General features: G+C 38.7%; 3 protein-coding genes across 8 annotated transcripts; 1 reads left to right on the top strand and 2 right to left on the bottom strand.

The window, feature by feature from the left end:
* Positions 1–11,470: 11,470 nt before the first annotated feature.
* On the bottom strand, positions 11,471–25,156 carry TNFSF13B (TNF superfamily member 13b). Its single transcript, XM_052664463.1, has 6 exons — positions 24,437–25,156; positions 24,252–24,357; positions 16,588–16,644; positions 16,161–16,273; positions 15,915–16,065; positions 11,471–14,239 (listed from the first exon to the last, which is right to left on the bottom strand). The coding sequence occupies exons 1-6, from the start codon at positions 24,761–24,763 to the stop codon at positions 14,127–14,129; spliced, it is 867 nt and encodes a 288-aa protein (XP_052520423.1). The 5' UTR covers positions 24,764–25,156; the 3' UTR covers positions 11,471–14,126.
* Positions 25,157–32,151: 6,995 nt separating this feature from the next.
* Positions 32,152–41,729, bottom strand: ABHD13 (abhydrolase domain containing 13). 3 transcript variants are annotated; one of them, XM_052664448.1, is made up of 3 exons: positions 41,582–41,729; positions 40,079–40,114; positions 32,152–36,356 (listed from the first exon to the last, which is right to left on the bottom strand). In XM_052664448.1, exon 3 carries the CDS (start codon positions 36,319–36,321, stop codon positions 35,308–35,310), a length of 1,014 nt encoding a protein of 337 aa, XP_052520408.1. In that variant the 5' UTR covers positions 36,322–36,356; positions 40,079–40,114; positions 41,582–41,729; the 3' UTR covers positions 32,152–35,307. The 3 variants fall into 3 exon arrangements, with proteins under 3 accessions (XP_052520408.1, XP_052520409.1, XP_052520410.1); XM_052664449.1 differs by lacking the exon at positions 41,582–41,729 and adding an exon at positions 40,691–41,316; XM_052664450.1 differs by lacking the exon at positions 40,079–40,114.
* An 86-nt stretch (positions 41,730–41,815) lies between these two features.
* LIG4 (DNA ligase 4) lies at positions 41,816–45,730 on the top strand. Of its 4 annotated transcripts, none has more exons than XM_052705876.1 (2): positions 41,816–42,086; positions 42,193–45,730. In XM_052705876.1, exon 2 carries the CDS (start codon positions 42,210–42,212, stop codon positions 44,946–44,948), a length of 2,739 nt encoding a protein of 912 aa, XP_052561836.1. In that variant the 5' UTR covers positions 41,816–42,086; positions 42,193–42,209; the 3' UTR covers positions 44,949–45,730. The 4 variants fall into 4 exon arrangements, with proteins under 4 accessions (XP_052561836.1, XP_052561837.1, XP_052561838.1 ...); XM_052705877.1 differs by having other exon boundaries at positions 41,816–42,051; positions 42,135–45,730; XM_052705878.1 differs by having other exon boundaries at positions 41,816–41,934; positions 42,135–45,730.
* The last annotated feature ends 26,359 nt before the right edge of the window (positions 45,731–72,089 follow it).

The following is a 72,089-nucleotide window of genomic DNA, read 5'->3' on the forward strand; positions in this document are numbered from 1 at the left end:
GAGACTTTCACAGGACCTACGCTCTGTCAATGAAATAATTGAGCCATGGGGGTGTTGCAGCCTGGTCTTCCTTCACCTTCAGTGTTACCTCAAATTGGCCTATAGCAGTTATTGATTTAAAAGACTGTTTGATTTAAAAGACTGCCATTTGATTACATTCAAAAGACGCACCACAATTTGCTTTCTCAGTGCCTTCTATCAACCAACAAAGCCCTGCTCAGCGGTATCATTGGACTGTGTTACCACAAGGAATGTTTAATAGTCAACAATATGTCAATTGGCTGTAGTAAATGCTACAGTACGAAAAGCTAGACTTCACGTCTTCATGTATCATTACATGGATGATATATTAATAGCAGCAGAACAAGAAGATGATCTAAAGGATGCTTTACTGCTCATCCGGCAGGCAGTCCAATCTGTCGGTTTACAAATAGCAGAAGAAAAGGTACAGCTTAGTTCTCCATGGAAATATTTAGGATGGAAAATCACATCTCACACCATTCAGCTGCAAATCCTCAAAATAGTACCTCACATACAGACATCAAATGATCTGCAAAATTATTAGGGACCATCAATCGGCTGCAACCGCTTTTGGGTATTACTACTCAAGAGCTGCACTATTCCAGCTACTCAAAGGAGACCCAGCTACTCAAAGGAGATCCAGATCTAACCTCTAAAAGACAATTAGCATCAGAAGCACTACAATGCTTGGACTCTGTAATAACATCACTGCAACGCTGATATAGCCATCACATTTTTTTATCACTTCCAGTATCTCTTATAATGATATCAAATTCATATCAGCCATATAGTTTGTTATATCAATGGAATACCTCAAGAAAAGATCCTCTTTTTGTCCTCAAATGGATATTCTTACCACATGCATTTTCAAAAACAATTACATCATGAGTGGAAATGTTTGCAATGCTAACACAACGAAGTCAACATCGTCTACAAATTTTATGAGCTCTTGACCCTGATTGTATCTACATACCTGCTACTAAAAAAGATGTAGATTGGATGCTTGTGCAGTTGCTCGCTTTACAAACTGCTATGGCAGATTATACTGGACAAATCTCTACCCATCCCCCCAAACATCAGTTACTGCATAATTTGAGTGATCTGTCTCTTACTACTAATATTTTACTTTCACATGTTTCAATTTCTAATGCTGTTACTGTATTTACAGATGGCTCCAGCAAGACACACTGAGCAGTGGTTCTGTTGTGTGCCACTGCTACATGACGCAGTCAGTCATACACGTTGTTGATGGATCACCTCAAATTGTAGAACTCACTGCAGTAGCTCTAGCTTTTCAAATTTTTTCAGAACAAAATCTTAATATAATAACTGACTCTTTGTATGCTACAGATATCATTCAGTGGATTGAAGGATCTTTTCTCAAGGAAGTTAACAACCCTGCTTTGTTTGCACAGCTCAAGCGAGTTTTACATTATGTCTCTCACCATACTCTTCCTTATTTCATTATGCATATTCAATCACACACTACACTGCCTGGTCCTTTAACTAAGGGCAGCCGTAAGGCTGATCAAGCCAGTCGCCTTTGCTACCCTTCAATTTTTTCATCAGAATAGGAGAGCCTTACAAAAGCAATTCCAGCTGACAGTGGATCAAGCCCGCAACATTATTCTAACGTGCCCAGACTGCCAGGCAATTGCCCCTTTGCCTCAGATTGGAACAAATCCCTGGTGGTGTGTGGTACAGCACCTCTTCAACTGTGGCAGACAGACAGACAGATGTTACTCACGTTCCTGAATTTAGATGTTTAAGATTTGTACATGTAACAATAGATACTCATTCTTCCTACATACTTGCCACTGCACATACAGGTGAACGCAGTCGTGATGCCTCTAAACACTGGTAATCTGCTTATGCTGCTATGGGGATTCCACATACTATAAAAATAGATAATGGACCTGCTTATACTTCTCAAGCCACTAGAACTTTCCTCCAAGAATGGGGGGGTTAGGCATATTGCAGGCATTCCTCATTCTCTCACTGGACAAGCTATCATTGAGCGTACTCATCTAACATTGAAATATATTCTGAATAAACAAAAAAGGGGGAATACAAGAGACACACCACAAGAAAGATTATATAAGGCTTTGTTTGTGCTGAGTTTTTTGAATCGTGATCACACAAATGCAGCTCATGTGGATTGTCATTTTGGGGCCTCCCCAATGCTCAAGGAATTGGCAATGGTCAATGTTTGGAATATGGCCACAGGGCATTGGGAAGATAACTTGGGGTTGTGGATATGCTTCTGTTTCCACAGGAACTGGTCCTGTGTGGGTTCCAGTCCAATACGTTCGGCCTCATCTCAAGGCAGAAAATAGCATCCAACCCTTATAATGACTGGATTGTGTGCTTCTTATTTATTGGTATTGCTTTGTAACTTGTTATATTGCAAATAGCAGCAGTAGTAGTGGTATGATACAGTAGGTGATTTTCCTGTGTTATCAATGCAGTCTCAAGAATTAGAGTTATTAGGCATTATCTAGGTTGTTGTGTGCTTCTTTTATTTTAGTAGTAGATTGAATGTGAATTAAACAGGATTTAATGTTACCAATGCTGGAATCCACGGGAGTAGCTCTCTTAATGTATTAGTAATGCTCTGTTATGATGCTATCAGCCTCTCAATTAGCCTTTTCTTGATTTGCAAAGACAAAACCTGGAAAGGAATCCCAGGCAAAGGGATAACCCTGTATTATAGGATGATTGACTCTCTTTTATCCCACTAATCAGGATTTTTAAAATATGACCATGCAGCACCTGAGACAAATGCTAACAGAGCTAACCTTGATAGTTGATTATGTTTTGCAAGCAGGTGATCCACTTGGGCTCTGTATCACACACTGGCCATGCGGATGCAGTGTACAAATGGAAAATACCCTTCAGACACTGGGAAGAAAAAAAGCAAGAGTGAATCTGTGATGGGTGAGAGAGGAAAAGTGCACCTTGAAGCAGGGGACGCCCTGCCGGTACTGCCTATCACATTCACCACCATCATGTTCCTTCTTTTTCTGCAGGTTGTTGTTTCTCAAGGGTCAGTAAGTAATAATGCCCCTAGTGATACTCCAGCACCTCTGCCCACTAATATTGATTCTACCTGACATGCAAAAAGTTGTACGACCATTAATTTTCTGTTAGCCCAAAGGCACAATCATGAAGCACTCTAAAAGCATCTTGTACAAGTTGTACAAATTTTAGTGATCGTTCAAAATCAAGATCAGAATATACAAAAGTTGAAGATCTTTCCTAACTGGTTAAGATTAACTCAGAACGGGACCTTCGGGGATTTATTTCCAGGTTGCAGAAGCTTGAGTTGCAGGCCAAACACGTTTGTTCTTTTTAGTAGGTTAACAGTATTTCTTGTCATTATGCTATGTTTGCCTTGTCTTCTTTCTCACATTTAGAGTATTGTCAATTGAGGCCTTGACTGAGTTGTAATGATTATGTTATTAATATAATTAGTGTTATTATTTTATAGTATGGTAGTAGTTTGTGAATAAACAAAAAAGAGGGAATTGTAGGAATACAAGAAAAACTGTTCAGAGCAGAAGCTGTGGAGCAAGATTCACAGCACGAGAACCAAGGACACCTCTAGAAGAAGAAAGAACGTCTCATGGCTCTGATTAATAATAACCTCTGTGAACGGTTGAAGAGTGTTTTGTAGAATGCTCTGCTGACGTGTGAAGGTGGATGGGAAAGCTAGAAAAAGAAAACTTGTGAAGGTACAGAAGTGATGTGGGAGCTTGTAACAAACGATTTGGATCGTTCACATCTGAGTCCGTGCATCAGACGCTGCAGCACTTCTTTTTTGATTTTGGTATGCAGGTAAGACTGAATTTCACCATCACAGTCTCTGTCCTCACATCCTGCCTTCAGCTGTGAGATTTGGCCTTGCTCCTTCCCGTCGATGCAGTCAGTGTTAGAGAGGAGACCTTAGGGGTGTTTGCTTCCCCTCCCAGGCTGATGTGAACGCTGAAGTTTCTGTGCCTTATTTCTTCAGCAAGTGCAGAAACCACTAAGCTATTGTGTATAATAAGGTCAGGCCACCACTTCCTACTCTTGTGACCATGTTTCGGAATAAAAATGTGTCATGCTCAGAGCTGTCATAAGTAGGGGTGATTAGTTTATGAGTGTCAAACAGATTTACACTTGAGATAAGTACTGAGACAGTCATTTAGCTGTGTTGAGGTATGTACACTGGCAGAACATTAGACATGAGGGAGCTTTAGCCAAGAAGAGCTGAAAGCATACAGACTCTGCTATTACTTGGCTGCCTGAATAGTTACATGGAACTAAGGCGAATCATGCACTTGCACTGAAATTATTTGTATTTCATCTGAATCATGCTTTTGGTGATTTTCTATAACTTGTCCTGATGTTCAGTTTTCATGATGCTCTGTAGACCTCTATCCAGGAGTTCTGAAAACAAGTTGTGGACTTTTTTTGTTTGTTTGTTTGTTTGTTTGTGTGGAGGGAAGGGGGGATGCTATCACAGAAAGTTTAGATAGTATTCAGGAATTTCCTAACTGTCTGTTCAGAGGTCTTGATCTGAGCTTGCCCCTAGGGAAGTGTTTTGCAAATGAGTGGGTGAGCAGTTGAATTGAGATTTTTGTGGGTTTGTACAGAGTTGGAGCTTTAATTTGCCAGGTGAGGGAGACAGTGCTAACTCCAATGGCAGGTGCAAGTAGATGAGAACTCACTGCTGAACTCACTGCTGCTTCTGCTGGGGATGCTCACAACAAGCTATACAGGGCACCTACACCTTTTTTGCTAAGCAGAGGCTCTGTCTGCAAAGTCGAGGTAAAGCAATACCATATGTATTTGTGCAGGTCTGACATGATTGGGATTTGTGACAGTGTCCTGAAATAGAGAAAAGAAAAGCAACCAAATAGAAAGAAGAGTGAACATGCCTAATCCAATTTAAAAGGAATTGAGAGACTCCAATAAACTAATTTTCATATGTAAATTATGAGTAGTGGACATTGCTTGCATGGTACCCCTTTACAAAACAGCCTGGATTACAACAGCTTGTACAATACAGGGAGCTCAAGGCAGGGAATGGAAAGCGACAAAAGCAAATCCATCCAATTGTGCTGAAAGGAATCATCAGTAAAATTAAAAAGCAACAAGCAAATCACAAAGAGATTTTTGACACAGGAGCAGTCAGCCTGCAAAGAAGAATAGAACAGAGATGAAAATTTGTACTGGGAGTGAGAAATGGGGAGAAGATACAGAGGTAAATGGGGCTGACAGATCAGCCATCTCACCAGGGCACGGGGACCTCATGGTGCCTTTGTCACCAGTGCATGGGCCCATGGGTGGAGGAAGAGGCATGGGGACAGACACAAGGCAGGGGCACTCACCTGCTCCGCAGGAGGGGTGTGCACAAGGGGGATGTCAGTGGAAGTGGGGGTGGGGGGGCTGAGTTCTGCTCAGCGTGTTATAAATGGCACTTAAGGATCTGAAAGCATTAGGTACATTTTTCAAGTGTTGGATACTGTGGTTTGTCTGTTGAAATTGATCCTGAAAACATTGTTAATTGATGGCTAGTTAACTATATGGCTTTAACAAATCGATACGTTGCTTTGTTTCTGACTTCTGTAAAAGAATATGAATTGAACAGTTTTACCTCCAAACATTTTTTATTGTTGTTATTTTGGGGAAAACAAGAGGAGGGCAATTGCAGTCATGAGGAAGAGTGCTTACTTCATCCTTGAGAGCCTTGAGATCCCCACCCAAAATCACTGATCATGTGCAAGGAGGAAGGATTCTGTGTTACTAATTTTGGGGAGAAGTATTGTGTATGTATGTACTGCCTGGGGAAAACTTTTGCATATGGAACAAAGGTAATATATATAAATATATATATATCATGTGGCTAGCAGAAGACTGCCTCAACTGGATAAAATAAAAAATGCAATACATAGCAGACAGCTTATGCTGATTTCACAGGATTAAAAGACTGCTTCATTGGTGTTGGTGCTCCAGAAATATTCTTTGTCATTCGCAGAATCTGAAATAATGTGCTGAGATTAGAATAGATAGAAACTTGCCTCAAAAACTATCCGGACATGGTCCTGGGCAGCATGCCCTATATGTCCTTCCCTTCTTGGGAGGGGGTTGGACACAGGTGACCTGCGTGATACTGCGATTCTGCCAAACGAGAAGGGAAGCCTCATACTGCGGGCACCGCTGCCCTCTGGTGGGCGAGCGACTGTCTGCATCCGAGTGAGGGACTTCATCTCCCTAAGTGTGGCATTGCTAAAAGGATACAACAGGTGAAAAGAGGAAATAAGTGACGGAAAAAAAAAAAAATAATGGTAGACCACATGCTTCTCTTGCTTTCACTGTTGGCAAAGCACCTATAATCTTTCAGTTGCCTTGCCTTTCTCCTCCCTTCCCACCCACTACAGCGGTAGGCATACCTCTCCTCTCCTATCTACTCACTTCCCTCTTACCATCTCTTTCTTGCTTGTGGCCTGGGGAGGCTGCAAATCTCCTGGTAGTGGAAAATTCAGTTGGGTGATTATTGTAAATCAGACTTTCAAACCTCTCATTCTTATGCCTTTTTCATACAGAGTACAAAGTTAAGAAAACTTGCGCCAGCAGTCTGCCACTAGACAGTGAGTATCTTCTGTTCTCCAGTTCTTCCCCTTTACTCTTCCTGCTTTAAAAGTGCTAGGGTTGTTCGCCAGTGGTGTCAGTAACTATGAAGTGGTTGTCTTCTAATTCCTTAGTGGGGATACGAACACTGACTGAGCACAAGTGGAATCACTCCTTCTTCCTTATCTACATATAGTAGTTCCTGCAAAGGCTGGGTGACTGCAAAAGTGCAGTTTACCTTTTACTGTATGAAATTGGAGCAGGACCCTGAAGATTTTCTGTGTTCAGCGCCATCAAATATTCTGATGCGAATTTTAAATGCTTACAGTTAGGATGAGCCAAAACTGACTTCATAACCTCAGTCCTACTTCCTTGCATGTATAACAGAAGCTACTTTACATAGCTTCACGTTGGCTTTCCCATAAAGATCCCTATCACACTAAGTGAACCCAATGGGGTTCAGCGCCCAACTGATGATTTAAGAATTTTTCCTCCTACTCTTTCAAAGGATACTTTTTTGTCTGACTGCATATTCTTAACTAATTCTTCCTCTAGATCAGAGTTTCTTTCCCCCATGGCTTTTTCAGAATATTTGTTGCTGTAGTATTCATAAACAGAATCATACAGCTCTTCATATACTCAGAGCACAGCTAATTTTAGTTGCAGCTGTGAATTTCAACACTTCTGCAAACCAGATCACAAGGACACCACTCAGTCAACCAGAAAATGAGGAACATTCAATGAGTGACCACCTGTGAAAAATCTGGTTTAAGGAACATTGTGGTGAAGACAAGGGCAGCTTGGAAAGTTTTAGACCAAGAAGAGAGTCATCAAAAACACCAGTTTGGGGAGCCCAGTAGGTTGAAAGTATTTCAGACCAAAGGAATTTTTACCAAATTGGAAATGAGGTCTAAAGGAACACAGCTTAGAATTCTGAAAGGGTTGTTGAGTATTGCCACTGGATGTGGCAGTCACTTGTTTGGAGGAAGTTCATCATGACTCTGCCCCAGGACACAAAGATCTAAGAGGATCCCCTTCCTGAACTCAGTCCAGAAGGGGAACTCACCTATACATGGAGAGATCCTGCAGCTATCAGAGTGATTAATGCCCATCAGGATCAGAGACAGGATCTGTAGAACAGAAGCTTATGAAAATAGATTTGGGGATAAATAGTTTTAATTCAGATTTGAATTAACTCCAGAATTAAAATAATAATTATAACAACAGCAACAACAATAATCTGTGGAAAGTAAATATGGCTTTTCAGCTCTCACAGACAGAAAGGGAATGCGGTTCGTATTTAAATAGGCCATCATAATTTCTGTACCGACATGTTCTGCCTCATTTACCACTTCCTTCCAATATTTCTGAGAATTAGGCTGAGGCCCATCTTAAAACAGTTTCCATCAATATCCTGTTTCCCATGGGATGAAGTAAATATCTCCTATCTACTGAATGAAATAGGGTGGGGAGGACCAGGAATAAAAGCCAAATAAACCTGTCGAGTGAGTGAATGAAGGTTATTAGTTGGCCAATACACATTTTGATTCAATTTACACACTTGAATTTCAGGTCATGTATTACCTGATGACTGCTAGCAGCTTGCTGTGCTTAATTGGAACCTGTGCTATGCATTACAGAGATACTTGCTGACACTACTAAAGCACATACTGAGGAATCCAAGTTTCATTTGTACTCAGGAAAAGAAGGAAAAGAACATTTCTTACACCAGCAGAACCCTCTCTGATCTGTTCCCTCAAGTCTCAGTCCTTTCTCTCCCTTCACATCTTCTGATCTCTTACCACAGAATCACTCAGGGCAAATGGATCATTTGCAACATCAGTTCAAAGTACATTAACACTGAATTTAGAAATTGCTCCAAGTTTTACCCATTAAGGCTTTGGAAATCTTTGGGAACAGAGATTCCATAGCTTTTCAGGGCAACCTGCTCCAATGCCTGACTGTCCCTAAGATAATGATTTTTTCCTTATGTCAAGTTTGAACTTCCCAGTTTGATTTGAGCTCGTTGTCTCTTCTGAAACAGCTGTAGACCTCTGAAAGGGTATGTCTCTGTTTTCTTGACAACCTCTTTGTGTTGTAAGGCTGCTATTAGGACCCCCTTGCCTCTTCTATGGGCTGGGCAGACCCACTTCCCCCAGTTCCAAATTGTAGGGCAGATGTGTGCTCCGCTCCAATTATCCCCTTGCCTTTCAAAGGACTTCCTTCAAGTTTCTCACTATCTTTCTTGTATTTGGGGTATAGTGTGCCAAAACTGGATGCAGTGTCCCTCATATACTCTGAAATGTGCCAAAGAAAAAGAACAAACCCTTCCTGTAATCTACTGGATAATAATTAGGTATGCTGCTAACTTTCATCTCTGACACGACTCATCATGGAGTCAACATGACTTATTTCTAGCTTGCTTTACTGCAAGAACTATTGGCTCTTTTCCACAAAGCTGCAATCTTTGCCTAACTTCATTTAGTTACCAGACTTTTCAGATACAGATCCTTTCATGCACTTGTATTTCTCTTCCATCACAAATCCTAATTATCTTCCCTCCAGTCTCTTTACTCCAAATCCAAATCTAGTTTGTTTCTCCCCATCACCTCTAAGATCTATGCAATCTGCAATTCCATGAAATACTTTCTACATCAGATATTTAACTTCTCTCTTCCCTGTGTTTGCATCTTCTGTCTGCTGCCCAGACTGAGCTTCAAAGACAACCTCAGATCTTACTAATGGTTCTAACCCAAAGACTCAGCCAAGAGATGAAATTACTGCAAGTATTCCTCCCTTCATTGATGAAAATTCCATGGAGACAATATAGTCTTTAAATGAACAAGCATAAAACATCCTTCAGAAGCACACACCTTGGTCAAGTATGAGTACACAAAAAAAGACAAGAAGAAAGGATGAAAAAACAGCAATCCTGCTTAAAACAAAGAGAAACCCACATTACACACATTTCTTCTACTTTCTTCTACTATTGCATATGCTGAGCAATTTGAGAAATACTCAAAAACAGAAGACCCTTATGTGTGACTGCACATTACATAACATGTTTTCATTTTAAATTTCATGTTTCAAAGCAGTGATATATCTGTCAACTGTCCATCATTAACGAGGAAATTGTAGAATATCCCAAGTTGGAAGAGATGCAAAAAAAATCTTTGAGTCCAACTCCTGGCATACAGCACCACTCAGTGTTCAAACCCTGTGTCTGAGAGTGCTATCCAAATGCTCCTTGAACTGCAGCAGCCTAGGGTAATGCCCACCACCCTCTGATGAAGGACCTTTTCCTAACCCACAACCTGATCCTCCCCTGACACAGCTCCATGCCATTCCCTCATGTCACTGTCACCACAGAGCACAGAGTTGCTGTGGAGCTGCTACGAGGCCTCCCCTCAGCTTCCTCTGCTCCGGGCTGAACACAGTAAGGGACTTCAGCTGTTCCTTGTACATCTTGCCCTCTAGACCCTTTACCTTCTTCACAGCCCTCTTTTGGACACCTCTAATAATTTTATCTCCTTCCTATACTGTGCCACCCAAGCCTTCACCCAGTGCTGGAGGTGAAGCTGTACAGTGCAGAGCACAGCGGGACCAGCCCTTCCCTCATCCGGTGGCAGTGCTCTATCCGATGCAACCCAGTGTATGGTTGGCCTTTTTGGCTGCCTTGGCACGCTGCTGCCTCATGCACAGCTTGTCATCAGTCAGAACACCCAGATCCCTTTCTCTGGGACTCTCATCCCCCAGTTTATACATAGATCCAAGGTTGCCTCATGCCAGGCGCAGAACTAAGCACTTGCTCCTGTTGAACTTCGTGCAGTTGATGATTCCCCAGCTCTCTCGTCTGTCAAGATCTCTGCAGAGACTCTCTGCCCTTCAGAGAGTCAGCAGTTTGTTTCAATTTGGTGTCATCCACAGACTTACTTCATGTACCATCATGTCCTGCATCCAAACCACTGACAAAAACATTAAAAAGTACTGGCTCTGAAATAGAGCCCTGTGGAACACCACTAGTAACAGGCTGCCAGCCTGACATAACCCCAGGTTCTATAACACAGTGAGCCTAAAAGAATGATACGATTGCACATGTCCATGAAAATGTACTGGAAACAAAATATTCAAATCCCTTATGTTTGCAATGATGCTGCTTATCACATGAATAACACAAACATATTACTTGCAGTTTGTTGCATTTGCAGGAACAAATGTTAAATGTCCTTAACGAGGGTGTACTGTATGAATCAACTCGATACTTCTTATTACCTACCATATATTTAAATACCATTTATCAAATGCAGGAAGTTCCAGCAACTCCCACAAACTGAAACATAAATACAGTTGTGGTTTGAATGTATTTTGCTGTCTCATCTATCATCAGCTTGTTAGCAGAACCATCAGGAATTAGTTATTCGCCTTTTCTTCCTGCCTTAGTCTGAAAATGCTGGCCTTTTAAATTTCAACCTTGCAGAAGCAGGTCAATTTTAAGAAGACAAGTTTTCTCAGGAAGCCCTACAACAAAATCAGTAGAGATATCTGACCAATCTGTTGACTAGCACTGTCTGTACACATGGGAGTTTTCATAGTTCAATTTTTTTGGCGTAGAAAATTAAAGATCACTCCCATTCCACTGTAGGAAGGGAGCAGTTTTTGAAATCTTTCCTCTCAGAGTCATGCCCCAAGCCCTTTTCAAAGTTCTGCACTGACCATGTTTGCTAGCATCAGAAGGAAGAAGTACAGTTAGGAAAAGCAGCAGTGACAACAGCAGATTTTGCCTCACAGACATTATGCCAGATGCTTAAAATACATATATAACACATAACAAATGTAAAATATTTAAAATATTACTTTATTAAAATAAAGTATCAAAGCTACATCTTATATGATGCCAGTCCACTGTGTTTCAGAATTGACTTACATGAAGGATATACGAGCCTACTAAAATCCTAGGGAAAACTTACATACCAAAAGGTAATTTTGCACATTTAAACATCGAGTCTAAGGGAAAACAATAAATTTTTTATAACTTTTTTTTTTTTTTTTTCTCATATAAACATTCAACACTAAAACCAAAATAACTGATTCAGGATTCTGTGCACCTCTTTAATGTACTTCAGTAATAAGAGCCAGCTTGGTGCATGCTTTATTTACATGCAGCATCACACAAACTTCAGCTGAACTGAGGACGCCAGTAGAGGATTTCAGACCTCTTGCTTGAAAACTTAGTATTGCAGTTGCAAAATAATAATAAAATTCAGTTTTACCTCCAGGATACATAAATAAAGAACAGATATTTTTATATATTTGTATACAGAGGTCTTTCATACATTTTGAAAACTTAGGCCTCACAAAAATCTTGGTACAGTAACCCAATGCACATACCCTTGTTGCTGAAATGTCTTTTGGATGCACAGAGGAGTTGAATTAATTCTTTCATTAGTTCACCACAGTCCATAACCCCTAGCTTCAAATCTGTTTTATTTATTTTCTATCACCTTAAGAACTCAATCAAATCAGTCAGCACTATTTATAAAAACAGGCAAGGATACTGCAATATACAAAGCAACTTTACTAAATGAGATTTTATGACAAAATTCTCAATATCTAAAAATACATTTTCAAGTGAAGCACAATTCAATACCGTGGCTCTTATTGTTTTACCCATTTCAGTATCACGTTCATATTTCTTTGCAGACCACTGGTATAAGTATTCAATGTTTTAATTACAGTAGCTCCTAGAAGCCCTGAACCACACTGTTAGATGCAGTACATGGGGATTTTTGGGTGGAGAAAGAAAAAAATCTCATCATCTGAACAATGTGAACAGATAAGAGGGAACAAAGAAAAATCTGTCCTTCTACAGATCTGCTTTTGTGTTGGTTGCCTGTTTTTTCTTTTCTTTCTTTCTTTTCTTTTTTTTTCCCATAGAATCATAGAAGTGTTGAGCTGGAATGGACCTCTAAAGGTCATGTAGTCCAGCTACCCCGCAATGAACAGAGACACCTACAGCTGAATAAAATTGCCCAGAGCTCTGTGCAGTTTGATCTTGAATGTCTCCAAGGATGGGGCATCCATGTCATCTCTGGGCAACCTGTGCCAGTGCTTCACCACCCTAATTGTAAAAAAAATTTCTTCTTTATATCCAGTCTAAATCTCCCCTTGTTTTGTTTGAAACCATTTTCTCTTCTCCTGTCACCACAGACTCTGCTAGAGAATCTGTCCCCTTCTTCCTTATAGCCTCCTCTAAGAGACTGAAAAGCTACTATCAGGTGTCCCTGGAGCCTCTTCTTCAAAACTGCACAGAAGTAGCTATATCTATCCTAGTGATTGAGGCCAGATCTATGGGCAATAAATGTGTTTTATTAGTTGTATGGCTGGTTCCATGTTTGTTGGATTTTTCTTTTTACAGTATCCATTTGTATGGATAATAGCAAAAGCAAGACAAATACAACAAATATGTATCCAGCAATATTTCCATTGGATAAGCTATCCAAAAGAAGATATTATACCTAAGTGCCAAAGGTTCATATATGGTGTATATACTTTCATATTTATATATATATACTGCATATATATATATTTATACACACAGAATACACATATATATATGAATGCAGAAATTATGAAGTCAGAAATCCAATTTGTCCTACTGTACTGAGCCTAATTTCATCATGTTTCTTTCTATGCTCAACTTGTTTACATGTATGCATGCACATATTCCCTGAGATTGAGGTGTCAAAACATCTTATGTATCTTATTTCCGGTAAAACTCATCTTAATTAGTAAATACTAATAGATTTTAGTAATGTCCTTTTGTCCTCAGGGAAGAAGCAAGGCAGTGGCAACCATTCTACATACTTAGGAGCTTTTGCTTCGTTATCCTGTGCTTTTAGATTTTTTTCCTTCCCAAAACAAATTTCTATGTCAAACTAAAAAACAAACAACAAAAATAAACAGAAACTAGCTGACACCACTCTATTGTGATGAATAATATAGTTTCATTATCCTTCCTTGTACTCTATGCTTCAGGGTAGAAGCTTTTTTTTTTTAGGTTTTTTGTTTGTTTGTTTGTGAAACAAAGCAAAGTAAGATGCAATTGTGTTTTAGGTTTCCATTTCTGTGTAAAAACAGAATGGTCCTGTGTTCACGCTATACTTTATGTTCAACTGTTTCTTTGATTTGCTTCACTGAAATTACTTCAAAGCCAAAAAACCACGTCCTTACAGCTGTTTTTTAGAGACTCCCATTGTGTAAAATAAATTGTCTTTCTGGTAATCACGTGACGTTTTTATCTTACAAGTACGTCTGGTCTACTTCCTGTTTTGGGTTTGCTTATTAGACCAAAGAATAGATTTCAGAAGCTGATGGAGGAAGGAAAGAGACTGAATTGGCAGTTATAGGAGAATTCAATTTCTTTTTTCTTTGACAAATGCATTGGAAGAAGAAGAAAATTGCACTAAGCATAGTTACAAAAATAAAGGGCTTCAGAGGAGTCTAACTGCACCAAAAAAAGTACCATCTCCATCCAAGGATATTTTAGCTCTTCTTCGTGGTATTGTAAGTTGAAGCTCATCTCCTTCTTCTAATTTTGCAATGCCTGACAAAAGATTTGGAATATTTTTAGTTAATGTTTCACAGACATTATTGTCATAAAAGTTCTTGAAAACGTCATTGCGTATCGTCAAAGAAATCTAAGCATGGCTTGTTGCTTGTAACAAGTGCTCATTTTATCTTTAGGCACAACCTTTTGTACTTCAGACCACCCAAATCTTACACTTGACAGCCTCTGTGGAGCTGGACCCACCTTCCTTTCCTTAGCAATTCCATTCTGTACTCAGTGCGTCAGTTCACTTAAGCAAACGCTGCCAAAAAAACCCCAAATCACATAACTGCAGTGCGCCCAGATTGCACATCTTATGGTGATGTGGCAGCCAGGTCAGCACTGGGCACTGCTGGTCCTAGATGGCTCTGTTCCCACGCTTATGGGGGAGATTTCATCAGCTTTACCAACCCAAGTGAAGTTAGCAGACCCAATGCAACTGCAGAACTCAGAAGTCTATTTCCTTCAAGCCACACATCAGCTGATGTGATAACTGAAAGCACATAGCTTTCATGCTGCAGTCACTGAACTGGGAGCAAAGGTGACTTCTGCAGCAATACATGCTCAACAGCACGAGACGCTGCAACAAGATTTGGTTTTCCAGGTGAAAGCAAGTGGTGGGAAAGCAAGAATCATGAAGTGGCAGGATGGAGTAGAGATCTTAGTTAAGAAAGAAATGGTGCAGGTAGGGAGCATAATACGAGGGTAGGACAAAAAAATACATGAAATTGAAAGTAATTGTGGTGTCCAAATATGTGGATGGTGGGCCAGGAAGTCTGGACAGCCCCAATTTCTGTGAGGGAAAAAAAAATTCCTTCCCTGTCCCATTTGTTTAGTGCCATCCAGCCACCAACAGTCAGCTCCTGTTACTGAATGTTACTCACATTTTACACAAGATATTGAAAAAAAAGATGGCTTTTATTCACAGAGATCTTGCTAGAAAATAACAAAGCTGAAAATCCCCAAATCCCTGAGCAAAGAAGAAAGGCAGACAGATAAGAGCTACTGAACGTGGTTTGATAGACCTAGACAATAATTCCTGAAATGCTATAGCAGGAAAATACATACATATTATGCACTGAGCTTACTGGACTTGCATTAAATATTTTGATGGGTCGTCTTTTATGGTGTTTCTCATTAGTGCAGTCAAAAATCTCTTCACAGAAATTAACTCTTTTTCATCTAACCAAATAATAAAACTGCAGTAGTAATTGTTAGGAGTCGAGATTTAAGCTGATAATGAACATTCTTGAAAAGCGAGGTGTGTAAAAATTGGGTGGCTAAAATTCAAGTGTGCTCCTAAATATTTTACTGGCATACTCAAATGAAGAATTCAATACCTAAGCTCAGTTTTCTTCTAGGACAGCATGTAGTCCTTTTGTCTGCTTCAGGCATTTAGCTGTGAAAGCACCAAAGTGTCCAAGCATTTTATAAGGTTAACGGAGACAGGGGAATTGCTGAGGTCATGTAATTACATGGATCAAGTCCAACTGTTGAGGCTTTATATAAAGCCATACTTTTCAAAAGTATTCTGCAGTTTTGCAATTGACTGGCTCCGTGAATGCAGTTCATTTTCTTTATAACTCCCACAATCTTTAATCACCCACCACTGCAGATTCCATTTAATACAGTTTATTTGCCAACGACAGAAAGAAAAAAATTAGATGTTTACCAGCAGTATAGCAAGAATTATTCGGATAAGACTGTGGCATATTTTGGATGCAACGAAATAACGTGACCAAGCTGAGATCATCACCAAACACGTGAGCTTTCTTCCTCTGTATTAGATGTCCCATTGCAAATGTTGTATCAGTATATAAAACCTGCAGGATGAAGAGGTACAGACCTCAAACATTTTGTATGGAGACATTAGAAATCCTTTAAAAGCCAGATGCTGAAGTGAATTGAGCTTTCTTACCTGGCCATATATGAAAAAATATCCTGTTTCTTTGATCACTATTTTATTTCCCTGTTCTTCCAGAGCTGTTCCGCGCTTAAAGCTCAGAAGCCAAGGGACAATGCTTGAATCATCTAAAAGAAATAAGGATTTTGAAGTAATCAAAAAACAAAATAGAACACCAACCCACAAATTCACTTCCCTAGTTTTCATCTGCCAAAAGTTAAGAAAGCTGACTTTCAGTTAAGACTTCCAGTCTCACTGGATTTCCCCCTTAAAAGAGGATATTTACAAGAACTGTCCAGATGCAGAGACTGCATTATTTTATTTTATTAATTTATTTTTAAATCAGGGCAGATAACTCATTTATTGCTTTGAAGCTAGCTAAAATAGGGAACAGAGCTAAGGCATGGAAAAGTTAGCTATCAACCATGGAAAATATTCCTACCTTTCTGTTGGATATCACTTTTGCTGTCTGCAATCAGTTGCAAGCAGGCCTGCAGCACTGCAAAGTGAAAGCATACAAAACATTTGTAGAACACAATAAACTTTTGAATTGCATATTAAAAAAAAAAAAAAAAAAGGATGAACACACAAAAAAATTCTTAGTCTCAACAATTTGAAAACAGAATCTTTCTACTAATTTCAAGGTAGGTCTTACTTAAACATGCCAGGACAAAATTCATACTGCAGTGCGTACTTCTCTCAGAGAACATGCAGATAAGTGTGAGCCTCAGACATTGGCATAAATTATAATTGCTTGTTTTAATCTTTGGTCCTAATATAGTTTAGAAATGCAGCAGTAAGTCAGATGAGGTAAGAAACATAGATCAATTAGCTCTGTTAATTTTCAGTGCAAAAGCTCAAAAGACTCCAACCCTGTCAGCTATGAGAGATACCAGATTTTCTAATGATACTTACTATATTACTTAAATTAGTGTCCAGTTATGGATTCTGTAAAATGTTAATGATATGTATTGGCTACGGAGTAATTTCAAAAATTGCAAGCGTAAACTCTCAAAATCCATCCAGATTTTCAGTACATCCAGATGTACTTTCAGTGTATTTTTCAGTCCTTCATCCTGTACACTAAGAGGGAAAGTACAGAAATGACTGGTAGTAAATAAGTGCACAGACAACAAATACCTTAGTATGTGACAAAAAAAATAATGAAGTATTACTCAAAATTGTAGAGGCTGAAGATGCTAAAGAGTAAATAGGATGTTGAGCTGTGAAAAAATTACTGTGCTATTTTGAAATAAAAGCTCCAGAGTGATTTGAAGATACTTAAAAACTAAAAGTAAAAATCTGCTAACCTCTTCTGTCAGCATACAGAATAAAAGACAAAGGGATAGAGTAGATTTTCATGAGAACATCTGCTTGTAGGGGTATTCTGAAGGCCAGAAAGCAAAGTTGTCACATTTACTACACTCTTCAGAAACAAATGCTAAGTTAAAAGAAGAAAATTCTGCCTTAGATTGCTGGAACTCCATTTTTGCTTGCCTTTTTTTTTTTTTTCCCTCTCTCCAATAAAAATGCTATGGGCCAGATTCAAATACTCTTACTATAAAGGGCAGTGCCCTATTCCATGAGATCACATTTCTACACCTGTCAGTGGCAGCCCTGTGCCAAACCATGTGCTCATCGGCACCCACCTCTCACTGCACTGTATGGAATGACAGGATTGGAGAAGAAAGCAGCCTCCTGCACATACCTAAGTCTCCTCTCAAGGAGGATGTCAGCAAACACCAGAGGAGGGCTAGGTGCTGAACAGCATGCCATTGGCACTGACAGACAGTGGGAAAAGATTCAAGTGTGGGAATGCTTCAGAGTTTCAAGAACCAAAGAACCCTAAGTGAGCCCTACTGTCATTAACAGGAGCACTATCTCGCAAACTCCCATTCTGGCAATCAGTCAGTACTTCCTATAGGATGCCAAGAAATCTGTGGATTTTTAAAACAATAATTTAAAGGTATCTAGATTTATAGAATCATAGAATGGCCTGGGTTGAAAAGGACCATAATGATCAACTAGTTTCAACCCCCCTGCTGTGGGCAGGATTGCCAACCAGGCTGCCCAGAGCCACATCCAGCCTGGCCTTGAATGCCTCCAGGGATTCCCTGCCTTTTGACAAGAAAAGAAAGCTAAGTCAACAACAACAAAAAGTCCTATACTTCATTATTTTTTTTAAATCTCAGTTGTGACAAAATGTTCTGGAAGAGAAGCTTCCAAACAAAAACAAAATACGATTTCCTGGAATTGGACAACAAAGCACATCAAGCAGTTTACTTCACAAGGTATTCATTTACTCCCCCTTGGAACAAAGTGCCTTCCTGGTGAAGGTAATATGCAGGTTCCTTACTATTTCAGCAACCCAAATCAAAATTTTCATTCCTGTTTTCAAGAGAACTCATCAGTGTTGTCACTGGAATTTCCACTAATCAAACCAGAGTAAACAAGATTTGTAATCCTGATTTGTGTTTGTTTCATTGCAGAACTGAGATACTAGTCATCTTTCCTGAAAACTGCCATGCAGTAATTGAAATCAGCAAGTTTGGTACAGTGTGAGAACTTTTTTATATATTTTAAAACACTTGAAAGTTCTGCGTTCTGCACAGATCTGACGTCTGCTCTGTGTGACAGCGACAGGGCTGAGGGAATGGCATGGAGCTGTCAGGGGAGGGCAGCTGGGGGTCAGGGAAAGGGGCTGCAGCACAGCGTGGTGGGCATGGAGCGGGATGCACAGGGCTGTGGGCACGGAGCCCAGTGCCAGAGTTCAGGGGGCATTTGGACAGAGCTTTCAAACATTGGGTTTGAACGTTAGGTGGTCCTGTGTGGAGTTGGGAGTTGGTCTCTATGATCTTTGTGGCTCTCCTTCTGCTCAGGATATTCTACGATATCAAATCTACATATAATTTCCCCAGAAACATCTTTTTGGTTAGTACAGAACCCTTACTCTTCAAGGCTGAACTGAATAAAGTGAATTTAGTTGTCAGGAAGAAATATGGATATAGAAATGTCATTCATGACAATAAAGAAAACAGAAACCAGCACAGTGACCATTTTATCTAAAGCCACAAAAAGTAATTTCCTAGAAACTATTTGGGGATTGAACAGCAACATGCTTTAAAAACAACTGCTCAGAAGCCATTTCTAACCCATAACTATTTCCAATCACAGATACAAGTACTTCACTTTGACCTTGGTGGAACTATATATGTGCTTAAAGTTAAATAATTCATTGAAACAAATTCAAAGCAAACAAGTTTACCACTTATTAAACATAAGACATAAAAAAACATAAAACATAAAAAATGGGCATACAAAGTTTATTTTCTGGGGAGAGTAATAGGAATTTTCAGTAAAAATACTGATGTTATTAAGAAATGTTAAAAATTCCTAGAAAGACCCAGGTCTTACCTGAAGTACAATATAAAAAATAAATATATGAGCAAATATGACTTGAATATTTACTATCTCTATAGAGCTGAGTAAATAAAATGCTCAACCTGAACATCCTTCAGTTCAGTGTAGATCAAACCTGAATGCCAGTTTTGTAGTCTGAAGTATTTGGGGACACTTAATAATGTAAGCAGAAAACATAACTAGTAAAATACTTCTTAAAAATATATAAAAAGTACCTAAAGTGAGCATCACTTGGAGGATTCACCATACAAAACAACGTGTACCTAGAATAGCAGGAGGTCGGTGTGCCCTGACCTCTTGATTTCAGACAGAAGTTTTGCTTTGATGGGAATTCTTTTCTTGTGATATAAACTGTGCTGCAGTGTGTGGGTGGGAGAAAAACATTTCAGAATCTTCTTCCATGAACAAAACGACCAATTCTGAAGAAGTTAATGCCTCCAGATGCCCTTATAAACCACAACTAGCATATGAAGGGATGTGTTCTCCACCATCTGAGCAATGTAACCACAGCTCTGAAAAAAAAAAAGAGCTATCTTTTGTAGAAGGATAAGAACTGAGCTTTCTGCATATCTGCATAATTTAAGACACGATATCCGTGAGGACAAATCCCCCCTCCCAGGCAGGTTTTTGAATCATTTAACTTCCATAGCCTTTTTAATACCTTGCAATCTAACTCCATAATCCATTCAAAGAAAACAGCAAGTTTGTTATATGCAAATATGTATGCAAATGTATGCAAATAAGTATGTTATATTGCACATAAATTTTTAAGCTTCAGTATCCGCGGCCTGAGAAACTCACCTCAAGTTTTGCTGAAGCAAAATATAATTTAAAAAAATCTGAACTTTAAAAAATAGACCTGCTTGCTTAGGTTCCTTCTTTGGTCATGGTCTGTTCTTTGTTGACTTCCTGAAACATGCTTAAATACTAGGTAATTTAATTTATAAATGACATGCATGTTCTTGGATGATGTGCAGCTTTTCTTCCCTTAGGTTATTCATTTCTTATCATTAGATATCTTCCCTTTCTTTCTGCTTGTGCAGGTTTATAGACTAGTTTATTTATTACTTTTTTATTAACAAGTCTTTTTGTGTCATTAATCACGGATTAAATCAATCTCAGCATGAAAATTGCATTAACAAATGTGACCCAGATCTTTAGTGTGTGTAGTTACTGGTGACTGGAGTCACCAGTAACATGTTAGAATCAGTGTAGTAAGGAATAACTTACTAACATTTAAGAATAGTTTATATAGATTTCTATCATGCAGTATAAAATATCCTGTGTGTTTTAGATTGCACAGCAGTCTGCATAATACACAACACTGATTCATTCATTCAGTTGATGGAACCCTTCAAGTAAAATTGCAAGCAGCGAGTAAAGCCATTTTCTACCCTTTCTCACTGAAGGGCATACTTCCTTTAGAGATGGCCTGTTGTCAGCAGAAACTAAAAAGAATAACGTCTTTCAAGAAGTAAGCTTTTAAAAAAATATATATTAAAAAATAAAAAGAGAACTCTTGTGTTTCCCCTCTTCGAACAGCAAAATAAGAAGTAATTTGAGTATTTGGTGAGGGAATTTCATGCAACATTTTTTTTAGGCTAGTAAGAAAACGTTAGCTTTTCTGACTGAAAGATCTCTGAAATCAAGTTCCACCCGTAAAAGTTCATGCCATCCCTCTGTCACGGAGACCTGTCATGTTGCTGGAGGTGTTCAAGGTCAGGTTGGATAGGGCCCTGGGCAGCCTGGCCTGGTGGGAGATGTCCCTGCCAATGGCAGGGGCTTGGAACTGGGTGGGCATTCAGGACCTTACCAACCTAAATCATTCTGTGATTCCATGATTCTATGAAAAAAAATAGAGTCAAACTGGTTCTAACCAGAAAATGTACCACTCTGTGGATGGAAGTGTACCAATTTGCCATAAAGCAATTGTGCCAAGAACAGTGGCAAAGGCGATGCCTTCTCACAACTTATACTCTATGCTTTTATGACATTAGTTGTTTTGTGTGAATGCAAGTGACACGGGAGAAGAACTTGAGAACTGCTAGTGAAAAATTACCAAGTCAATTGCTGGCTTGTCCTCTTTCATTGCTTTGTGAACTTTGGATTTCTCTTCAGTTCCTTCCATATAGACAGTCATACTGTTTGAAACGGATGACCTCAATATCCTGAAGTAAACAACCACAGGAGCCCTGATCTGATCAAAGCAGAACTTTTGTTGAATTTAACTTTACAGAAGACCTGATGCTCACCTTCCTAGCAGGCTGGGAATCAGAATATGTAGTGATGATCAGAGCTAGATACCTAGAGAGTGTGAAATTAAACTTTGTACTCTGAACTGCCTTGAGTAATGAGACCTGTATTTTGATCCTGGACTGAAGAACTTAACTTAAGAACATCTCAGACAGCAGCATGCTGGCTAGGCAATCAGTAATTGTGACAAGGTCACAAGGAAACAGGAGGGGTTTCTGTTTCAGCTTTCCTCTACCGACAAAATTCAAAAAAAGACAGGCAAAAAAGAAAAAGTGTCTCTGTTCCTAACAGTCCTCATATGACATCTGCTAGAAGTGGTTAGATGATCTATCTGTCTGCATATTAATAACCCCCCCCCCACTATCTCCCACTCATTGTATCAAAAACTCTTGTTCTGGCTGCTAACTGTGCAGTTTTATTTGGAACTAGTGCTCAAAAGCCATTCCTTCAAAATAGTTGTGCTGGAAATTTTCTCAAGACACAAAATGTACAAAGACTGATGACTAATACTTTTATTCATGAGCACTGACTAACAACTAGCCTATAAAAATATGAAAGAACAGCATTGCATTGGATCTATTTTTGTTCCATTGTCATTTTAATTAAAATTGTAATTTGTGGCCACTTTTATGTAAGTGGAAGATTTGTAACGTAATTCTTTTTCATTTATTTGTATACAAAGCAAGATATTTGGATAACCGTGCTAGGAAACAGTTTCGTAGTAGATCAGCCTATGCAGGTTTTCCGTTCAGAATAAATGTCCATATTCTGTGCTGTTATCCATATACATTAATTTGAAAGCTTAATTTGAGGCTCAGATGAAGAAAGATGTATGGATATTGTCAGAGGTGGTTCCCTGGGGAGAAGAATTTTAAGCCTGCAAGAAGCAGAGCTGAGGAACCCAAAACTTTCCTCTCCCCCGTGCACTCTCAAATAGCAGTAAGAATGAAGATGAAAGCTACTGTGAAAGGAACAGAATAACTTGCAGATTGCTAATGCCTGTAACATTCATTTAAAAGAAGACAAGCCTCCTTATGTTTAGTGGTAGTTGTGATTGAGGTATAAAAGTTGACTAGTTTTTATTTGGGAGGCACTAGGGTGGGGAGGCTCTGCGACTACCGCAGTAATAAACAAGCTTCAAGAAAAATGATTGAAGCAATCTTGTCTTCAATCTTATTTGTGAAATCACTGTTAACCAAGACCCTGGACCAAAGATTACTAACGTAATAGAATAAACTGCATTTGAGCCTATGGAATTTAAGTCATATTCTAAATGAATATTCTCTTCTGAGAGACTTGGAGGTAAATAGAGTGATTGTGCTATAGAATTTAAATTTCAGTTAGCTCTCTGAATCCTAACATTTCACATTAATTAATCAAAAATACATTTTAAGCAAACTCTGATTTAGTCTTTAGCTACAAATTATTTCATTTTACCCTTAATCAGTAATTCAAGATATCAGCTTCCATCAGGCAAAACAGTTTAAAAGTATCTAAGGAGACTGAACTGATTTAGCAAGTCAGGAACATTTTTACTTACACTCAGGGTAATTAGAGTATGCAAACTGCTATGTTGAAATTCAACATTTCATTTTATTGTACATCAGTGTATTTGGAAAGGCAAAAAAAAAAAAAAAAAAAAAAAGAGGAATTGTACTCTTGGAGAAAACGATTCTATCCCATTAAATACATCAACATTATAATATACATCAGAGGTGTTTTATAAAGCACAGTATTCGATATTTGCTACAGCACCTTTTAAAAATGCCATAGTATTAGCCTTATTGCATGGGCATGCCTTTATTAGCTATGTTAATTATATTAATAGATGGTTTTATGCAAAGATTATGCTAATCTTCTGAATTCTTTGTAGTCTGCCTTTTCAGACAGGTATAAGCCAGCCTTTCTCTTTGAAAGCTCCTACTTCCCTAAAGTCAAGGAGCTTCGTTGCTACTTCTCTCTTTTAGGATGAGTATGTTTTCCCCGAAAAATGACTTGACAATTTTTAATAATAGCTTTCCTTCTTTAATATTCACCAGAGAGAAACAAGTCTAGCATTGCCCTGAACTGCGAATGATGGATTTAGAATCAAGCAACTTCCAACGTGAAAAAATTCAAGTTGCCATACACAGCTCTACTGTCGATCATTGAGAAATACTTCAGTCACAAGAACAGGGAACCAATGTTCAAAATTCAACCTGCAAACAGCACGAATATCTGGTACCTTAAAGAGTGTGGTAGTCAGCAAAGCAAATGCAGTTCACATGCAGTTCACAGACTCATTTAATAATTACTACTTATAATTTTATAATTATAATAAGCTTCCAGAGCAGTACTCAGCTTACAGGAGGAGATGCGAGCCAAGCATTGCTGCTTGTCTCCAGAAAGCAACCAGCTGCAGCATCCCCTCCCGCTCTGCCCAGTGCTATTTACCTGTTTCTTCTGTGTGGACAACAGACCTTCTCCCTCTGTTTCTGCCCCCGTCCCAGATTTCCTTTTGGAGACTTTCAGCTGGGCTAGGGCCAGGCAGCCTGTTCTCCTAGCAGGGACAGACAGCAGTCAATATGAGCAACCCATCTCCTGCAAGTTCATCCCCTGCAGCCATCACGTAAGCTTACCTGCCTGGCGCCAGCTGCAGACACTTGCAGGAAGGAAGAAACAGGGGCACCTGCTTTCTTGTCACCAGGGGACACGGGTGGCTGCTCTAGCGGAGACCTTGCCCGGACCCTGTAGATCAGCTCACTGCGCAGAGCCTCTAGCTCTGTTTTCAGGGTGATAGCATGGTAAAGAGACACTGCTGCAAGACAAGAGGACAGGAGCATTGCAAGCCACAGGAATGTGACAGAAAAAAGTCCCGTGGTGCCTGAAGCAGCACCGGGGGGGCCAGAGGGAGAGGAGGCGGTATCCTTCTGCTGGATGACGTGCACACAGTCCACGGATTTCATCGCTGCTCTTTCCTCACTAAAGCCAGAGGGAGAGTTCAGCTGTCCCCTTCCGTGGTGCAATCCATGTTACCCGCTGCTCTGTGAAACTAAGGGCATCCAGAATAAGTGAACAAAACGCCCAGATCATTTCCTGTCATATGAAGCCGTTGATACAACCATTAAACCTAATGTACAGAGCGAACATCTGATTCAGTCTCCGTTTAGCTTTCTTCTTTCCGCACTGCATTCTGGCAGTGAGTACTTTCTGATGAGCTGCTTGCTCAGTCTGCCTTCCTCCTTTCATTTTCAGCTATTTATTTTTGTGGCAACTTGCTTTCACCATTTCCCATTATCTTTAAATTTAGGCATGACTGGTACCATGGGTATTTAAAACCTTATCTAGAAGTGCAGAAACAACGTAAGGTTTCTTTGCAGCATATCTCTGAGTGCTACTTAAAAGAGATAAGCATATGACGTTATGCACGCCTGTAAGTATATACATATATGTATATAATATTATATATATATGCATATATATCTGAAGTGACTGTAAGCCTACAAGTGGCAATTTATTGAAATACCAAATTTTGTGTTTTCCTAAACACAATGGTGAAAAATATTCTCAGGTGTGAATAACAATTTACTGGTCTCTCAAGCATATGAAGTGGCAGAGTCTACAGTTCAATTCATCATCTGCTTGGAAAGGATGGCTTCTGAACAAACTAATCTGATAAATGAGACCCCACTGTGGAATTCGAGGACTTGTGCTGATGCACATGAGGACAGAGAGTGAGGGAGAGGAGACCTAGAAGGAAGGGGAAAACTAGAAAATAAGAAGCAATAAGAGAGGGAGAAGAAGAACGAGGAGAAAGAAGAGCCAATGGGTGTAGAAGGAAAATAATGCTTAGAGAATTTTGAAAAGGCAACATTAAACATGCACACTAAAGTTTTTCAGATGAATCCTTTGTGGATGGCCTCAGTTAATCTCTTTTTAAGATTTTACTGATCCTTCCATCTTAAACTCCTGCATAAGGAGTTCTTTTCTTCTACTAAAACATCCCAAACACATGCTTATGCTTCTTGTATTGTCTTTTCACACACAAAAAAAATTTTTTTTTTTACTCCTTCATTAAGGGTCTCAGTGATCTGGATCAGAAAGAAAGATAAAAAAGAATCACAATCAAGACTAAAATCAACAGGTCATCCCCCACTGCAAACTACAATTTTTGGCCGCATAGGTAGACTTTAACTGCATGAGAAAGAGAGAGCTTTTAAAGGTCTGTTCAAATACTGTGCAAGTGAGCTGCATCTTCTGACCCTACCTGTCAGAACAGTTCAGATCAAGCTGATACTGTTGGGAAGGAGAAAAAAGGAACAGAAATAAAGCAAAAAAATAAAAAATAAAAAAATAAAATTAGGTAGCCTCTCCTACATCTGTTTCTTAAGACTGTGAGAAATTGGTATCATTAAAAGTTTTATCAACTCCCATTGCAATCCAAGGTACTCTTTTCCTTGCTTTGTCACCTCTAACAATTATTTAATATCCTGCATGGACCAGTCATTATTTTCCTAAAAGGAGAGAAAAAAAGAAATGCATACCACATACCTTACCGTGCTTCTGGAAGATGCCTGCATACCTTGAAAAGTGACACCGGTACACAGTCGAATGAGAGTGGAATACCATACCATACCCTGCATCTGTCTGTATCTGTTTTCAAGGCTAAGGTGTAAATGGTACATTTTGAAGGAAATTTAAGGTGTATTAAGGTAGGTTTTGGCACCGAATAAGCTCTAATAATAAGTTATCAGAACTAAACAGATGTGCTTTGAGGTATCACTGGACATGAGAATGTTACCATTCTATTACTGTGTTCCAAATATAATATGACAGCCAGAAAAGGCACACTACATGAGAAAATGAAACGAATTGAGAAAATGAAAGTCATAACTAGCTGTCCAGGAATACTGGGAATAAATTTGCCAGTGAGGTCTCTGTGGTCATTAACATACAAGAAAATAGCTGACAGGTATGTAATTAACATCAATCTCATTACTTCTACAGCAAATAGTCTGTTTCCTGCTCCCACATCTTTAAAGGGGTTCACTACGTGGGCTGACAATATAATTGCAGTGACACAGAGGTCTTCTGTAAGACATCTGGTTTTGGCTTGCTCATCATTCTGACAGATGAGAGCTTCAAGGGGGAGAGGAGGCAAATCAGAACAACCCACACATTGCAAGTTCTTAATTCAACAGGTGTTTCTATTCAAGTATCAAAGGGATCAGTCTGGTTTTGACGGCATGCTGTTCTACAGTTTCACAAGCATTTAAGTGATGAGAAGGGAAATCCAATTGCTGATGAATTTTGCAGAGACAGAAATGTAGTGGAACAATAGCAGTGAGACATCAGTCATGGGGGAAAAAAAGCACAAACTGCCTTATATACTTACATAGTTGTACAATTTAACATTTTATCATAGTAAAGCAAAGCTTTTTTAGGCCTCGAAAGGCATCAGAACAACATTTCAGAAAGTTGAGTTTAGAAAACAAACAAGTATGCTGCCTTCAGGGCTAAGCACGTGGATTTCATGGGCAGCTTGTGCCTTGGGGCCAGGTCCTGTCACAGCGCAGCACAGCAGGCCTCACACTTGCCTTAAAAATGCCAGTAAGCTTCTGTTAACCTTACTGTTCTGTTAACCTTACCGGCATTGCTTTAAGGAGGTGTGAGATGCAGTTTCTTCAGCTCCTTAAGTCACAGTATTAGTAAAGTGGGGTGCTCAGATTAGGACTGCCCATTAGGAGACGTGAGAGGGTGTTGACTCCCTCTGAACACGAGCTCTCAATAGGATTTTCATGTTGTAACAGAAGTGGAGCATTTGGATATACATAGTGGAGCAAAATACTGTGCTCAAATAAGAGGCAGCTGTAGCTGTGCTTTTAACAATCTGCACTGCACTTAACAGTGAAGATGGGTCAGAACAAAAATCCAGAATGACTGTACATGTCAGAATGAGCTTATGACAGAAAGGGCATTCACTCCGTGGTTAGCAGCCTGCTTCTTGAAAGCTCTGGTGCAGAAGTTTGTGCCATGTTAACTGTTTGGGCTTAGGATGCATGCACTGTGCTACAAATCCCTGCAGTAGAGCCTTAGGGCAACAAGTGGCCACCACAAGCTCACTTCAGAGCACCTTTTTCCAAATGATTTCCAGAAAATAAAATGCCACTGCAGTAAACTGCAGTAGTCTACTCCTGGCCATGCAACACTGGAAATAAATAGGATTAAATTTTTAAAATAAAGCTATTCTGAAAATATGGCCTATTCTACATGTGCAGTGTGGCTGATTCATGCACAGAGCATTCCAACCATTTAGTGCCACCTTAATCCAAATAATGAGCTATGTCAAACACAGGGTAAGAGGCTTTTTTAAATTTCACCAAAGAAACTTATTTAGAAATTGGATTAGCTGGTCTAAAAATTGTACTGAACCCAGACTTTTGGGAGAAAGAGCACGGGATAGAATCATAAAAGTTGGAAAAGATCTCTAAGATCATCTAGTTCAACCTTCCACCTACCACCAACCATGTTTCTTAGTACCACACTTATATGTTTCTCGAGGGTATAAGTCAAACTAAGAAGGGGTAAAAATAATATTTAAAAAAAACCCAAAATTTGACCACTGAAGATTATTAATGGTGAGGGTGTTTTGCTAGGAAATCTTTGCTAGGTTGGATCTTTAAGAAAATGAAGACTGGCTAGACTTCCGAGAGATTACAGCTGAAACAAACTGTAATTTCTGCAAACAGCTAAATTCTTTCATTTCCAGTACACGGAATATCTGATTAAAAGGTCAAGATGGGCCCTGCTAACCTGTAAATGTGTAAAACATCATCACTACATCAGTGGGGAACCAAAGCAGAGATAGTGAGTAATCGCACAGGAAATTTGTGGTTGAACCAGAAACTGAACCCTTGATTTCCTGAAATCCAACACTGTACTTTAACCACAAAAAGCATCTTCTGCTTTGAGAGGGAAGAAAATCTGATAATGAAGTTTAATGTAAAAAAGAGAAGCAGATGATTTGAATAAGAAGACCTGGATTTAAAAGAAAAAAAAGAAAGAAAAAAAGAAAAGAAAAAGCTTATTGAAGAAATGAAAATTTACTTAAAATTATTACTTAAATGTTTAAATACTTAAAATACTTAAAAAGAAATTTCATTAAATGTTCTGTTTCTAACAGGGAGGTTGTACAGATACAGCATAGAGATCCAGCCAATATCAGTGATCATATTAAGAGTACATTTCTTAATAGAGGTCCAATATACTTCTGAAACAGCCACAAAATAGAACTGGTCCCTGGGGCTATTGCAAAAAGAGACCAACTACAGTACTTGCCATACTACAGAAGACAGGACTGAACAGATAGAGTACAGAATAAGCAAAGCATATGCATTTCAAGTCCTTTCTGATGACGGAGGAAAGGGTCAACTATTGCGGAGATTAGAATAAATCCTGTAGGACAGCTTTCTGCTGTTACAGTTATCTGCATTAAGATCGTTTATAGACAGCAATCTGAAACAGCATACATTATCTTTAAGGACACTTACTAAGTTCCTCCAGCTATCAGCCAGGATTTACGTGTGGCTGAGTATTTACACTCAATTAAAGCTTAGGAAACTATTGAATACATTACAAGTAGAGGATGTGTTATGCAAATGTTTTAAATCTTATCTGATATATTAACTGCTTACAAGAAAAAAAAAGCCATGAGATAATTTTCTGAAACAAGAATATCCTTTTGTCTTTGCAAATGTATCTCCATACATTTCAAATATGCCACACTTGATTTACGCCTCACCTAAGACTATTTTTCTACACACCTAAACAATTTTGATCCAAATCTGGTACGCACATTACACAAAGCGAACATTCAACTGACTTGCAACCATCGTTACTATTTGCAAGGCTATTACAGTGCTTTCAAAGAGGGTAGGAAACATAACAGAAAGGAAAAGCAATTCTTATGGGTGTCTCTTAAAATACGCAACAGAACAGAGAATAGAATAAAATCAAATATATAATTAAAAAGAAGAAAAAAAACCAGCAAAAAAAAAAAAAAAACCTCAAAAAAACCAAAGCACACACAATTATATACTATAGCACCTTAACTCCTCCTCACCCGCTCCCCCCATGATGCTATAGTAATTCTTTCTTACTGCACGGAGCAAAAGGAGCTCTGTCATACAGCTGTAGCTCACTTGTCTTGTAGGCTCACTGGTTTGGGTAACTAGCAACACGGAGTGTATCTCCAGCCCTTTGACACTATGCAACTTGACAGATTTTACACAGATGGGCTAGAAATGCATCTGTATGGCAGCAAAGTAAACAGAGAGCCATGGCCCTTCACATGGGAATGGTTGCTATTCTGCTGATTAAATTTGTGGACGCTTAATAGATGGAACAGGATGGGAATCCAAATATTTTCAAATCACAGCATTTCTCCATAGCTGCATCTATTTGCTACACTGATCCTGAATCCTCAAGGACTGAAAGGGACAATATTCTGCCTGACCTTTTACTTTGCCTTCTTGTAAATAATTACCCCACACCAGACGTAAGCATAATGCAGAACAGCTGTAGAACTTCCTTTCTTTCCATCTTCAAGCAGCAAAATCTGCTTCCTAGCTGCTTGTCAAAACTAGCAGAAACATCTCTCTGGAACTTGGGCTACAACAGTTACTGTGCCTTTGCAGCATAGCATTGTTCAGCTCATCACTTAATACAAAAATACTGTCTATCCTAAGCTCACTGTTACGAGTGAAACCAAGCTCTGTAATGCATTAAAAACAGGGCTGCTCTTACTCTGCATTATTTTCAGAGGAAAGAAAACTGCCATTCTTCAAGACAGAGGAGAGTTATTCTGTCCCCACTCAAGTGGAACCATAACAAATGAATCACACTAATGTTTTCAGCACACTTCCAGAAAATACTCAGTTTATTTTTCTTATCTGCTTACAGAAAGAGAACTCTTTAAAAAGTCTAAAACTAAGACCTTGAAAAGGGTCCAGCAAAGGATTTAATGCTCATTAATGCTCACTAACAATAAGGAGAAACACAATGAAAAATATTTCCTAGGCGACGTGTTCAGACCAACTCTCAGCTCTCCAGATAAAAAAGAAGTCCTGAAAGGCAAAAAGTGACAGAAAGCCATGAAGGGCTACCATCAGTTTTATTTACTTACTAATGCTTTGTGAAAGCAAAAATGTGACAAAGCTTAGAAATAGACAGTTAATTTATCTTCCCTCCTATCTGTAATAACTTTTCACAAATGTCACCTCTAACAACAGAGATGACTATTTCATGTGCCCTGGCAGCTGAAAATGATACCCTGACCAGGCATACAAAATTACCCTGTACTCATACTGAAGACAGGTCACAAACTAGAACAAGACATCAACAGCACTTTTAATGTATCAATTTATTGCATATGTCAGTACATAAAAATAGAAAAGTGGTTTTTGTAAAATTAATTTTATTGTAAAAACCAGACTAGAATGAGAATGTAAAACTTTGCCACAATTAGCACATATACAATAACATTTATGCTTCATCTACAAAACTTAAGAATATTTTATTATGACATTTTTCCATTAACTATACACTAAAGAAAAATCAAATAAGAGAGCTTGAATCATTTATTCAAATGACTATTCCTGAATTCAAAACATGAGTGTTGTTTAGAACTTGAATATGCTTTCTCTATCTACACTTCTGCAGGATTCTACTCTGAATTATACAAGCAGGATGGCACTGTAAATTATTCTCAGTGGGATACACCAGGCTGATCCCACCAGTGCAGGAGGCACTGCTTTTGCATTTGACAGATGTATCCTTAGGAAAATCACTTGTTATTAACAAAATAAAAATAGGCCTTTCAATAATTAAATTATGGAATAGAAATGGAGGTACGTCTGCATCTTTTTGCTAATAGGAGAACATACCTTGGTATTCAGCCTTGTATACTTCACTAGGAACATTCAAGGTGACACAAATGATTAGCTAAGAGATGCTGATATGCATATTCTATATAAATAGTTAAGCCATTTGCCCTTCATCTGAGAGATTGTCCATAACCTACCAAATGCATTTGTGCTATATTTCTAATTTTACCTGAGAAATGGACATGAGGGCAGTTTTATCAGTTTACCTTTTTCTTTCATTCCCATCTCAAACCATAGCTTATCTCTGCATTTCACAGTTCAGAAGCAAATACCAGGAATGTAAACTTGGGTCAGCAGGAAGCCTCAAGTATTTCCACTAATTAATACCAAACACACAAGGTCTTGTACTAGATGATTCCTTACATGGACTCTACAGCTCCATCACTCCACCATTCCTCCTCCACCCCTGGACTTTTTTTTTTCCTTTTTTTTTTTTTAAACAAAGTTCCTCTTATAAAAGGGACAATTCCTTTAATGAACATATTCAATGTGAAAGGCTTTCTTACAAATCTGTGAAAATAAATCAACTTCCTCTTCTCAAACTAGAAACATATATATACACATACAACAATCACTTGGGAAACATTTATACACAAACAGAGAATTGGTATGGGAAAACATATAATGGAATTAAGTGCAATAAATGCAATAGTATCTTAAGAATTTTTGGCAATATGAAATTATTACTATGATTCTTGCAATGTACTGTCTGAAAATGGCTTTCCACAGAAGACGACCATGAGTTGCCATCATACAGACCACAAAACAAAGCAAGTCCTGTTTTGTCAAGCTACAAGATTCTTCTTTCTTTTCCCTCAGATCATATTTACAGCATTTGAATATTTGCATAACTACTTTCTTCCTGTCTTCTTTCAGTGGCTTTCATAGCCAATGCAATGAAAAACAGAATGGTAATAGGCATTCATCTGCATGTGGATGTGTCCGATGTATTAAGCCCATTTTTGCTTCTTCCTCATACGGAAAGTGGAATACATTAAGTATGCATATATGATGACTGCATCTTCTCGGTATTTGTAAAACCAGATATCTTTATGTCCTGCAGACACTATGGTGAAAAGATATGGCTTGATAATAAAAAGTAAGGTTTAAATACAGTGCACTATGAACAGCTCCTCTTTACTATAACCCAAGGCCACACAAATGACATTGACGTTAACTGTGGGCCCAAACGAGAATATTCATTTGTATGGAAATGCCACATAATCCAGAAGGCTGGAAGGGAAATGGAGGTGTTCTGGGTTGATGTTTTTGCCTGCCTATTTGATCTGTGCAAAGTGGAACAGAATCTTTACTTAGGAAATTCACATATAATGACAAATACAATAGTGTTTAATGGCAAGCTATGACAACTTTTGAAACAACTATTTATCTGTATTTAGTCTTCCAGTAATTTTTTTCTTTTCTTTTGGCTTTATCACTTGTTTTCAGAAAAAAGCAGTACATATCCACTTATTTTTCTTTCTCCCTTATCCCTCCACCTTAATTCAAAAGTATTATGAAATAACTGAAGCAATATATCATGGGTGACAGAAGAACCAGCACTGTTTTTTAAAACACCACAAAAAGAGAATGCTCCTCAGTCCACCCAAATCAAATGGCACCAAAATCTTTTCTTCAAAAATCTCTGAAAAAAGAAGACCATTGTACATTTGAGGACATGGTTTGTCAAGTTCTAAGCTATACTTGGTCTACAATGATTTTAAGTCTTCAGGTTCAAAAGCGTCTACACCTTCTTCAACCATTTCTGAATGGATCTTAGTAATAGAATGACAAAATATACTTACCAGAGTTAGAAGCAAATTCTGGTATGTATGCTTGTTTAAAAAAGAAAAAAAAAAAAATAGAAAGGATGATATTGAAGTGTTTATAATAAAATAAGTATCATTATCTGTAATCTTGACAACATGCATGTCCACATAATAACTAATTCCATGTAAAAAATTGGAGGCATAACTACTGAAGTACTAGTTCAGGAAAGCAGTTTTATTCAACAAAAGAACTTATGCTCAAGCTTAAAATATTCTGATGCTTTTCTGAATCACAGCATCATGGTGAAAAAATAATTTTATTTAAAAATTTCAACCTCAAGGGAAATTGTACAGGTTTGGTGTTGGTGGAAGACTTTTCCACAGCTCTTCCCATAAAAATTGAAGAGGCAAACTCTCAGCTGCAGCAGATGGGCAGTTCAATCTATAGAATAATTTACACAACACACCCCATTAAACTGAACTAATACCATGCAAGTTTGGAAAGATTACTTGGAAAAAGCCAAAACCTAACATCGAGTCAGAATCACGCTCATTCAGAGCATTGCTGGCTCTGATATGATATGATCCTAAAAAATTCCAGTATAACTAAAGAAAACTCAGTTCTACTGCCTATGCATAGGCTACTTTCACACCACGTGACAGAAGTGCAAAAAAAAATTAAATTTGTTTTATAAGCAAGAGAGTATTAATGTTCTCCAACTAATCTTATAGCTGTTAACGTGCTGCTCATTTTTATTACTCTTACTGTAATGCCAGTCTATGTTACTCCCCAACTGTAATCACTGGTATTTATTTAGATTTATTTATACCTCCAAAAGAAACAAAGGGCACGGATATTTAAAACCAAACACAAATAGGTAACTTGCGTGATGCTCCCTTCCATCACACTGACCACTCCGCCTTAGGAAATCCTACCTCAGGTATATGGGCTGACAACACCAACACTAACTTTCAGGCAAACAGATGAGAGATTTAGTTGGAGAGGACCTTTAGAAGTCAAATCATACTGCTCTCTTTTTGAGTGTTACCTCTATCTTTTACGAAGAAACTGCCTGGGCAAAATCCACCAGCCATCATATTCAGCCACTTACAACTTTATAATTAAAAGTGGGCCATACTATAATACAAACAGTAAACTGAGAACAGGGAAAATGTCATTTCCTCTTCAATTGCAGTTTGAAATATATATATATAAATGTGTATGTATAACTGTTTTAAAAAAAAATAATGAAGGATGGTATACTTGTGAGTATACACTATCATTAATGTTATTGTACATTATTTAGCACATTAAAAGACTTCCCACCTTGCATAATATAAAATTTCAAGGAATAAAACTATCTCATGCATGGCACAATTTAAATAAACTCCAGAAGAAACAACAAATCATTGAGCTAACCATGACTGTCCATAAAGCTCACACATACAGCAGTGAAGCCTCCCATTGTTCTAAACTAACATGTTCTGTACTATTCTTGTAGCAAGTTTTTTTTTTTTTTTTTTCTTTTAATAGCAACTGTTGTACATATCAAACAAATGGAGTATTTGGACAGATATCAAAAAAGTATGAGAAAGACATAAAATGGTTCATTTACAATGCTGCAAATGTAAAAGTTATCTGGAACATCTTAATAAAGCATCAGACCTTTCAAAGTTTAATTTCACTCTTCAGGCAAGTACAGACATGACATACATTTAAAAATGGGCATTCTTTTACCACTTCTCACAAACCAAGACACAGTGCAGGTATAGCCCTACACCAAAGAAGAATATCAGTTATATTATTGTTACATTAGATGATGTTTTTGCCATTTCTTCAGAGGAATGACTCTTTATTACATCTTTGATGAACTGTTCGAGTGCAGTGAAATATCCCTGGCACTGCCAAGTGTCATTATGAGTTCCATCAGGAAAAATTGCCAATCTCTTAGTCCGAGCTGGGGATAATTCATAAAGTTGCTTCATCATAACTGGTGGAATTAACTGGTCAGACAACCCAGAGATGAAGAGCGAAGGCATTCTGCACTGAGAGATTTTTCTGTAGGACAAAAACTTATTTTTGTAGCACCATAAAGGAAGGTATCTCATTGGAAAGAAAGAAAACAAAGTGCTGGCCATGTGTGGGATGCTAAGAAAGGTGTTCTCAACCATGATGGCAGATATCCTATGGGAATTTTCAGATGCTAAATGAATAGCTACTGCTCCCCCTAAGGAACGGCCAAAGAGAAAAATTTTTGTTTTATCAAGATCAGACCGAGTCATCACATAGTCTAACACAGCCTCAGAATCTATGTACAGGCCTTCTTCACTTGCTTCTCCTTCACTTTTTCCATACCCTCTATAATCAACTAGGATTAAGTTTACTTTCAGGTTTACTAGCATTAACAAAGCATTTGGCAACCTGTGGCCAATGTTGCCTGCATTCCCATGAAAGTAAATGATGGTTGGAGAATATGCTGCATTGTCCCCCGTGTATCTCAGCAGAATAAGATTGAGAAGAACTCCATCTTTGGTTTTGATGAAGATGTTTTCATGTGGTATACCAGTAGGCATAGGAACATAAAGGCGTGATGAAGAGGGCTGTTCAGGAAAGTAAAGCAGCATATCCTGGAATTTATATAATATACCTGCTATTGACACAAATATTAGTAAGAGTAGTATGATGCCTCCATACAAGTGGAAAGTTACTATCAAAGGTAAAAGAGAAATACGGCAGAGACCCCAAGACCAGGAAGCCAAAGCTAGTAGCCATCTTTCAACAAAGGTCCAAAGCATCCGTGACTTTTCCATTGTAGTAGTCAGTGATCTTCTACTTCAAGTAAATCCTATAAAAAAATCCAAAGAGAAATATAAATATAAGAGAAAAAAGAATCTCTTTAATCTTCTGGAAATATGAAGGCCTTGTTGTACATCATTACACAAAAGCATAAACATTTTACTTGATGGGAAAACCCCTTCCAATTTTTGGAAAACATTCAGATCTGAGTAACAAGTAGAAAAGCAAACATAAGAAAAAGGCTTTAAAATAATCCTAAATCCCAATTACAGAATCTCAACGGGCAATATCTAACAGTAGCACTAAAAATTAATTTACTGGAACCTCAACCTGCATTTTCCTTCATTTATCCCTGCTGTCCACAACAGAAAACATACACTTTGGTTTGTCAAAAGTTCTTGTAAGTAATTCTAGAATCCAGGGAACACAAACAAAAATAGCTGTTCTTTCTACTCTGCTACTGATTAAGTAATGTTAAGAGGAACATTCAGTAAGCCTATGTACTTCACTCTGCAACCAATCAAGGCTAACAGCACACACGTAGGGACAGCTATTGTTTAGTTGTTGTAATCACAGTTGATCAAGGTTGTGCAACACAGAGTAACACATCAACCTATCAGAAGAAAGAAACTCCATTACAACAAGATACCACATGGTGCTTACATTTATAACACATTTTGCTATTTTTTTTTTCTTAGTTCTGATTTATAAAGACAGCTGTATGCTCTCAGGTCTGTAAGCCATACTGAATCTGTAGCTAAATGGCACAATTGTCATCATACAAGACCACTGAGAACAGTAGCTACCTATGTTATGCTACCCTGACCGATGAAAAGCACAACTGTTGGTAAGTCCAAAAAGAAAAGACACATCATAAACATACAAAGCATAAGATGACAGTGACGTCCTAAAATAAAGGATTAAATTCTGTGGATCAGGCTGAAAAATGTCACCTCTATAAGCCACTCCCCAGATAAGCATGCAAAAAGTCCAGGAAAAACTGCCATCTTTTATGCAATTATTACAAGTAAATCAGAAACAAATCTGTTACACCTTAATATTTGCACATTTATCAAGTGCAATGTGAAAAAGTTTTTACACATTCTATCTACTCCAAACGTGCAGAAGTGAAGAAATAAGAAATAGCTTAGAGAACAACTATTCCAACTCAGTTTTCTTATATTATTTATGAATTCATATTCAGTATCCACATTCATGTATGCACAGATGTTGCCTGAAAACAGACAATTTAGGACAGAGGATATTAGGTATTTCCATTTCTAACAGAACTTTCTTTTGTCATAGGTAAGCTCAGAAAACATGGGTTAGATGAATGGACAGTAAGGTGGATTAAGAACTGGTTGACTGGAGCTCAGTGCTGTGATCAGTGGCACTGAGTCTGGCTGGAGGCCTGTACCTGTTGGTGTCCCCCAGGAATCTGTTGCATTCAACTTATTCATCAAGGCACATGAAAGCAGAGAGCACACCCTCATCAAGTTTGCTGATACCAAATTGGTTGAAGAGGCAGATACACCACAGAACTGCACTGCCATTCAGAGAGACCTGAATAAGCTGGACAGTTGAGGGAAGAAGACCATCATGATATTCAATTAAGGGCAAAAGCTGGATCCTATACATTGGGAGGAGGAACCCGTGTACTGGTACAGGCTGGAGGCCAACCTAATGGAATGCAGCTCTGCACAGAAGGACCAGGGAGTCCTGGTGGACAGCAGGCTGATCATGAGCCAGCAGTGTGTCTCTGTGGTCAAGGCCAATGAGATCCTGGGGTTCATTAGAAAGAGTGTTGCCAGCAGGCTGAGGGAGGTTCTCTTTTCCCTCTACTCAGCCCTGGTGAGGCCACAACTGGAGTACTGTGTGCAATTCTGGGCTCTCCAGTAAAGGCATGGAGCCCCAGCAAGCCCAGAAGAGGGCTACAAAGCTGATTAAAGGGCTAGAGTATCTCTCCTACAAGGAAAGGCCGAGTGAACAAGGCCTATTTTGCCCAGAGAAGACTGAGAGGGGATCTTATTAATGTATACAAATATCTTAAGAGAGGATATCAACAGAATGAGTTTAGGGTATTTTCCGTGGTGCCTGACAACATGACAAGAGGCAACGGACTCAAACTGAAACACAGGAAGTTCCAACTGCACATGAGGAAAAACTTGTTTACTTTGAAAGAGACAGAGCATTGGGACGGGCTGTCCACAGAGTTTATGGCATCTGCTACTCTGGAGATATTCAAAACCTGCCTGGATGTGATCTCCTGAACAATGTGTTCTAGGTGACCCTGCTTGGTGCACTGGGGATAGACTAGATGATCCCAAATGGTTCTTTGCAACTTCGACCATTCTGTGATTCTCTAAGTGGACAAACATTTCCTACAATGAATTAGAAGACCAAAATTAGTAGCACTGGTAACAACACAATAAAAACACTCCTCCTACACCTCCAATTCAATTTTGCTTCCTTATGAAAGAAAATAGGGCCCAAAAAAGCTTTCTCAACAAGATGTGCCCAAAAGACGAATAAAAATGACTAATAAAAAGGTCAAAAATGTTACATAAGACAATAAGATATTTTGTAGATGGCTATTCCATGTACACTAAGGATTGATAGTAGGAAGTAGGTAAGTTATAAAACCAGTTGTGAGTATGTTAGCTTCATTTCTGCATAGCTTCATGTTTTTATTTCAATAAGGTAATTCTATCAAGGTGCTAAACTACTGAAATACTGCTGCTATACTTTGCTACTGGAGTAGAAAATACAATGTGCCCAGTAACTAGAACTCAATGTAATTCTGTACTACCGAAGTGCTATTACACTTCATCCAACAAAACAACTATTACATTATTAAAATATGTATGTGAAACAACAGGATTTCATAAATCAAACCTTGATACCAGAAACCAAATTCAGCAAATACTAGAAGCATACACTCAAAATATGTAACCTACCTTTAGACTTTCTTCAGACTATACAAACAAAGCTCTACTGCTCTTTTCTGAGTCACGATTACAATTAGAATTTTGTTTATCATCTAATTGATTCAAATTTCCTCCTGTCTTTCTGATAAAGCTATATAAGAAAAGCCAGCTTTTGCAAAAGCTTTTTTTGATTATGCTTGTGATCTTAAGGAACAAGCAGAAAACAGCCTTAAAATACTAAGTTCTTCTTAGGTAAAGTTTTCTGCTGTAGAACAGAAATGTGGCACAAGTTAACATTAAGAACTATCTGAAATTAAGACATAGCCAGAAGGCTGCTGTGCTTCAAACAGTGCATCTTGTTTAAAGACCAGTAAGGACCAGTTCAGTTTACAAAGCTGCAAATTGTATTGCATCTCAAAACATAAGTGAAATTTGGCAGCCCTGAGTTGCTGTCTTATCTACCTGTCTTCACCGCTGAATCTATTGTTCAGGAATTATTGCCACTGACAGACTTTTGTGTTTCATCAGATAAGCTACACGTTTCATACTTAACTAACTACCCAGAGCATAAATCAATCGTAATAATAAAAACTGTGAGAAAAAATTGTCTTTATGACCAAAATGTTTAAATGGTATTCTGCTGTGCTCTAAAGCAAGTCTTAAATGGTTAATATCATTATCAACTAAGTCCATAAAAACTTTTGAACAATTATTCACCCATTTTGAACAGCAGATGAAACTGTTCTTGTATTTGCCACAGGCTTAGTCAAATTTGTGATCTTTTCCTATGTTTCTGCTACTGAAAAAGCTATTTTACACGCTAATTACATTATAAAACATTTACCTTTGGATGTGACGATTTTCCGTGCTTCATCTCTGCCTGAAAGACAATTTCATTTGGGAACTTTGAGTAAAATTGTTTTTTGCGTTACACACAATCAATGTTTTTAATTGTTTATTTGAAATAAGCTTCAGGAGTACTGACAGCCAGTACTCTTAGAAGTTATGCACTTGACTCACTGATGAAGCCAAACATACCATACTCAAGCTTTTGCACGAAAGAGCTGATAAAGTTGAAAACATCATTTGATAATGTAGTTTGAGAAACACTCTGAAATGCCTCAGACTACATACATTATATAGCATAAAGTATGTATAGTATGTAATAATAAAGTCATAGTAGATCTACAGTGCCTCCAAAACTTAATCTTTAGTCAGAATATGAACACACTTAGAGTTAAGAACAGCAGCATATCTGATCTCTTCAAAGAGCTTCAAAAATGTTAAATTTTAACAATCACTGCAGCACTTAGGATTTCTTCATAGCTTTGAAAAAGAGGCTTTTTTTCAGAATACAGAGAGAAATCTGAAGATACCTGTTCTATCATACTATAATTTCTTCCTCTACGCTCCACCTCCTCCAGGCAAGTTTTACACAAGTTTAACATTTACTCACAGTCCTTCCAAAGGCTTCCGTAAGTAGAAATACTGAGTCCTCAACTATCAAAATACAGATCCAGAGAAAGAACTAGTCCAGAAAAAAAGACCTACAAGAAATTTAACAGCGATGGGAAAACTGCACACTCTTGATTCTAAAAATCTTATCAATGAACTCTCTCAGGAAACAAAGCAGCTACTCCTACCTGAGCCAAAAGTGGAGCGTGCACAATACAGCATCAGACACTTAAGGGCTGTTTTCTGGAACCAGAAAGCCACTTTTCCTACCAGAGCACACTTCCATAGCTCTGCATGAAGCTGCGCACGCTCATGATTGAAAATGTTATTTTCTTAACCTCCATTATGCTCTTCGCTCATGCACAACTGACAAATCCTCATGATTCTTACAAGGATATCCCAAATTATGATGGCACTGTGTTAAGGAAACAAGAGCAACAGCAAAAACGAGGGCTGTTACTGTCATAGAGCCTTGGCATTCTAGTGAGTACGGACTCTTAAAATATACTACTTCCATTTTTACAGCCTGCTCAGTCTTTTCCATCTATTCCCGTGACACGCTAAGGAGAAAGAAGGCGTCATCTCTTGCCCTGCCTTATTCAAACACCCCCGCGCACAGGGCTGCGTCACACAGAAACTAATGAGGCCTATGGGGGGGAGGGGGGGAAACACGTAGCAGCCTCTGTTTTCCCGGGGCTGGGAGGAAGGCACATAGAAGAGCTGCTCAGAGCCGTTGGGACAGACGCCCGCGGTCAGCCGAGCGGAGCCGCGTCCACCCACACAACAGCCGCCGGCTCCCAGCGCGTCCACGGCCTCCCGCGGCGGAGACCCGGATGCCCCCGCCGACCGCGCCAGCCTCCCAGCGGGGCAGACAGGAAGGGATCAGACCCACCCGCCTCATCGTCCCGCGGTGACCGCCGCCGGCGGAGCCTCAGCCGAGCGCGACCCCAAAGCGCAACTTCAACTCCGTTCCTCCCAAGCCAGGAAGGCAACAGCCGTAACTCCCGCTTCCGGGTCAGGCAGTGCCCACTTCCACTTCCGGGTCACGCCGCAGCCGCCGCTTCTCCTTCCGTTTTCTCCTTTCTTCTAGGCGCTGTGGCATCGCCGCGGTTTCCCCGCAGCAGCGCTCTTTGCGCAGGCGCAGCGCGGTGGTGGCGCTACCGCCCTGCTCCGCCCCTTCCGGAGTAGGGGAGGGGGGCAAGGCTGAGCGCAGCGGTGCCGGGCTTTGCGCTTCCTGGATTCCGAGTAAGTCTGTTTGGGGCCGGCAGCTCGCGGCGGTTCCTTTCCGTCTCACCCAGCCCTCTTCTCCTCCGCTTCTGCTCTCGAGAGAGGCGGGCGGGCCTCGTCGTGACTGTGGCAACGGTGTGATGGTGGCAGTGGGCCTGCCCGCAGCAGGGGTGTGTACTGAGGGGTACATCCTGTATTTATTTTATTGTTTTTTCGAGATGGAATAACGTGCTGGCATCTCCTTCCTTTACAAACGTGTGTATTTTTCTGGTTTAGTGAAAAAACCTACCCAGATGGCTTCTGCACCCGCCTCACAGCTTTCTCCTAAAAGAACAGTGGCCTCGCATGTGCCTTTTGCAGACCTGTGTTCCACCCTGGAGCGAATACAGACGTGTAAATCCCGGCCAGAGAAAACCAAGTACTTCAAGGATTTCTTAGATTCCTGGAGAAAATTCCACAGTGCTCTCCATCAAAAAGAGAAAGATGTCACTGATTCTTTCTATCCTGCTATGCGGCTTATACTTCCACAGCTGGAAAGGGAAAGGATGGCGTATGGAATTAAGGAAACCATGCTTGCAAAACTTTACATTGAACTGCTTAACTTACCAAAAGATGGAAAGGATGCTGTGAAGCTTTTAAATTACAGAACGCCCACCGGTTCACGTGGAGATGCTGGAGACTTTGCAATGATCGCATACTTTGTGTTAAAACCCCGAAGCCCTAAGCGAGGCAGGTTGACTGTAGAGCAGGTCAATGAACTGCTGGATGCCATTGCAAACAACAATGCTGCTAAAAACAAGGGACTGGTAAAGAAAAGCCTTCTTCAATTAATTACCCAAAGCACAGCACTTGAGCAAAAGTGGCTCATCCGGATGATTATAAAGGATCTAAAACTTGGTGTTAGTCAACAAACGATATTTTCAATTTTTCATCCTGATGCTGCTGAATTACACAATGTCACGACAGATTTGGAAAAAGTTTGTAGGCAGCTGCACGACCCCTCTGTATCACTTAGCGATGTTTCTATCACGTTATTTTCTGCCTTTAAACCAATGCTTGCTGCTATTGCCGACGTCCAGCAAATTGAGAAGCAGATGAATAACCAGGTATTCTACATAGAAACTAAACTGGATGGTGAACGTATGCAGATGCACAAAGATGGTGATGTGTATAAATATTTTTCCAGAAACGGGTTTGACTATACTCAGCAGTTTGGTGCTTCCCCCCTCGATGGCTCATTAACACCATTTATTCATAACGTATTTAAAAGTGACATACAAAATTGCATTCTTGATGGTGAAATGATGGCTTACAATCCTGAAACGCAAACCTTTATGCAAAAAGGAAACAAATTTGACATCAAAAGAATGGTAGAGGACTCTGATCTGCAGACCTGCTTCTGTGTGTTTGATGTATTAATGATAAATGATCAGAAGTTGGGTCATGAATCCCTGAGCAAAAGATACAAGATCTTAAGTAATGTATTTACCCCAGTAACAGGCAGGATACATGTTGTACATAAAAAAAGTGCCAGGACAAGAAAAGAAGTAATTGATGCTTTAAATGAAGCAATAGATAACAGAGAGGAAGGCATTATGATAAAAGATCCCATGTCCACCTACAAGCCTGACAAACGTGGGGAAGGCTGGTTAAAAATCAAGCCGGAATATGTCAATGGGCTGATGGATGAGCTAGATCTTCTTATTGTTGGTGGTTACTGGGGAAAAGGCTCACGTGGTGGAATGATGTCTCATTTTCTGTGTGCTATTGCAGAGACTCCAGCTCCAAATGAAAAACCTACTGTATTCCACTCTATTTGTCGTGTTGGCTCTGGCTACACTATGAAGGAATTATATGATCTGGGTTTGAAACTGGCTAAACATTGGAAGCCTTACAATAGGAAGGACCCTCCTTGTAACATTTTGTGTGGCACTGAAAAACCTGAAATGTACATTGAGCCTTGTAATTCTGTCATAGTTCAGGTCAAGGCAGCTGAGATTGTTGACAGTGATATGTACAAAACTGACTGTACTCTGAGATTCCCCAGAATTGAAAAAATAAGAGAGGACAAAGAATGGTATGAATGCATGACTTTGGACATGCTAGAACATCTTAGAAGCAGAGCAGAAGGGAAGCTGGCATCCAAGCACCTATATATTGATGAATATGATGAGCCACAAGAGAAGAAAAAGAGAACTGTACCAAAGGTGAAGAAGGTAATTGGAATAGCTGAACAGTTTAAAGCTCCTGATCTTTCTAATGTCAACAAAATTTCCAGTGTGTTTGAGGATGTAGAATTTTGTGTGATGACAGGAACTGGAAGGTACTCCAAGTCTGAACTGGAAAGCAAAATAGCTGAATGTGGTGGCAGTGTGGTACAGAACCCTGGACCTGACACTTACTGTGTCATTGTAGGAGCTGAGAATGTCAGAGTTAAAAACATTATTGCTTCCAACAAATATGATGTGGTGAAAGCAGAGTGGCTTCTTCAGTGTTTTCAGTCAAAAATGCTGGTACCTTGGCAGCCAGCCTTTATGATTCACATGTCTCCTGACACAAGAGAACATTTTGCTCGTGAGTATGATTGCTATGGAGACAGCTACACAGCAGATACAGATGTTGCACAACTCAAGGAAGTGTTCTCAAGAGTGAAGGATAATAAGAAGATGCCTTTGGACTTGATTGCTGAGTTAGAAGAACGGTATTCATGGAACAGCTGTCAACTGTGTATATTCAGAGGAAACACTATTTATGTGGACTATTATGCTATTATTAACAAGCCCAGTACCAAAATCCATGGCACAAGACTATCAATTAGAGCTTTGGAGCTCCGTTTTTATGGTGCAAAAGTAGTTCCTATTCTTGAGGAAGGTGTGTCCCATGTTGTTATAGGAGAAGATCATTCCCGAGTAAAAGAGTTGAAAGCTCTCAGGAGAATGTTTGGAAAAAAATTTAAAATTGTATCTGAGCTGTGGGTAACAGAGTCAATTAAGGAAGGAGCCCCAAAGAATGAAAACCAGTTCTTAATTTAAAGTGGTTTTTAACCTTAGATTAAAAGTAATCTTCTGGTCACAATTGAACTGGATATTATGAGTCTTAAATTTTCTTTGTGTTTTAAATCTGTGGCTGAAGAATAATGCTATTTCTGGAATTGAAGGAAGGCTTGTAGCTGTACTGTCATGGAAGCAAGGGAATGCAAAGCTGGTGAGAGTAAAAGCCACAAGATAAGTAGTGTAAGCCTTTTACTTCAACAACAGCTCTCAGAAGAGATCTAGAGAATTGCTAGCTATGAGCAATGCTTGCCTCTGTTGTTCAAGATGGACACAATAACTATCTCATGGAAATTTTACTTTATTTATTTATTGATGATGAGATTCATATATTTTTAAAAAGAATATGATGTATGTATGGTATGGTGCATAACTGAGTAATTTATAAACTTTCTTTGTGCTGTTTTACTTTATTTACATTGGTTTTAGTATTAAGTTCTGTGCAACCTCAGTACCACTTTGGTTTTAGGATATTGCATTGATCCAATGTTTCTTTCTATAAACACTGTAAAATAGAAATCAAACTTCATACTGAGGTGCTAATAAATTCATACTTACCTATATATCTAAACTACAAATTAATTACTTAACTGTAATGATATCTTTTTCCATTACAGTTCAGGTTAAACCATCAACCATGATGTAACTGGGCTTTTACACTTTATATTTCAAAAATGTTTCATGTGCTTTTTCAGTAATGTGCAATGAATTTCCAGATATTTACTTGAACGTATATTTTTTTAATAAAATATTTTTTAAGTCTGCCTGCTTGTTTATTTATTTGTTTTTAAGTGAGAAATAACTCTTGAAAAATATGAAGTACTAGTAATGTATTTCCTTTTTTTTTTTCAAAGCTATGCAAGGCTGCGGAAGCTAAATCTAATAATTTCTCAACAAGCTTCATAGTCTTCCTACTGACTCCCACAGCATATTAACAGCAGGTTTCTTTTTTAAAAATATCCTGTGGGTTCAGTATACTGGTTTCGTTCATGTCTCTTTTTGTGTTTTGCCTCAGTTGTAATTAGGGCTAGAAATTAGTTTAGAAATTAGTTGTTCTGCATGTATATTTATATGTAGCATGATAGTTAGTATACTAGGTAATGTCAAATAATTTTGTTGGTGTATTTTCTTCTTTCAGTTACTTTTTTGCAAGTTTACATTAAAATGTTTAATAAGAAATTCTGTACTTCATGTATCAATGTAATAAAGGAATATTTAATTGGTCTTTAGGGATCCTCTGTGGATGCTTTGGTGACTGGAATTTATTGCTCTGTGGATGAGGTGTATATATCTAGAATATAGGCTGGGGGAGGACACAACAGAATCATTTCTCATGGCAGAATAGAAACTACTGTAAAAAGTCAAGAAAGTGTGAAGAATTTTGTGGATCTGCTTAGTTTTAAGAAAATTCTGAGAAACAATTGAAGGCTGGAGATGATTCAAGAAGTAGGAGTGTTTGTTCCAGGCACTAAAGCTTTTCATAAGAAGTCAAATTAATTAAAGAGGTATGCAGAGGATTTCTGGCATGATGTCTAAGGAAGACTGAATATAAGGCAAGATCTGTAGGTAGTGGTATGAGCTGAGATAGACGAGTAAAGGTGTTTGTGTAGAAAAAAAGCTGTCTCCTGTCTGTTCTGATTGGTATATTAAACAAACAAACAAAAAAAGAACAAAATATAACCATATAAAACTAGCCATATTACTAGCTGATCATCATCCATCAAAGACGGTGTTCAAGAGAGAAAAAGCTGGAGTCAAAATGCTGAAACATTTGCCTGCAGTTTGAACTTCCTGAAGACCTCTGATTACAAAACATCCTCCTGTTGTACTTTCTACTGCAATAAATGCTCCCATTTCCTTAATTACAGTTAGATCTTTGAAAATAGGGATTTTGTAGGTGAATTTTTTTTTTTTTTTTTGCTTATTTACATCTTGTGTAAAACTGATTTTATTTTTTAAATAACTTGTCTTGAAAACAAACCTTCCAGTTTACACTGTAATACGAAGCTTATTTTAGGTGATGATGGTTGTGAAGAAGTGGAGGAAGAACAGAGCTGAGAAAAGAGAACTGTAGATCTTGTGCTTTCAGGGAAGAATAGAAAAGTCTATTCATTGCCACTTTGCAAAAATGCTATCAGTGAAAGAGAAGGGAGAAGAGAGCAACATTTAGGACCTGCTGGAGCTCTCCAACTATGAAAGGAGAAAGTAAGAAGGCACAATCTTAAGTAACTGACGTTCAGAAGGCATTGGAATATGATACTGACAACAGTTATTTATTTCTAGGATAATTTACTGAATTGTTCTAATTCCATTAATACTTGGAATACACCTGTCTTGTTAAGTCTTTGAATAAGTTTAAACCTAAAAATAGGAATAAGAATATTTCACTTTTTATGGGAGGGTGAGGATTGCTTTCCAGAAAAGTTGTTAGTCTGTGTACCAGTGGCAGAACAAGAAGGTCTTCGCTAGTTGTTATGTGTTTACAGGCTGGCGCTGCTGCTCAGTCCTCTGAATTTATTTCATGTTTTGTGTTCTTATTCCTATACACTGAAAATAACATTGACATTTCTGCTATTTTGAGGGGCTTAAAAAGATTTTGCATCTGCAGATAGGACTTAAATACGGAGTCTTGCAAAATACTATATTATTAATGGCTTAATTATCTGTAAAAATAATCTGTAAAAGTTAATAACATCGAAAGTAATGATGTATACACAATAGATTGCAAGCACCTGACTGTTGAAGATGTATGATCCTAGCAATCACATTTAAAATATTGCAAGTAGTAATAATAGAAGCTCAATTGCATGGATGAAAAAAAGCTTACCTCTTTTTGTACTACCACTGAGCTGTGATGTTACAATAGCTTTGGGTCTATTTATGCAGCTTTTACTTTAGAGAATATCAGAACCAAATTCCTTCGTTTTCCTCCTGCTTGTAGGAAGATAAATTGCTGGAGAATGGCAGGAATTTGTATTTAGTCAACACAAGAAATTTTTCATGTATGCTTTTCCATATACATACTGCATGACGTGATCACTAACTAATTAAATGATTAATTAGGTAGGAGGCTATAAATAGTGTTGCATAAAATGTGATTAAAAAAAACCTTATTATTCAAGCAGTTAATGAAAACTGTGTTCTCTTAGCTAATCAATTTATATATTCTTTACTTCTAAATAACAGGGCTGGTTCACTTATTTAACCTGTGTAGCTAAGTGGCAGTCAGTTTATTTTGCTACTTGGCATGCACCAATGATAATTTCCAAGGGAAATTATTTTAACCACACATGAGTAGGGTTTCTGAAGGACCAGAACTTCACAGGGTAGAAAGCACAACCACCATCAACAAACCTACATGATGCCTGTTGATCAATTTTCACTTACTCTTCACAGAAACAGTATACCTGCTAGTTTTGAGTCTGCTTAAAAACCTTGGAGAAGCGGAAGGTCCACTTATTCAAGTGAAGAGCAATCAGTTAAAATCTCTTAGTTCTGTCAGCTATGGCAAACGACAGATAAGGTGTGTAACACCTCTCCTGGCACCCTGATTTAATGATCTGGTGACAGGTTTTAAAAATCTCATTTTGCTATTGAGGTTGACGTACGTTTTTGTAACAATCAGTTTCAACCCTTCTGTAGATCTGAGTCATTGAATCATTTCAATCCATAGGTAATTTCAGAATTTTGACTTCAAGATGGGCTTGAAGTTATAGGTTATAAAATTTCCTGTGAAAGAGAAAATGTTCACTTGAAGGTGGCTTAAGAAATTCTTGGTAACAGTCAGTTAAACCAAGCAGAAGACATCTGCAGCTGGTAACAGCTGTTATACCACATTGCAGTGGATGGACTTACAAAGTTTTACTGTACTGTTTTTTGCAGTGAGTGGATACCAGTGAGGGAACAGTCTGTAAGTTTGAATTATAGTATCAATGGAATAGTAAAGATAGAGTTGACACTTAGAGTTCAGATGTTTCACAGAATCACAGAATCATAGGGGTTGGAAGGGACCTCCAGAGATCATCGAGTCCAACCCCCCTGCCAAAGCAGGTTCCCTACAGCAGGTCACACAGGTAGGCATCCAGGCAGGTCTTGAACATCTCCAGAGAAGGAGACTCCACCACCTCCCTGGGCAGCCTGTTCCAGTGCTCCGTCACCTCACTGTAAAGAAGTTCTTGCTCACATTTGTGCGGAACTTCCTATGCTGCAGCTTGTGTCCGTTTCCCCTTGTCCTGTCTCCACTCACCACTGAAAAGAGTCTGGCCTTGCCACTCTGCCCCCCACACCTTAGATATTTATAGACCTGGATCAGGTCCCCTCTCAGTCTTCTTTTCTCAAGGCTGAACAGATCCAGTTCACTCAGCCTTTCTTCATAGGGGAGATGCTCCAGGCCCTTCACCATCTTTGTGGCCCTCCGCTGGACTCTTTCCAAGAGATCCCTGTCTTTTTTGTACTGGGGAGCCCAGAACTGGACGCAGTACTCCAGATGAGGCCTCACCAGGGCAGAGTAGAGGGGGAGGATCACCTCCCTCGACCTGCTGGCTACGCTCTTTTTAATGCACCCCAGGATGCCATTGGCCCTCTTGGCCACAAGGGCACACTGCTGGCTCATGGCCAACCTGTCGTCCAGCAGGACACCCAGGTCCCTCTCCGCAGAGCTCCTCTCCAGCAGCTCATCCCTCAACCTGTACTGGTGCATGCAATTATTCCTCTGTAGGTGAAAGACTCTACACTTCTTTTGTTAAACCTCATCTGGTTTCTCACTGCCCAGCTCTCCAGCCTGTCCAGGTCTTGCTGAATGGCAGCACAGCCTTCAGGCATGTCAGCCAATCCTCCCAACTTCATATCATCAGCAAACTTGCTGAGGGTGGCCACTATCCCCTCATCAAGGTCATTGATGAAGATGTTTCTCTGTGTTGCTTGCCAGAAGTATGGGAATTAAGAGGTATCTGTTCTCAAATTATTTTCTTTTAAATAAAACATATTTAGCAGATAATTGGTACCTTTTCAACCAAAGTAACTTTTCATGTCTTTGTAATTTTTGAGGAAGATTATTTTGAAAGAACATAAGGGATAATTTCAACTTCAAACTGCAAGCATTAGTATTTATTTTTTCTTACAAAGAATGCAGAAAGCTGTAGAATGCCCAAGCATGTGATTTTATTTGGAAACCTATATAACAATAATATTTCAACACACACATTGGAATATTAGTGACAAAATATATTTAAATTCATTATTCTGTTAATACTGCAGATAGAGGAACTATGTAGAGTTATGAAACTGGAGTTCAATTTTCTCCTGTGTCATGTATTGTAAACAAAGTAAAATAGTCTTCTAAACTTCTTCTGAATCTCAAGAAGAAAAATGACTCTTACACACAAGATGAGTGCACGTGCTTTGAGTTCTCATGTGTTCTCTCCTATTCATGAGATTGCCTCAAGTACTGCAGTGAGGTCTCATCAGAGCCCACTCTTCTTCAGGCTGAACAAGCCCTGCTCCCTCAATCTTTCTTCATAAGAAGTGCTCCAGCCCTCTGGTTATCTTCATGGCCCTCCTCTCGAACCGCATCCCTTTTCTTGTGGGGAGACCAAAACTGGAAACAGTACTCCAGTGTACATGTTTATATGTGAGAGAACAGAAGATCTTTCATAGCTGCATCAGTTTGGAAGGTGAAAACAAGTTCAGTATCTTAACTGCTTGCCCAGCCTTGATCCAGAGTTGCTTAAGTAAAAGCTTCATTCTTATGCTGGTAAACTTCAAAATTATGGCCAGTGCTCGAGTCCATAGTGCCAATCCTTGCTGCATCAGGCTTTCCTGCAGCAGCACCGAGGTGTGAGGTGTTTTTCAAACTTGTCTTTTCAGCTTCTACATCTCACACCTGCAATTAAGGAGCTTCTGGTTAACCACTGAGAAGCCAAAATATGCAACGTTGTGGTCAAATGCAGGTGGATGGATGCCCTGTTTGTGTGTGTTTAGATATGCATATGCAAGGAAAAGACAGTAACAGACATGTCTCATTTTATGTTTTGTGGTTGTTTTTTTTCTTGCCTGTTCTCCCACATTTCTCCCCAGCCTTAGCCTCTTCTAACTGGTGCGTAACAGATTTTAAATACCAGACCAGTGTGCTGCCAGCAGAATGATTTTATTAACCAGTCAAAAGCCAGTTTGAGTACTTCTGTGTTACACTTCAGTTTTTAATGTGAACATTCCCATGTATTATTTGAATAGATGTAGTTAAATCTGTCATGGAATTATTTTTTTTTTTTAGTTAAAATCCTTGAGTGCTATTGAGGTAATAAGAAAGATGTAAACAGTGATTACAGCTAACAAGCTAAATATTATCTAAGGCAAAAGAAAATATGAATACGACAGCTTTCACAGTGAAACATCTGAACAGGATTGCTTGAACAGAATACAAATAATTTTTTTGTATACAATTATTGTATATGTTTTGGATAATCTGCCTTCTTAACTTGTATTTTTTGGCAAAAGTGGTCAATTCAAACTTTCCAAAATCATGCTTATATTTTGTTTTATAATGCATTTCCTTTTAGTGTAAAAAGCATCTAGAATTATGCAGTATTTGTCTTGACATGCACAAATGTACATGCTTTGTGGTGGGTCGTTATTTGTGAATTCTGGTCTGGTTTACACAATTCTGTGTTCATGTCAGGTACTGGAACCGGTGGAGGCTGCCCAGGGCTGCAGCATGGCTCTGCTGTGGCCCTGCTCTGGATTGCTGCTGCTGCTTGCTTGTCTGTCCAATACAAGTGAACTCCAGGGATTGCAGGGCAGGAAGAGGAAATCTAAATCTCTTATTTCCTAAACTAAATTTTCAAAAACCTACAAGAATATAGGTAAATGTGCATACAATCTATATGATGATGAGAAGAACATGTGCTGAAATGTCTTAATATTGGTACATACAGACTACTCCACACTAAATTTTGTTCCTACCCCAAACCAGACCTTTTGGTACTGTCTAGATCATAGAATCATAGAATCATTAAGGTTGGAAAAGATCACTAAGATCAGCTAGTCCAGTCACCAGCTCATCCCCACCATGCCAACTAACTGTGCCCCTCAGTGCCACATCCACACATTTTTGAACACCTCCAGGACCGGTGACTCTGCCACCACCCTGGGCAGCCTATACCAATGCCTCACCACTCCTGAGAAGAAATTTTTCCTAATATTCAACCTGAACCCCTCTTGGCACAGCCTAAGGCCTTTACCTCTCATCTTGCTGCTGTTACCTGGGAAAGGAGGCCAACACCCACCTCACCATCACCTTCTTTCAGGCAGTTGTAGAGAGCAATAAGGTCTCCTCTGAGCCTCCTCTTCTCCAGATGAAACAATCCCGGTTTCTTCAGCCATTCCTTATAAGACTTGTGCTCCAGACCCTTCACTGGCACAGATTGCCTTACGTATAGGACTCTTACTGCCAAGAAAAGGAGGCAGTAATTCTACTTGGTCAACAGAAAAGATAAGTTTCCAGGACTAGGCTCAGGCTGTGTGGCCACTTCTTGCATGTTGATGCTCATTGTAAACAGAAAGATTGGATCCCAAATATTACTCTTTAAGCTGTAATGTCAGCCAGCAACTAAGTGTGTTCTGAACCATGAAGTGACTGGAACAGAGGGAAGCAGTTTTTTCAAATCTGAATGGCAAGTGGAAACTGAGCAGCCAGCCACCTGATAAAGGAGGCCATATTTGTTCATAGAGTTAACTATTTTATCTCTTGCAACAGACTGGACATGTAAAAGCTGCACCTATAGCCCTGACCAGGCCCTTTTAGCCTGTGCTTCACTGCTGTTTTGGAGTACATTATTTAGTCCAGCCAAAACTGCCAGGGACTGTAGTAACAGTTAATGCTATAGACAACAGCACGCTAGTGGTAGGCCTCTGCCCTGGCTCTGCCTAGCACAGATTTTGTGGCCAGACTAAAATAAGCTTGAGTTGAAGGAACCAAGCAGAAAAGAGCATGAAATATGCATGCCAAGTCCCAGACTGTGTTCAGGAACAGGGAAGAAGCATGGGAAGCACCATGAACTGTGTTTCATGGACCCTGAGTGTGGGCAGATTTCTGCTTTGGGAATTTAAGCTCATGGGAAATCTGACAAACATTCACTATTGGTCTTGTCATCATAGGCAGCACTGAAACAATGAGTAATCAGAGGATGAGAAGAAAAGGCTGTAACTTCAGACATAATGCAGACTGTGGAGAGATGAAAGCACTATGTCGAGGCAACCAAACAACCAAGTGTGAAAGTCCAGCAGAGGGAGAGTGGCAAGGTCATTGCAATGGTAGGGCTTTGCTCAACTCTACCACAACCTTTACCCATAGTGGTCTGCCCTCTGACTAAATTTCAGAATTCCTGTAGAAAATTTTAATATTAATTTCTTATCTTGCAAAAGTTTTAGCAATCAGAAAAAACACAATCACAAATTATCTTTTGCAGTTATTTTAAAAGCTAGCAAGAATAAAAGTAGAGATTTAAATTATTCAGCTGCATTTGTACAATAATGGTTCCCTCAAGATCAGCCCAAGCAGTGAAAATCAGGCAGGAACCAAATAGTTAGGCAGCTGGCCAGCACAGATAACTTGGCTCACTAGCATCCAGCAGAAGTGATCTTGGCAATGTTAGTGAGTCAGCTTTTTTTTTTTTTTTTTTTTTTTTTAAATCTACTCATCCCTTTTAGGTGGGGTTTCACTTTTCAGACCCTGTGCTAGGTTTGGTTTTAAATGCATCCGAAAGAGGGATACAAGCTGTTTAATTACCAAATACTTGGCAGAACTTAGAAATTACTTAAATTCAGAAAAGGACTTGAGTCACAGGCATTTGGCAGTATGGGCTGAAAACTGTGTGAAATAATTTCAGTGTATAATGATCCATGAATGTACATAAGCAGTTTCAAGAACATGTCAAGGAAGAAAGAATTTCTGCCATTACAGCCTCCTACCTTAAGTGTTGACCCTTCCATATCTTATATATCTAACTCCAAATGGTGATCAGGCGTGCTGGTGTCATATTATACTGAACCCAAAACTTCCTACTGCCTGGGAAGATACTCTGCAAATGAACTGTCATACCAAAAGGGACCTCTTTCTAGAAACCCAAAACTGAGTGGAAAAATTTTAAGACTTAAAAGATTTATGTGGCTTCTGACAGCCTTCTTCTGCCCTATCAAGAGGAAGAAAAAAAAAAGAGACATTAAGCAGAATAATTTTTACTTTTTTTTCTCCTTTCAAATTTAGATATCTAAGACAGGACTGGCACTGAGCCTGGATTCTTCCTAAAGTTGGATACACATAAACTACCCTTTGAAAAGCACTGGTTAAGGTCAAAGCATCACAGATTGACCTGGGTTCGAAGGGACCTCAGGGATCATGAATCTCCAACCCCCCTGCCATGTGCAGGGCCACCAACCTCCACATTTAATACTAGACCAGGCGGCCCAACCTGGCCTTGAACACCTCCAGGGACAGGGCATCCACAACTTCTCTGGACAGCCAGTTCCAGCCCCTTACCACTGTCATAGTAAAGAACTTCCCCATAATATCCAACCTAAGTCTTCCCTCCTTCAACTTAAAACCATTTCCCCTTCTCCTGACATTATCTACGCTTTCAAAGAGTTGATTCCCCTCCTGTTTATAGCCTTCCTTTAGGTACTGAAAGACTGCAATGAGGTCACCCTGCAGCCTTCTTTTCTCCAGGCTGAACAAGTCCAGCTCCCTCAGTCTGTCTTCATAGGGGAGGTGCTCCAGTCCCCTGATCATCTTCATGTCTCTCCCTTGGACCCTCTCCAACAGCTCTCTGTCTTTCTTGTATTGGGGGCTCCAGTCCTGGACACAGTACTCCACAAGGGCAGAGTAGAGAGGGACAATCGCCTCCCTGTCCCTGCTGGCCACCCCTCTTCTTGTGGAGCCCAGGATACCATTTACTTTCCGAGCTACAAGAGCACACTGCTTTTCATCCACCAGGACCCCCAGGTCCTTCTCTGCAGGGCTGCTCTCAAGGGCTGCTCCTTCCAGTCTGTATATATGCCTGAGATTCCTCCAGCCCACGTGCAAAACCTTGTACTTTGCTGTGTTGAACCTCACTAGATTCACCCGCGCCCACTTTTCAAGCCTGTTGAGGTCCCTCTGAATGGCATCCCTTCCTTCCACTGTCAACTGCACCACTCAGCTTGGTGTCGTCAGCAAACTTGCTGAGGGTGCACTTGATTCCTCCATCGATGTCATTGATAAAGATGTTAAAGAGCACCACTCCCAAGACAGACCCCTGGGGGATGCCGCTCATTACTGGCCTCCACCTGGCCGCAGAACCATTAATCACCACCCTCTGTCTGCTACCTTTCAACCAATTTCCTTATCCATCGAGTGATCCACCCATCAAATCCACATCCCTCCAATTTAGAGATAAGGATGTGGTGGGGGACCATGTCAAAGGCCTTGCTCACGTCCAGATAAATGACATCGGTTGTCTTCCCATTGACCACCAATGCCATCACTCCATCATAGAAGTCCACCATATTGGTTAGGCATGACCTGCCCCTGGTGACACCCAAGGGTCCACATTTTGCTTTTAAAATAACTTTATAATTGGGACTAATGGATGTAGCACTTGCCATTGTAAGTTTCAGTACCTACTGTCAAATCTGATCATTCATTTTACATCAGGCAATCTTTGTATAAAAAGAGAAATTATGGTAGAAATTCCAGGTAGGTAGCCCCAGCTACTGGTCCACAGGATCTAGTGAGGATATCTTTCCATCTTGATGTTTTTCCTCATGATACAGAGAAGACTTTATTTCCAGAGAACTTTGCAGGTAGAGAAGAGAGAGTTCACACATCACACTTTTTTGCTGGCTGAAGACGTAAGCTTTCCCAGTGTCAGCTTCAGTTTGGGACAAAAATGTACCAATCAGTGACTGTACTGCTTCTGCCTGGTTTGAGAGGGAAACACACATAGCCTTCTGACTTCGTTTGAGAGGGAAATACATATTTAAAAGGCTGGAAGATGAAACATATAGAACAAATCATCTTGTATGTGTACTTTTCATTAGGCAACAATGATATACACCTTTTTGAACTGATTTGTGTTATGTGGCAACAACAGAAACTCAGCATAGCTGCTGAATGTTACCAAATGGATGTAACTTGGCTCTGTTTGGATCACTTTGGACACTGTTAGCTATTTACAAAGAGAAGTGTCAGCATCATATATACAGCTAGGACAATGTAACTGGTTGGCACATATAAATGATAACAAGGTTTTTATTAAAAATGAGGCTAAATGTCTGTGTACTCAGTTTTTCCCACTTCCCATATGAAACCCACAGTCTCTGCCAGCCAGGGGGAGCCTGTTTTTTTTTTTTTTTTAATGAGGTCAGGTTGAGAAGATTCCAAGCCAGGTCAGGTCACAAAGGCTGGTGTCTGCTGCTCCCTGGATCTTAGCTCTTCCTGCATTAACATCCACATCCCTTTTTGTTCTTCATGACTTGTTTCTTTTCCATCTTGGTGTTTTTCCCCTTGAATGCTTCATCTACCAGCAGTCTCACTTTCAACAATCCTACCTCCATTTACAATTCTACCTTTCTTATCTCACGTGACTCCATTCTGCAGACTTCCTCACAGCTCTTTCTCATAATTTAGTAATTTCCTCAGAAGTCTGAGCCAAGTTTCCCTCCCAGAGATAAGTCATGGATGCTTGAAATGCACACAGCAGAGTTACTACAAGGAGGGAGGAAAAACTGAAAGAGGGAGATTGAAAAAAAGGGCTATTTTCATAAAACACATATATATATATTAACAAACTTGCACAGCAACCACATTTTTAAAATAAATTCAGTAGCAGCTTCCCAGGCTCTTGTTCCTTTTCTTTTTTCTTTTCCTGGGAAAATGTTATGTTTATCAAAAAGTGAGGATCATAGGCAAACTGAAGAGAGATGCAACTTTTAAAATCAGATCTTTTCACAGAGAGTGCAGAATATTTACTTGTTCCCTCTGCCTCCCCTAGCATTTTCATGAAGTTTCCTGAAAGAATGAGTACCGAGCAATTGAAGCATGAATGCTTGTGTTTGTGTCTACTCGCATCTACCAGCTTCTAAACCAAACAGCTAATTCTACCCAAATTTACCAAAGATATTCCTTTGCCTAGGCTCTGCAAGTGACTAAGAAGAGATAGAAGCCATTAATGGCCTATACGAGGGAAAGTCTGTGTGAACTCATCTTGAAAAGAAGAAATGATAATAACATTCCAGATGCTGTAATGACTCCCCCACTCTCATCCTCTCATCCTCTCATAAAGTTAGTCAACCCAATGCACAGCAAGATGAAAACACATTCCTTTGTCTATTATAGCACCTTTCCTGCTTCAATCTGCTGTATTGTGCTCACATGAAGAGAGAACAATGAATGCAATAACAGGAAAATTTTGTACTTCATTAGGTATCAAAGTATCTAATCAGAAAGCCACAAAACTCTTTTAAAACTCTCTCATTTGGTTCTGTTGCTTAGAGAACTGTGTGTTGCAATGTTGCAATGCAGTTCTCAGTTTGCTCGATGTGTCCTGATGCGTGATCCTCTTGCAAATACCTTCATTTTTACTTGCTATGTTTATGCAGACTCTGAGAATCTATTAGTCTCCATGTGTATCATGGTCTTCCGTAACCTGGTGCCATTTGTCATCTTTATTTAGTAAGAAGGGTACGGAAAATGCAATGCCATTACCTGCTTTATATGAATTTTCAGTGAATCCAAGAGTTGTGGGAAAAAAAGTAGAGTATTCTTATTATGAAGTAATTGGAAATCAACAAGAACAGGAAGAATCAAAGATGAGGGAAACAGACTGGTAGACTGAAAACCGTTCCACAGATTGTCTCTTTTCATTTCATAAATTAAATAATTGCCACTTCTATAGCACTTGGGTAGGTGATTTGATAATTGAAAGAAATTCACATAAAAATCATGTGATTCAATTACGTGGTGTTTCAGTGCTTCACAGAAGTAACTGGGTATTGTGCAGGATGAAGGAATGCTTCATCTTCCAACCGTATAAAGATTCATTCATTTTATAGTGCTTTGCTAATGCAGTGTTCATTTTCGTGAAGACAATGCAGTTTCTTCCTTAAGGACTTCAGAGTTTGCATTCCACACAAGTATTTGGCATTGCCGTGCTCTTCCTAAACTCATCACAAGAATATGTAACTGAAAAGCATTTAAAAAGAATTGTTCTTCAAAATCCAAAATTAAGGTAAGGCAGTGCACTGTCATACTGTCGCAGTGTCATACCAGCTGTTTTAATAGGGTTGTGCTGGAGAGCTTTATCTGTTTTCTCCATGCTTCAGTCTAATGTTATTTACATTAATAACAACTAGTGTTGTTTATGGAGTAGTTAAAGGATCTATAGGTCATAAATTTCAGAAATTCAAAATAAAAAATAAAGATTTGAACTCCTATGCATATAATGGAAGTTCTGAAAACTGTTCTACTGGTTAAAAAATGGAACCTTTTCTGTGCAAATTCTTTTTTTTCTTCTTTTTCTTGTCATTCATAAGTTAAACTAAATTTCATGGTTGGTGTTGGTAAAAGATGTAGTAGCTTATGTAAAAATTAGGTGTCCTATTCGGAGGAAACTCAAGAGATAAAGAACCGTCCTTGTGCTGTAAGTGATGTTGACATTAAAGAGTCTATGTTAATCAACAGTGATGATTATTAGCACTTAAGACAGCATAAAACATTGACATCTACTTTTTAAAGACATTCATAAAGAAGACAAATTCTAAAGCAACCAGAATAGAATTAATGTACTTAAAAATGAATAAAAATCAAATCAAGCAATGACTTTTTTTTGCTTTTTTTTTTTTTTTTGGCTGGCTGTTCTTGTGCTCTGTAACCCAATATTACTGGCAGCAGCCATCTCTTAATTCAAACAAACGTTCCTTGTGAATGCTGAACTGACATTTGAAGTCTTCTGATAAATCAGCTTAGGGAATACATCTGTACATTAAAAATTCAGCTAACATATAATTGCATAAAATTCACTGGAGACTTTAACTTCCTGAGCATTAAAAATAAAAGAAAGCTGCTACTCTCTACATTTTTGAAATTGACCACCTATGGCCTGTAGTTCACTGAATGAGTATTGATTCCACAGTTTTTAGGTCATCAGTCAGCATTCCTGATTGCATCAATGAACAAGGCTGTGATATGAATACTACAGGAATTAATCATTAGTTAGAAAATCTATGTTTGAAAAGCACCCATCAGATTTTTCAGCTGGTCTTTGACTTATAATTAGTAGTGGTTCTAATAATGTGGGAAATCTAATGATTTACTCCTTAGATCATCTGTGCTTTCTGAATGCTTCAACAAATTATCACATTGTTATCTTTACTGTGTTAGAGTTGGAAAATGGGATTCATCCATTAAAAGCTCACCTTAGGCAGAGCTTAGAGATTTCTTGTTAGCACTGCAATTCTGAGAGTCCCATTGAATTGCTACTAGAGCTGCCTTCTTAAAAAGCAGTTTGTCTTCTGCTACTGATATATAGAGTAGCTTCTCAGTTTTCATAGCAGTGAGCAGCTCTCTGTACCATTGGTGATGAAGGCAGATAATAATCCAAAGTGTGTCCCTACATCTCTCTGTAAGGACTCAATCCAATTTGCACTGCAAAGCTTGCCTACTGGTGTGGGCTCGGCCTAACATGCCATAAAATTCAGTTTCTTTAAAATGACGGTGGTTGCTTTTACAGTAAATTTTTTTATGCCGGATGTCAGCGACCTATGCTGAATATCCTGTTGTTGACAGGCTGCAGGCTCACTTCTTCCTGCTTTTCAGAGGAAACCCAAGCAAGTAGACTCAAGGCTGCGGGTTACAGCAGGCATTCTGCATCTTCCCTGTGGAAGTCATAGAGGAGCCTCATGTTGCTGACTGCTTCAGAGTTTATCTGCTTCACAGATTTTATTCAGTGAGAGCTGGATGCAGAATGATAAACATTCACAGATGGATTCAAGTTTAGAGCTTCTACATCCCAAAACATCACAAAGCTATGTTTTCAGTGACAATTTAATAAATTAGCATGGTACAGATAGCTTTATATAGATCTAGCTTTCCCTATACATACTAACTTTGTGTATGCAGATACACACACACACACACACAAAACTTGTGTCCTACAGAAGAGGTCCCATCTGTAGACTTTGATGAGATAGAAATGCCTCTGGAATCTTGTGTGTAAGCCCTGGTGAGAGTTGAGTTTTCTGGTGTATCTATGTCCTTGTTTAGTTGTTTTGCCTACTTATAAACTAAAAGAAAAGAAGTAATGTTTTTTTTATGTACAACTGTGTACAGTTTTGTTTCTGTATGTCTATATAAATTCTTAGAGGAGAATTAGAGCTATTCAGAGCTTCCATTTATAAAGGAAGATGAGCCACATCTAATGATTAATAATTTGTAGAAAGAATAAATCAAAACTTAAAAATTAATTTGACTTTTCTGTCATACAGAAAACACAATAATGATGTTTATAGAAATGACACTTTAAAAAAGGAAATTTCAACCCCCCCCTCAAAAAAAAAAATAAAAAAAACAACCAAACAGAAACATTTAGATAATCTTCTTTATGGTTTCATTCATCTGTGTAATTATTTCTTTCAGAGTAAGAGAACACTGGTTTTCATCAAAATGCTCACTTTTGAGAGGAGCATCTCTTGTTCTGATGGTATCATCAGTGAAGACGTGTTGCATCTCTAGTAATAACTGACCTTTTCTTTTTGCCTGCATTTCAAAGAGCCAGAAGATATATTGCTGTTTCATTGTTGAAAATGCATTTGCTGTTAATGCTAAGTCAAATAAAAACAAGCAAAACCTCATGTCTGTTAGTGCATCAAGAGCAGATGATTTCATTTCTGTGTCATCCTTGTAGCAGATGAAAGATCATAGGTTATAAAAAAAGGCAAAAGAGTTCAATGTTTTGACTTGTAGCATTTTCAATGCTCTCATCCTACCAACTGCTTAAGCATATAGTTAATTTTAAAGCAATTCTTCTGATCTATGTATTTTTAAATTTACTTTTAAGTTTACTTTTAAAGAGCATGTATTTAAGCATGTGTCAGTTTATACTTCAGTTTAAGATTTAGTTTTCACATATGATTGGAAAATTTCTGTGGATATCTTTAAACACAAGCAACATTTGAGGCAATATTTTAACTTACAAAACTCAATCCTGGTGCAGCCTTTGATTTTAGGACTGCTTTATACTAACTGCAAGCTAACTGTTTTGTTTAGTCTAGAGCATACTCAATTTTTTTGTCGATTTCTTTTCTGGCAGGTGAAAGCACAAAACAGTGTGGAAACAATTTCCCTGTCAGATAATATTTTTGGAGACATCCTACAGACTTCAACAGAACAGAAACTGCAGTGATAAAGCTGAGATGTAGATAATGTCTTCTCTGCTCTGTTTTGACTAACCCAAAGCAAAATAAAAGGAAAAATAAAAAGATTTGGACAAATAGAATGTTACTAAGAGAGAGTCTCTTCACTAATGCATTTGTCTGACAATGAAAAACGTATACTTGCTTTAAAAAAAGATGTACTGCTTCTGAGGTGATAGCAAACATGTGCCCGTAGATACATGTTGATCTGATTATTAAAGTATTTAATTTATGAGGTGCCTACATAAAGATACCTCATAATCTATGGTGCTTAAAAGAAGAAGGAAAAAGGAAAGAAAAATGCTTCAGAATTAGATGTCTCAACAAACATTATAGTTGTTAAGCAACAACAAGATAACAGGAAATGGCCTAGATATTTAAGGAGGTTTCACATCTCTCTCAGGGAGAGATAATTTAGAGTAAGACAGAGGTTATCATTAAAGCAGAAAAGAGGGTTGCTTAACTTCTACTCCTTCCTTCCTTCCTTCTTTCCTTCCCTCCTTCCTTCCTTCCTGCCTTCCTGCCTTCCTGCCTTCCTGCCTTCCTGCCTTCCTCCCTTCCTTCCTTCCTTCCTTCCTCCCTTCCTCCCTTCCTCCCTTCCTCCCTTCCTCCCTCCCTCTTTCCATTCCTCTCTCCCTCCCTCCCTTCCTTCCTCCCTCCCTCCCTTCCTCCCTTCCTCCCTCCTCCTATCCTCCTCCTCCTATCCCCCTCCTCCCTTTCCCCCTTCCTCCCTTCCCCCCTTCCTTTCTTCCTCCCTTCCTCTCTTCCTCCCTTCCTTCTACCTATCCTTTCAGCCATCCATCTATCCATCCCAGGAAGCACCTGCATCTCTCTGCAGTGCTCATCAGATAGATATCACAAGTTAGATGTGTTCCATTGTTTTCAGGACACTACTGTTGGCACTACTGTTAACAGTGATGCTCAGAAAAACCTGTTCAGGAAGCTCAGCTTTAAGTAGGCAGGGAATGGAGCTTAGGAATGCAACACATGAACATATGGCAAAATGTTTTGACATTGTTACAGGTAGAAAAGGGGAGCTTTGAGAGTTGTTAGAAAGTGAGGAAATCAATCAAGTCTAGCAAGATAATGGTTCTGAGTGAAAGATATGGAGACTATAAATAAAGTGGAGGAGAAAAAGAAGAAAAACAGAGAAAAAAAGGAGAAGACATTCAATTTTGGAGACACTGTGCCTGAAAAGAAGCCTGAAGATGCCAAGAAAAATGTGTGTAGAGAGTGCCTAAGGTGTAGATTTGAACAAAGGGAGAAAAGGCTGATAGGGTAACAATGATGGGGTTAGTGAGTAAAAATGAAAGGAAAAACTACATTTTAAACCTACATACACAGTAAGGAAAATGAAAAAAACTTGGTACTTTTGTTGCTGTTTTTATTAACAACAGCACTTAGGGTTAATCAAATTGTTCCTGTCTTTAACATGGGTACATAGTAGAAAAGCAGAGAATAGTCATAGTGGTAGGTTACACTAGGGTGATCAAGCTCATAGACTTCGTAACACTTACATGGATCTATGCATACTGAGGATTCTCCAAAAAGAGTTGTTTACATATAATTCAGCTTCTAAATTGCTATCAGGAAGAGAAGCAGGGAGGCATAGATTAAAATATCAGTATAACATGTGTTCCATTCCGCTACAGTATTATTCTAAAAAGTCACAAAGTGGAGTCTTGATTTTCTAAACGTTTCTTAGCTTTCATTTGAGTCAACTAAGTAAAATAATAAATATTTTAGTAATTTGTATTCTGAAAAGTTGAACCCCAATGGCTTGATTTATTAGAAAAATTCTGCTGATCTTGGGGAATTGTTACTTTCTCAACTGAATTTTCTCTACTTAAAAATGGCAAATCTTCATAAATATTTTTGAAGTAAGACACTGTTTCATATCTACAACAGAAGTGTTTCCTAAATTTCCATATGCCTTAGCGACAGCAAAACTCCTGCTATTATATATAAATGTGTATGATCTGTCAATCACAAGTACTTAAGAAACTTTTAAAATTAGACAGTATTTGGATGAATAGGTAATTAAGTTTGCATCAGAGAGAGATGTCAGCGATCTTGATTTATTCTAGACATAATGCTGACTGCTTTACCAAGGCTTAGAAGCTCTACAATTGCAAAGGCAATTTCAGTTTCTTACAGCAGGTGGTAGTATGTGCTATTAAAATAAAATGTTTACTGCCAAGAAAGACTGCTGCTTACTTAATAAGAACACAAGTAGAATGGGCAAGAAAATGACTGCTATAAATGTGCTGAAAACTTGTGGATTCAAAAATTGAATATTTATAACTTCCTGCTCTTGTGTTATATGACTGCAAGTCTAACCTTTGGAGGAACAGTTACAGACAAGCCATAAACATGGTGCCAAAATTAACTTTTACAAAAGCTTAACTTTTACAGAATAGCTTTCATCCATAAATCCCCCATTCTTTTATAGAAGACCTACATGGAGCATTCTAGAACAATATGTAAATGGATTCTGGTATTCCTCTGTTAGTTGCTGTCTGTTTCCAGAGTGAGCCCAATCTCTGGAGTCTCTGCCATGGAGCCTGCTGGATGCCTAAGTGCTGTTTCTACACATGTGGAGCTGTATTTTTCTCTTGCCCCAAGCAAAGCTGGGTCTGATCCAAAAATTACTAGGTCTAGGAACTTGATGTTCCTACACCTTTATCGCTGAACCACATGTGTGTACACATAATGCATACTGCTGATAAGATGAGGCTACTTATAAGGAAACTGACTGGATCCTGAATAGAAATGATTCGTTCTTGTGGTATCTGGGGGTGGATTCAACTTGTGTCTCTGTTTTTTCTTTCTATGCAATCAGATTGTACTAACTTTAGACAGTTCTCTACTTAGTATGATGTCTGATTTGGATCCTTCTCTTCCTGTGCCCTGCAGTCTGGAGGTCCCTGGATTCCTGTCATGGGCATCACATGTGAGAAACAAGGACTGAAATATCCACTTATTTAAATATGGATCTCAGTGTCAAGTTCTTTTGCTGAATCTAGTTTTAACTGTATGAATATGGGTTCTCCACGTGTCGAGTGAGATGTTGTGATCAGGAACAGCAACCCTTCTCTGTGTTTTCTATGGGGTAGCTGAATTCTGACAGCAATTCCCGGATGCTGGAAGTCCAGAAATGAGATGAGAGGAGATTTGATTAATAAGTAACAGGAATCAGTGAGATGCTTACCTGCTTCCAGGCTGCAGTTGATTCAGAGTGAAGCTGGCAGCAGACATTCAGGGCATATCTATCCATAAAATTATAGTTACCATGACATTTCAGATACCTACAAGAGTCATAAAGCAATAATAATAGTTGTCAAGCAGCTCAAAGACACAGCTAAGAACTAGAGTTCTTTTGTGATTTTTTTTGTAGGTTAGCCTTCAGTCTCTAAAGTCCTTTTGCCCTCATTTACTACATTAATACAATATGCCTAAAGGTTGTTCCCCTTGTTATATTACTTTAACTCAACATGGCCTTTAACTGAGCCACCTTGGAGTCTGTGTAATCATTTGCAGACACCCAAAACAGCAGTTAAATGAAGAAGATAATTTTTCTTGTCACAGGAGCATCTAATTAAGATTTTTATTATTCTCAAAATAGTATTTTGGCTACTAGTTCTGCTAACCACTCAGACGTGGTATAGGTGAGACCCATAGGACCTTTGGCTGAGTTAATATCAGGGTTCCAAACGGTAAGAATTACAGCGGCACTTGAGAGCAGAGTTCCTTTAAAAAAACCTCCATCCCTATGTCTCTGATTCTGTACAACTGAAACATTTTTCCTCAGATAATCTGCTTCTGCAGTTGGTAGCATATATAACCATTGCAAAGTGGAGGAGCATTTTTGTCTTCTGCCACCTTAGAGGCATATTTTTAAACCCAGAAAACCAAACCAAGCCAAGACAAACCTCAGTGAACTGGGATCATGAAAAGAGCAAGACTTCCATCCAATGAATGGCATCTTGAGAATTTCAGTTCAGCTTTTTCTGAAGCTGGGCTGTTAGTTACTCTGATAGCTTTTCATTTTGTACTGACCTACAGTAGCACCATCATTCCCATATTCCCTTGAGCAAAAGCTAACATTTGTCTCAAGCAGTGTTGTGGCATCTTGATTGCAAATACCCACTAGGTATTCAGCTGAAACAATCTTGCCTTGTGCATTACAAAAAATTTCACTCCAGGAGCAGAGTCAGATAAAAGCAACTATAATCAACTGTGAATGATCTGTGGGTGGTTTATCCGGTTGCTGATTAATCACTCCATTAATCATGGCAAACTCTTTGTAGAGCCAATTTCTGTGAGCTGGACTTCTAAACTCAAATGCAGTGCCATATGAATCTGGTTATGTGTCCAGAAGACACCTTGCACCTTGAGTCAGTAAATCTAATGCCATTCAGGAGCCATTAAACTGCTGTATGCATAACCAAACCAGACCTCCCAACGCTCATTCCCATTACTGGCAGCTCTGGGAAGAGTGACATGGAGCCACTCTGCACAAAGCCAGCTCAGATCCAGCTTGACATGGTAGCAGAGTGGATAATATGACAGAGATCCAAGGGAAATTCTTCAGAATCACTTTCCAGCAGCGCTGATAGACAGATATTCAATTTCTGGTGTAGAGCTATCAAAATGCAAGGCACCAAGAGAGATCCAGTGCCATATATAAGTGAGCAGATATATGCTCAGATATGTGCATATATGTGAGAAACCAGTTACCTGATACAAGGAAGCCACTGTAAGAGCAATTTTAAGTAAAGCTGGCGATTCACTGATTATTGCAAACTGACTCCTCACAGAATTATTTGGAAGCTTTTGGTTAGTGTTGCCTAGCATTCTTATGACCTGGGGTAGTTTACATGTTTGTTCCCCATCTGTTCCAGTCCATTTAATTATCCTAGATGGCGGAGATCTGGCTGTTCTCAGCTGTGTATCTATTTATTCACTGTAATGCAAAGTGAATTTAACCTATAGCAGTAGGATAACATATCTTCTAAAGAGCTGCAATGACAGCAAAGTGAAGTGAGGTAAAAGCATGCAAAAATATTTCTGAAATAATCAGTAAAGTTAAATAAGCTTATGCTCCAATTACACTCTGTTCTTTAAAGCTTTAACATCAAAGTGAATGGCCTTCTGATAGATGTGTCTGGTTCCAGCTGAAGTTACAGGCCTGAAGGAAATAGTAGGAGACTAGGAACAAACTAGAAAATTGCAATTGTTCTTTTTAGTTTAAAAAGTCAAGGTGGTGGTGCCAGCAATAAAGATAAAGCATGGGCTAGGTTCTGAGAGTCAGATCTATTGACTAGAGGACTGATGAGTCTCAGGTTTGAAGTTTAAACTTCTGATTTTTCTGTCTGGCTGCCACACAGATATTTATCATGTAGAAATAATTGTAAGGAAAGTAGAAGGATTTCTGAGCTCCCTTCTCAGCCACAACACATTGGTATGACAAAGGCAGGTAGGTGGCAGTAGCAGGTGACTAATATCCTGCTGGATAATTACATCTGCCACAGAGTTATCTCTTAGCACCAAGTACCTCACTCAAAATTAAAAGTGAGGAGTATATGAAAAATACTAGATACTGAATTAAGTAGGAAAAAAAAAAAAGCAAAGCAAAAAAATCAAACCTCCTGTAGAGACTCAAAGAAACTGAAGGAGTTCAAATAACTAATGAAGATTTTAACACTGACAGCCAAAAAACTTGATCTTTTCCTACTGCGGAAAGATGTCTGAAAGAAAATACTGAGGACTAGAATCTGCTGAATTATTTTGGGCATGGTGTGGCAATATATGAAATATAAGTTTTTTGTTTTGTTTTGTTTTGTTTTTTGTCATAACAAGCTAAGTTATGTCCCCAGATTTTCAAAGCTGAGGGAAAGAGAGAGAAGTGCTTTCAGATGTCTATGAAAGGCAATTCTTCACTGTGTATAGAGACAATGATTTCTGTGAAAGAGTTCGGTAACTCTTATACTAAACACTGTGTTCTTTATACATTCTTCCCAATTTCATAAAGCTGAGTTTTTGTCCAGACAAAGGGGAGAGGAAATATCCTTTTAGGCAGAATTCATGTAATTGCAGTGCGTGAATACGCAAATGAGTAACTTGAGATACAGGATCTCCTCGTCTTGACAGCTGTACCTACTGACTTGTTTTTGAAAAGTTGAGCCACAAGACTACGTGATATTTCAGGAGGAGGTCACTGCGCATCTTTCCTCTCACAGAAAGACCGTGTTGATGTGCTAAATTCAAAATTTAGGGGCTGCTCTTGTAACCATGGCTATTCTCTCAAAATAGATACCCATTTTCAAAAGGGCATTCCCAATGGTAGATATCGAGTGGGTGAAGATATAGCACTATAGTTCAAGAAAAACATGTTGGAGGAGGAACTGATCTCCAGAATTTTTAGCACATTGTTTGATCTTTAGTCCTTTAATAACAAATAACAAATGAAACCTAAAACTAATGTAATAGCAGCTTCTCCTTATCTTGAAAAAAACAAACATTGAAAGGCATTCCCCACCAAACTCCCAAATACCTGTTCTTATCATTCCATTCTACCCCAGCAAATAGTAAGTGCAAAGTGCAGCCTGTTCCAGAGGCCAGTGATTTAAATATGTTTATAAATAAAAATATCCCTGGAAGCACTAAAGTGAAGGAAAATGTAGATGTGGCTCTAGGCAGCCTGGCCTAATTGTTGGCAACCCTCCCTACAGCAGGGGGTGGAGGTTGAAATTGTATAATCTTTCAGGTCCTTTTAAATACAAGCCATTCTATGATTCTATGATTCTGTGGTTCTATGATTCTATGATTCTATGAAAATATCTTACTAAAGTCAGAAAATTTTACTTTCTAAACAGAGCTTACATGTCTTTGATGATCACAGCTATATCAATAAGGTGCATAGAAAAGCTGTGCCCTGGGAGAAGTTCTCCCAGCACAATTGTGTCTTAATAAATCAAATGCAATTCTTAAACTCTATTTGGGAAGTGATAAGCAATGAGTCTTGTGGAATTGGTTTAACTTGCTCCTGTGAGATACAGTACTCAATATTCCACATGAGCGTTAACAGGGTTGATTTAAGAAGCCGGCTTTCCATCTCAGCATATCTGTTTGGAATATTAAAAAGGAATTAAGCCAATAAAACTATTAAGGACAATCAGACATATCTAAGACCTGTAGAGTACAGCTGCATATTTAAATCTCCTGATATAATGTGTATTTTCCATGCGAAGACCCATCCTGTAAATGTAACACTGATGACTTCAGACACACTAAGGTCAGAACCATTTGAAAAGTATCTAATGAAGACAAAATGGCTGATGAACTGAGTCTAGGTGCATCCTGGTGCAAAGAGAAGAATGCACTATAGCAAGCAGAGAACGAGCCACAGAAATACCAAAATTTGGGAAGGAACTTTAGCTACAGACTGAGAGTCTTAACTGCAGAACTGAGGAGTCTTCTGAGTCAGAAGCTGATAGAGGGCAAACTTGAGTGTCTTATGGTCAAATGCATACCTTCAAACCCTGTCCCAAACCTTTAAGATTCAATACTGGATCATTTATGCAGTTGTCCATGCATGCGTTTCACATAAAGCAATGAGTAATTATGATATTTATTTGCCTTTAAAAGTTTGGATAAATGGCTGTGTTAGCGTATCTACTGGATGTGTGAATCGCCTTCCCCCATTTAATCACAAAAGTGGGAACATCTCCCTGAGCCAACCAGATCAGCATGGGAAAAGTGTATGTGAAGCTTAGCCCAGTGTAGAGTATGAAAAATGACAACCAACAGAATGAACTGTGAAGAGATTAGCAGGCCCTATCTGGCAAGGCCTGACGTGAGCCTTTAATGGTGAGTGGGCATTGTGTTTGTACTGTGGTTCAAACTGTAAGCTGGAATTGCTTTGTTGTGTTTGAGTTGTGGTTTCAATATGTTGTGGCATCACTCTGGTAAATTAAAACTATCTGTAATGCTAAATAGTCACAAATAAGCAAATTTTATGATAAAGAGTAAACCTCCCTTGTAGGGACTATCCAAAATTATTTAATCAGAAACTATTGAACATTGACAGTTTTGAAGAAATGAAAACTTTGTTGTGTAAGAACAATAGCAAAGATGTCCTTACAGTGATAGTATCCCCAGTTTTAGGAAAACTATAAAGACCAGAAAATTGAAAAAAACCATTACTTTAAGATCTTTAGGAAATCTGCACTTTTTAAAATATAGTGTAAAGAAGCAGAGGTTTTTACAAGAATCACTAATTCATGCCTGCATTTAGTGCTCTTCTTTCAGATTCATATTAAAATTATCATAAGTATTCATTTGTTGTTCAGCTCTCAGCCTTATTTCTTTCTCATTCTTTCCAACTTGCTACTGAGATTTCTGGTATGTATAGCATGGGAAGTAGACTAGACACTATTTATGTCTAATAAGATTGTGTTATTGCCAAGAAATAAATAATATATATTGATGACAATTTAGCTTTTTAGAGCTATACATATATTAAAATGTCCGCAGTTATTATTCAGTCAACATTGTCCTATAGCAGTCACAGAACTATCCATAACATAGAATTCAACACAAGAAGTCAATTTGAATCAGCCAATCTCTCAATCATTTCCAATCAAGTGAAGAATGTTCATAACATCAGTTTAAAAATCTTGCCACTGTTCCTGCCCTGGAATAATAATTCAGCTTTCACCTTTGGATAAAATGACAATTGTGAAGAAGAATTGTTTATATGTTATCAAGGATGCTTGAAAGACTGATCTAGCTTTCAGCCCGTATGGCAGTGAAGGAGGCTGAGCACTTGTCCTTGTTCTATGTGTAAGATTACTTATTTATGTAAGATTAGTCAGTAGAATTCAAGGCAAGTAGAGGTGTCAAATTTAGTTTAACTTTTGTACATATATTTTTAGTTTCAGAGAAAGCTAACCAAGCATAGCAATTTAGCATCATTTAAGGGACTAACATAGTGAGGATCTCACTTGCATAAATAATAGTGATTTTGAACAAATCTTGAAGAATAGGAATCAGTACACACTATATAGGATGCATACTTGTTTCATTTCCTTTCCTTTCAAATAGGAGTTATTTGACAGCTTAACATTTAAATATATTCAACTGTTTTCAAGATTAGCATGCCCCTCAGGAGAACATGGAAGATAAAAATAATATATATATTATCCGTATGTATCTAAATAAAGATAGGACAAAAACACTATTAAATCAAATGAACCTTTAACTTCAGTTAGTATGATATGAATACTTGTTATTATAATTATGAATTGCTCTAATCGTGTGCAAAATTAAAAAGCTTTATTAAAACAAATGAATGTATCATTTAAAAATGCTAAATGAGAAATTAGCTGTAAAAGTAAACAGATTCCTGATTTATTAATATTATAACTTTCAAAAGTATTCCATTCAATTCCGTTCCAAACAAAATATATCCACAAGCTATGGAAGCCTTTTCCTGCTTTGCTCTTTTCCTGGATAATGCAGAAAGAAAGTAATCAGGTTTCCTTCCTAGATCCATTGGTATGCATGGCACTTTAGGTGTAAGCCTTGGTTCTAGGACAAGTAACACGAGTAAGAATCACAAATGTATTTGGTTACAGAGTCTTTATTGAAATTCACTGGGTTTTAAAGAGGTGAAATGAGATCTTTCATTGTCCTCCTTTTCATGATATAAAGATGATGTCTCCACTCATACACACAAAAGAGGCTGCGAATTTGTTGCTTGGATTATCAGTGTAACATGCTGCCAAGAAACTTGGAGCAGGCACCTCTAGTTAGTACAAGGGTTATGCAGTCATTTGTTTTCCTCAAGTAGGAAGTCAGTTCTTTACATTTGAAAAAAAGGTGTACTTGTTACAGAGGCAGCATGAAACACAACACTGTAAGTCACTTTTTGCTATATCACTTTTTGTGAGAGGATGCAAGCAGAAAATTTATGTACATTAGCAGATATGGCTTTCAAAATTTCCCTTCAACCTTATGCCAGAAAGAGGAAATGAGTGTTGTTTTAGATGCCAGAATTTGGGAGGGGAACAAAGTTTGTTCAACAGGCAGAAGCTCTGCGGGACTGTGTTTGCAAGGAGTGACAGTAAATCAGCTTATTTCCCAAATGCCATATGCCCATATGCTTTCATCATAAATTCTTCTGACATCTTTTCTCTTCTGGGGAATGTACTTTGGGCCCTCTGGCCAAATGAAGAAAGCAATAGTAAAGTGGCACAGTGTAGATGCAGATCTCTGTCTGACATTTGCTGGCATAAACAACAGAGGAATGAGCACAGGTGACATCCACACCTTTGTGAGGAATGTAGCCATAGATACTGCTTTGCATTTCTGCTGAGGTTTGATGTGCATGTCACACACTGTCTTTCACCTATTATTTCTCTGAGGCTGAGTGCTACTGCCACCAACAAAATTTCTCAGGCTTACTTTAGGAGAATATTAATGAAAGTCTTCTAAATCCTTGCAGATACACACACAGGGTAGCAGCTGCTTTCAGTTCTCCAAGAGAGATTTCAAACATTTACTTACTGTCGAGCTTTATGCATAGACGTGCATGTGAAAGGTCAGAGATGGTCGTTTTATCATTTGGGATGAGCACAGCTGAATTGAAATGTCACAGCAGTTGTACCTAGCAAT

This window comes from Tympanuchus pallidicinctus, unplaced genomic scaffold (genome assembly GCF_026119805.1).
Source record: "Tympanuchus pallidicinctus isolate F22 unplaced genomic scaffold, pur_lepc_1.0 scaffold6, whole genome shotgun sequence".
NCBI lineage: Eukaryota > Metazoa > Chordata > Aves > Galliformes > Phasianidae > Tympanuchus > Tympanuchus pallidicinctus.

Excerpts from the sequence above, each read along its gene's own strand:
- TNFSF13B (XM_052664463.1), bottom strand. The coding sequence starts at position 24,763 with ATGAAATCCGTGGACTGTGTGCACGTCATCCAGCAGAAGGATACCGCC. Across the intron at positions 24,358-24,436 it reads CTGCAGCTGGCGCCAGGCAG|GAGAACAGGCTGCCTGGCCC; the intron begins GTAAGCTTACGT and ends TGTCCCTGCTAG. Across the intron at positions 16,645-24,251 it reads TGTCCACACAGAAGAAACAG|TGCTGCAGGCCTGCTTGCAA; the intron begins GTAAATAGCACT and ends TTCACTTTGCAG.
- ABHD13 (XM_052664450.1), bottom strand. The coding sequence starts at position 36,321 with ATGGAAAAGTCACGGATGCTTTGGACCTTTGTTGAAAGATGGCTACTA.